The sequence below is a fragment of the Pararge aegeria genome, chromosome 14 (assembly GCF_905163445.1).
Source record: "Pararge aegeria chromosome 14, ilParAegt1.1, whole genome shotgun sequence".
In the NCBI taxonomy this organism is placed as follows: Eukaryota; Metazoa; Arthropoda; class Insecta; order Lepidoptera; family Nymphalidae; genus Pararge; species Pararge aegeria.
Genome location: NC_053193.1, coordinates 5,843,400 through 5,915,488, shown reverse-complemented (window position 1 = coordinate 5,915,488; position 72,089 = coordinate 5,843,400). Strand labels below are relative to the sequence as shown.

Below are 72,089 nucleotides of genomic sequence, written 5' to 3'. Positions count from 1 at the left end.
TCTAGTTCCTCTATGGATCACCACCTTTTCTGATTTGATCAGAATTCTCTGTAAATTCCGTTTATTTGTATATTTGTTACTACACTAACTAGGCGTCATTTGTGTCAGTCATGAAGCCGTATGTATTAGTTGATTTTTTTATTTTATGTATACACTTTTTTGTTATTATTAATAGATACATATGTATATTTTTTTAACTTTGCGCATCGCTATAAAGATTCATATGTAAGTCAATCCCTTATGATGATTGCCTGGAAGAGATCACTATAAGCGATAAGGCCCCCTATGTGACACAATTATAACTACTTGTACCTGTGTCTTTTTTTATTTATTTCCGTTTTGTTCTTGTGGGGAATAATAATTGATTGATTGACTAAGCCGAGTTAATGACTGAAACAAATGAAGCCCTTTAATTTTTAAAAGAATCGTGATAAACGCGGACATTATTGCAGGCAAGACAAGATTTATTTTATTTATTTTGATCATAACTCATAATTAAGGTTTTATTGATATAATTAATAACTTAGATACGTTAGAATTGCGTACCAAGGTGACTCTGCAAGTGTAACAAAATATTATAAGCCATCCAAAGTAAAGCAAACCTGAAAGTTAAATACGGGTATTGTTTGCGGCAAACGTGACAAACTCTCTATGAATGTAAAAGTAGCTTATTTGGTGTAAACATTTACGTTCAACTTTGTTGAAAGTTTCTTTACTCTACCTTGTAACTTTATGCAATTTTTTATATGTTTCTTAAGTTCGAAGTTTTAGATTTTGGGAAACAATAATGAGTCTTGTCTATGTCAAATATCTTCTTGTAGTTCTAGGTACATGAGGTTTAACCTCCTCCCCGTGCCTCAGTTTGATGGGCACAAACTGTTGCAGGTGTTGTAGGTGTTAGATATTCCTTGCATGCCATGTAAAAAAAGCCTAGTTACTATTTTTTTGTTTGGTTTTTTGTACCTCAGAGGTGGACCCATTTTAATTTGGTGAAGAGGGAACTATTCTTATATGATAGGCAAGCCTATAGCAATTTGAGTATTTTCTAAAGGAACCAACTTGCGCATCTTCTTTCGTAAAGCACCATGAGGTCAAGTGGAACTGATGGTGAAGACCATGGATGGCCACCGGACCTCTATTAATTAGTATTACACGGGTTGCGCTTCGATTATGGTATATGGCTGTAATTGCTTAACAGCCAGCCAGAAACATCATCCTCATCACAATAAAAAAGCTGATGGTAAAGTGCCGGAAGAATTCCTTAACCTTAACGCCTGGCCTTAGCAATATCTTGTAAAGGGTTATGAGCAGTTGACATTATTTGGCTTTTATAACTTAGATTATTGCAAAACTGCCCACTAAAAAGTAGGAAAAAAATTGGTTGACTAAAAAAACCCACTCCAAAAGTTTAAAATTTAGAAGCAAGAAATAAACATTTTCTACAGCATTTTTAAGTCGGTGCCAAGTAAAATGTAGTAAATTGCTAAGTACTTTATTTGTTGGGTCAAATAGAAAGGAAACCGTATACAAAGTATATCTATACGTAGTAAAGTCGGTTTTTTTACATACAAATTTTTTGGGACATAAATATGAAGTTACGGGCAACACCGAAGGCAAAAGACCTTGGTCGGCCTCCAACAAAATGGGCAGACCAGCTGAAAAAATGTAATTCAGATTGCTTCTAATCAAATCTCAAAAATAGCCTCCAACAGAAGTCGATGGAGACAGTTTACCAACGCGAAGTTGAGATCTCACCTGGACTACGATCTTCAGTGATGAAGGAACGACCATACAGAGAGAAATATGACATGACAGAAGCACGGGGGAGAAAAAATACAACTAAGAATTTCTAAACCGATAAACCTATTTCTAATATGTCTCCTTACAATAAGTCTTTTATTTTCTCAAACTTTATCCTTTTAGTGTTGACCATTTTAGTCAAAAGTGTTTAATCAAACCAGACTCATGAACAAAGTCGCAGGTGTACATTTTCCGTGCCATAGTTACAAAGAAAAACACACTTCAAAACACAATGTCAGATCACTTGGCGCCGATGAATTGCCAGGTTTGAATACTGAAGGGTCCTTGTGCATACAAAGGTCAAAGGCTATATTCGAGGAAGATTTTGGCCCTGAAAAGTACAAGTTTGCTTATTTTTTTAGCTTTATTTTGCCCGCAAGAAATTGGGACCAACTGTTAAGTCGGATTTTGTTGATTTTGAAGAATTGGATCAGTATTTGAGTGTAACTGATAATTTTAAAGTTCGAGGAAGATGTTGACCCTGAAAAGTACAAGTTTGCTTATTTTTAGCTTTATTTTGCCCGCAAGAAATTGGGATCAACCTGATAAATCGAATTCTGTTTATTTGATGAACTGAGAGTGTTACTGATAATTTTAAAATGTTGATTAATTGAACAAAAACTATGATTTGGGACAAAATTACCTAAATCTTGAAATACAAATACGTTTATGATCAATGAAATGTGTCTATAGATGGTTTTATGAGAAATAATTGGATATATTTCATCATCATCATCATTCGCAGCCTAATATCGTCCCACAGCTGGACACTTTCCTCATCTCGCATAGCAGACACGGAGTTTAGACTCGCCACGTTGGTCCATTGTGGTTAGTGGGGTTTTACGACTATTATTACAAGTGATTATAATAGCTTAAGGTGCTTTCCAGGGCCCGAGGGTAAACACCGCCAATTTCTTAACACCGCTCTGGAACTGACATTTATTTAGCAGAACATTCGTAATACCTAATTATTCCTGGCCCGACACGAGATTCCAACCCAGAGCCGTCAGTGAACATGTTAACCACCTAATCAACGAGGCTATCATTTTATATCTCACGGTATGTTCAGAGACTGAAAGAATTTGCCATACGACCTTTTAAATAATAATGTTTATAAACCACTTGTTTATAGATTATGGGAAAGTTTACTCTCAAACACTGTAAATCAAATTATGCGAAAATTTTACCACTCTGGGTAATGGCACACATAGATTCATTACCACAAGTGGTAAAATTTCCGCAAAGTGTACCCGGAGCTAAACGATGGTTGGAATGATTCCTTTAAAACGGGTAATTTTGGCACCCGCGTTTTACATTTAGCCAACACTATTTTTAGATATTGCTTATAGTAAAACTATCGCTACGTTAACCTTTACAATAAGTTCAATAGAATATATAAAATTTATTAATAAACCTTATTAATATTATCAATGCGCAGTTTGTTTCTTTGTTTATCCTCCATTATGCTCTAACTACGTAAGTTGAAAGGACGGAGGAAACTCGGGAAAAAAACGATTTCTGCGGGATTTGTATATACCGACTTACCGAAATAAACGCGTACGAAGAACGCGGGCATCCGCTAGTGTTATAATAAAACTTAGATCTAGAATCTTCTGAACAAGTCATGTCAATCAAGTCCTTCCCGCCCCAGATCCCCCCTCTCTCTGCCCTCTTATGTTAGGTGAAGATGACAGTTGCATTCGCGCCCTGGTCTAAGAAGAGCCAACAACATAATAAACCAGGTATTTTTATCTTGTTATCACCATCTCACAGTCGAGTTGATATTAAGCTATGAAGTTAGAGCAATTTATACCCACGCTTATTTATCATACATGTAATCCTTAATATTATAATAGGATTTTTCTATAAGCTTACGTTTTATATAAGCTTTGAACTTATTGAGAGACATCTTAACGATTTCATCTGGTCATTTGTTATAAAACTACCCTTAAATGCATTAGAATAATATAATAGGCCATTAGGACTGCGATCTTCCTAATATTGACGTCGATCTCAAAATAATGACAGGTCATCATTTGTCCGGATAGCTCAACAATTGTCAGTTAAATCCAGACAGGGTGACTGGCAATTGGCACGGAGTCAGCAATTTAAACATAGACCAGATGTGTTTGCCTTCGTACCACTGTGTTACGATTGAAACTGGTTTTCTCCTTATAAATACTACTTTCTACTAAGTCGTACAAAGGGAGTCTTATAGTAAATAGCGGACAGATATGGAGGAAGGCAGTGTTATCTTACGAAAGCCACTATTCTCAAGATGCAAATTGGCAGTAAAGTAGAGGAAGAACTATTGTGTCAACCTCAAATGCAAAGGTAATCTTTATTTAGCAGTGAAGTCAGTTTTAGCTCCATTTTCCTCATTATTTTATTACATATGAAGCATATAGCATCAGGCCCTGAATGACAATGATTATGAATCAGACCCATTAATTGAATAAGGTTGTCCACGTTAGTTACAGTAGTAATCTATTGTTAGCTGATAGTAGGTACTTTAGCGTGACGTTAATTTCTGAATTTTGGTCACATCTCAAAGAATGATGGGTCGATTGAACGATTGGTGGTGCAAGGACAGTTTGAAGGAAAAAGGGGAAGAGGGCGGTAACCTACACGTTGGAGAGATACGTTGAAATCGTTGACCCAGTCAACTGTGGTGGAATGTCAATCCGACATGCTACCAACCGCCAAAAGTGGAGACGACTCGCGCAGGAAGCCGTGCGATCCAATGATGCCTAACGCAATGGAATTCATCTCAGCAGCTACGACCACTCTGCCAAGAGTGCACGACCAAGAAGAAGAAGAATTTCGATATGCCTGAATATACCTACACGCCTTACTGTCTGCTTGGTCTTATACCTAGTTAAACTATCCTACTACGGAGTACGAGGTCCGTACTTGGAGGTTTGCTTCTCTGGGCGGATCAAACAAAAGTTTTTTTTTCAGCAGTACAAGGCTGGAGTTAGAAACATATGCGAACTTCGAATAGCACTTACAAACCGTCGGTTTTGGTTAATAACATGTGATAAAAATTGTTAAAACCTCTCAGTTAGATGGAAGGAGATTAGTACGCCGATCTGGTACCTATAGTGATGATGTGTCAAATACTTTTGTGTCACCAGTTTTTACTGTGCATGCATCTTTGGGAACTGCGGATAGAAGACTAAATCTGTGTATATAATAAATAAATAAATAAATAAATATACTACGACAATACACACATCGCCACCTAGCCCCAAAGTAAGCGTAGTTGTGTTATGGGTACTAAGATGACTGATGAATATTTTTATGCATAATATACATTAATACTTAGAATATATATATAAACACCCAGACACACACAATATACATATAGCTCATGTAAAGCGTTCGGTGTCGATGACTTGAGTTCCATGATGTTGGTTTACCCAAAAAGTGCTCAGCGCGCCTAAAAAAGTTTTTACTTCAAAAATACGCGACGGCGTTAAATAATGTGTTTATTGACAAATGTATTCAAATTGTTTTGTTTCCTACTTTTTCTTACCTGTTTTAATTCAAATGTTACCTATTGATCTTAATGGCAAGATAAACATATAAAAACGCATAGTATATATACATATAACGCTTTTATCTGAAACGTCAAAATAACTTTAAACATTTAAAATGAATGAGCCATGAATAAAATATCGTAATTTGAAATAGTAAATTATTAAATAACAGCTGTATATTAAATAAAACACCTGCGGTGCATTCAGTGTTTAATAAAATAGGTTTAAATATTGCTTCTACTACTTTGGCGCATTAAAACCAAGTGTTCCAAAACAATAAAATATGTCACGAACAATTTTACGATGATACTCGTAGATCTTTATAAGTAGATTGACGCTATAGAATTAAGATCATACAGAACCCTTATTCAACAATTATTGCATGCAGTACATTATGTCTAAAAATAGTGAAAACGCCCTACGCACATCTCACTTCATACCCGTGTAAAGTTGCTAGCTCACTCACTTTTCCGATTTTCCTCATTTTATGGTAAACGATTTGAACTTACAATACTATTTGATATAATTACTGCCAACTGTTAAATGGAATGAAGTGAATAAGTCGCCTGTTCGAGAAACACGAAAAAGTGGTGAATATTTACCTCAATATTAGTCGTGTGCGCGGTTTCTGTGTGTTCTTAATTCGGTGAGTGAAGCATACTTTTTTAAAACTTTTTTTTTTCGATAATTTTTAGTTCAGCTCAATAATTTTGCTTCTCATAATTCATATGGTGTATACGGTGCGTCTCTGTGATAGGTATATAGAGCAAAAGGTATCGATATATTGTATCGTGTTGATATTAAAAAATATATAATAATTGAAAAAAAAAAACTTCGATACATCGATTAGAAAATTTCTAAATCATTAGTTTATATTAAAAACCATACATCATCATACATCTTGTTTTCTTTCGATACATCGATATTTTTGGCATTGTTATCGGATGAGACTCACGTCAGGCGCGCTCCGAATTACCCCTATTATATATTGAATGTTTACTGAATTATCTCACACAAATTTGTCTCATTTTTCATATTGCATTGCTTGGCCCGTCAATTATTATTTCCTAAATAAATATAATAATAAATATAGTACGAAAATACACACAGCCCGAATAGCCCCAAAGTAAGTGTAGTTTGTGTTATGGGTACTAAGATGACTGATGAATATTAATATGAATAACATACATAAATACTTATACTATACATATGAAAATCCAGACACTGTTCATAACAAAAACATTTTCCAGTTGTGGAAATCGTACCCACGGCCTTGGACTCAGAAAGCAGGGTCTCTGCAATCATATTCGACTTTACTACTTTTTATTTAAATTCCAGCCCGTAGTTTGGAAATTGGCTGCGATTCTCCCCCGTGCCTCGGAGAACACGTGTGCTAAGTATTGCTACCACGCCGGATCTCATTCCTCGTGCCGGATTTGCCGTCAAATCGGACTATGGGAGGCAATACAGAGTGCAACTGTGTTTGAGCACACACTTGTGCAATAGAAAAATCGTAGCTCGGCGTAGTTAGAAAAATCTCTCTAGACATTGACATGGGTGAAACTGAAACTTCTACAAAAAAAAACAATATCTTAAAAACCGTTCAAGTTCAGTATTAAAAAGAACTAGCCATTGTTACTTAGCACAAAAAACTACACACACGTGACCAAATTTTGCATAGGGAACTTTGATAAAAAAACCCGGTTGAACTTCAAAAAGTTCTAAATTCTAAATTTCTAATTTATATTGCCCTATCACAGCCACGTACGAAGCGTTCATACATATATGTTTAAATAATTGTAAGGAGACGATGATAACTTCATTCGCCAACTTAAACCTAAAGCTACGATAAATAAACAGTATCCGCAAGTTTTGTTAAAAACCCAAGAAAATATTTTAACTCACTGCTCTAAGAATAAAAAATACATTTTTCCAAGTCACTCGTTAAATAAATCTAGTGATCAAAATGCAGTAGAGCGTAAAGAGCATCTATTTACATAATGCAACAACAGACTAGAAAATGTTTTTAATCCCGTCACTGGGACATTCGCAGACCTTTTCCAACATTTTTCTCTTTAGAAGAACAAGATATTACTAACTAAGTATGAAAAGCTTTTGCAGCTTTATCTGTTAGGTATTTTTTATTATTAAGATATTTGTTACGTCTTTTTAGTCTTTTGTTACTCAAAAGACATTTATATAATTTAGCTGAAGATTGCGAAACTTGAAGATTTCACATATCGACTTGGTTAGATCTGAACTACGAAGTAAGTTACTAAGGTTTAATCGTGATCATTTGAGAAGCAAAAATAAATAAAAAATAAAAAATTATTATTTTTTTATTTTTTATTTATTTTTGCTATAGAAAGTATTTATTGCTGTTTAAATGTTACAAATCACCGATAAAAGCTAAACTATGTTACGCTCCTAACGATACGTACTACTGCCCACGTGCCATACTACCGTAGGTACTTCGGCCTATTTTGTGATGATGATGATAATGATGATATTATGTAAGACTAGCTGCGCCCCGCGGTGCTACCCGCAGTGAATAAGAATGTACACGTATATTTTTATTTACTGTACGATACAAGTTCGTGTACTTGTTTATTGTGGAAAACAACGCGTGGCGCCGCTAGTAAAAATCTAATTTCGAGTAAGTATGGCAAGCTATAGCTATACTTATAGCTCACGACTCGAAATTCAGTTTTTCCCAAATCGTGCAGGAGCCATTGGCTTTTCCGGAACTACAAGAAACTTCTGAATTAATGAATTTTTTTACAATAAAAATGTACACAAGAAAAAAAAGGAGTTACAGAGACATAAACATATTAAAGCAAAAGGCTACAATTCGGTGGTCTTCTCGCTACATAATGATCTCTTCCTGGCAACCAAAGGCGTTAAAGGAAAAAAAAAACATAAATATGAGGTAGGTGGTGCAATAAATAAGATATAAACATTACACAAATAGATTTAGATTTATATATAATATACACACACGCAGTCACACACATGTTAAATGTAAAATACCCTGTCGTTTTTGTTTTCGATTTCACAAAACCTAGTCATCGCCTAAATAGAATGCCTAATGATTTAGGCGACGTTTATTGACAAAAACGTTTCTCCAATTTAGGTGATAACTAATGGTGAACGAACGGCCATACAATGCGTTATTAGACTGTCGTTCAGTAGGTATATAAGATTATTTAAGAAGTTTAGGTTTAAATTAAATTGCTAATTTACCGATTTCTTTGGCTAGATTGTGATAGTATTGGGTACTTTATTGGGTATTGGACAAAGATTCAGTGTTCAGCTACTATGTCACATTCAAACCGATTAGGGGCATGGGTTTAAACTGGCTGCGATAGTCCTAACAGGTTAGCCCGTTACCATCTAAGGCCGCATCATCTTTTCAGCAGGTGTTATTGCAGTCAGAAAAAAATCAGATTAACCCAACGTTAACGATTAAGTGACGCCAGAGCAACAATTTCCACGAGCAATTAAGGCGCCTGGATGCTACGCTTCAAGAAGCTGATATTACTGAGATTACAGAATAACTGGAGTGCTCATAATGCATGTCTTTGAATAATGCATCCTAATAATTTATTTGTTTGTTTTATACTGTATGTACTGTTTCTGTTAGTTTAATTTTTTCTTTTTTACAATTTATTTCAATTTATCATTAAAAATTAACTCTTGTTATAGTAACAACGCAACGGGCGACGCGGTTGTGAGCATTTTTGCTAATGCACAGGATAAGGCTGAGTTTTCGGCCATTTGCCATATCCCTACTAATATTATAAATGTCAATGTAAGTTTGTTTGTTACGCTTTCACGCAAAAACTACTTAACCTTTCATCATGAAACTTTGTACACATATTCTTGGAAGTGTTAGAAGTAATATAGGATACTTTTTATACCGACATTAAGCTCGGTTCCTTTGGGAGAGGGGATGAAAGTGTTTGAAGAAACATTGTGAAGTCATTTCAGACGTTTATGTACGTTTTTTAACATATACAATTAAATATCACTTGCATATGTTTATGCAAGTGGTATTTAATTATATAAGTTCCTCAACGTTGTGAACTTGTTAGGCAACAACATCGTAAGGAAACCTGCACGCCTAAGAGTTCTCCATAATGTGCCACTAAATGGTTATTAGTTTTACACGATTCGGCAAAATTGCTTAAAAGAAAAATATGCCAGTTACCTTGAACACAAAAAAAATTTGCTAAGTCATTGTCCTAATTATTTATTAAAATAAAAAAATACTATCATAACTCCTCGAATTGGTATATTTCATTTTACTTTCAAAACTAAACTTGAAAATGGAACAGTGCACTTAATAAATGAGAAGTGCATTTTAAGTCACTTTTTACGTTGCAACGTTCTGAAATCGAATCCGGTCTTGTCACGCTTTTAAGAAAAACCATTAAAGTGAAGAATAACAAGGATATTTATTTCATCGTCAACTTCTGTTTTTTGCTTTACGGCTTTTTGTTGTGCCAAAACAGCACAAAGCACTTCGCCAGCGACGTGGCAGCTATTTATTTTCTTCATTGTATAATAAAGAGACATCGCAATTACGTTAGTCTATCGTATACATGTACGCAAAACACACTAGGCTTGTAGCAGATTGACTGTTCTTTACTCCGGTGTTGTTTATGTTCATGGGCGGCGGTGTTCACTTAACATCATGTGACCCGCTTGCTCGTTTGTTCAATATTTATTCAATGAAAAAATACAATAATCCTTTTAATTTTAACTGTTGCCAACGCAGTTTTGTTTACGTTTCATTTTAGTCTTGCGGGAACCTTAACTCTTTTTTTTTAATTTTAATAATTGACATGATGGTAAGATTCTTATACATTATCTAAATTATGCTTTGGTCTGGAGATATTAACTCATCAAAATCTCCTGAGAATGCTCCGGTGTCGGAAAGTAACGTGCATAGCGGGTTGCCGATTATCTGTTTGGTGTAAATATACAAATTCATCTCTTTTTCTCGAAGTATAGCAAATTAAGCTTAATTTTCTTAAAAGTAGATATTTTATTATGTTGTTTGAACCTGATTTTGTAATACTGAGAATTTTAAGTAGATACCAATGATATTCCATCACTGACACCATACCGTATAATATTTAGATATTAGCGCTAACCGTTTGATGGGCCTTCTCAGGTCCACAATTTTCATCAAAGGAAAGCTGTGACCACCCTGAATATATTATACCTCTAGAGTTATTCACCACAATCAAAGCGCCTACTTTAGATTTGTAGTCGCCATTTAAGTAATTTGCATATCTTCTTCAAGGCCAGGTTAGATTATATTAACTATTTAACAACAGAAAATATTAGTCTTTTTTTTAAACTTACATTTTTTTTTAATAAAAATACTACGACAATACACACGTCGCCATCTAGCCCGAAAGTAAGCGTAGCTTGTGTTATGGATTTTTTTATGAATAAAATACATAAATACTTTAAGTATTTAGTAAATACCCAGACTCTCAAAAACTTGCATGTTTATCATCCAAATATTTTCCAGTTGTGGGAATCGAACCAACGGCCTTGGACTCAGAAAGCAGGGTCGCTGCCCACTGCGCCAATCGGCCGTCGCACATGGAAAAGATATTTGAGTAGTATTATGAAAATTAAGCTTAACCTCCGCGAACACCAGGAGAATCTGTATGGTGTAATTTATAATTACTTCTTCTTGTTAATAATTGTCTTAACAATTATTCATTGTAAAATCAAATACTCCTGAGAATGCTCCGGTTTCGGAGCGAAACGTGCGTAGAGGGTACATTGTCGAGGATCTGTTTGGTGTGGAGTACACGGATAGTAATTATAAATTACACCATACAGATTCTCCTGGTGTTCGCGGAGTATAGCAAATTAAGCTTAATTTCTTTTTTTTTTAAATAATAATAATTTATTCACAAGAATGTAGGTACATACAGTTTTTAAAATGTAAAGTAGTTATTATAATATTTATACAAACAAATGCGCGCCTCACAAATTATATTGGTGTGTATGTAATAAATGTATGTAATGGTGCCATTTAGAATCTACTGTCCCTGATTTAGATAAAAACCTGTATTACAGGCTAATTTTCATAATATATTATGGATTTCCGCAAAGTAACGCCTTCTTCTATCCAATATTTGAGTAGTGACTTCTGTGCCTTTCTAATGTTGCGTCCAAAGTCTATAAAAACGTTTAGGGAGTGATAAATAAAATAACATTAGTTTTTTTATACGGCGAGTTTTACACGGTTATAAAATTCGGATCCGATCTGTCATATTCTACTACGATTATGGCGAACAGAGAAACAGTCAAATTTAAATAAAAAAGAAATAGTAAAATTAATTACTAATGAAGGAATGTTTCATAAAGTTTATTTTCACTTTTATTTCTTTCTTTTAACCACATAATCTATTCAATTTTATTGTGCGGTGAAGGCACAGTAAAATTGTATTGACTCTTTATACATTCATTTATAATGTTACCCCGGTAGAAATCACTCTAAAACGCCTATGACTTCGGCCAATGGAAAATTAATTGGTCACATGAAGACCAAATCAAATAATCTCTAATGCCAACGCAATGATTTTTGAAGTATTTCTATCTAATTATCTACTAAATCGATCTAGTTACGCTGAACAAAATCAATACTTTTTCTCTTTTCATTGAAAGCATAATCCATATTCTTGTTGATGGAGGAAACGCTGTGACTACGGCACTTTTTCATTTCGCTAGCTTTCTAAATCTCTTTATTATAATCACCAGATTCAGACCCCTCCAAATGCCTGAAAGAAACTATCAAACTTGATTAGAGAATATTACGAGTTAAACTTGAAAAGATAAAAAGGCTACAAAATACCCTGAATGGAAACCCATCTAAAGGAATTATTAAAAATGAAGAGCACAAAGAAGAAAGCTGACAATGTAATCCCGCCAAATTGAGATGGGTGTGTATCGGTTAATGCTAAGTGTGACTGCGCTACGCCTTATTTACATAAAAGGATTGGGTAGGTAGGTTAGGTTAGGTAGTATGCACGTAGGAACGAGCTGTCTCGTTGAGAAATTACAGAATTTACAATAGGACAGGATACATTTTGTGTTAGATACACGCAGGTGAATTGTAAATGAAAACCACACCAACACCGAACTAAAGTTTTTATAACAGTTTTGAACCTACTCTTGCCTCCACCTGCAGGACTAGCACAGGCAGGAAAAAAAAATTATATCCCTCGTTTAAAGTCAAAGTCAAAGTCAAAGTAAAAAATATCTTTATTCAAGTAGGCCCATAGGTGGCACTTTTGATGCGTTTCTATCGCCTGACAAGGGATATAATTAACGTAGTCTACCTGTAAAGCACGGGAACATGGAATAGGAGTTTACTCTTTAAAGTTGACTCCAAATAATGTACACATATATTATTTGGATACTATTTCTACTTGCGCGGAAATGCTCTGATAGTTGTTAAAGCTGAGTGAGAAGATACATTTTTATCCTAGCATCGGAGCAGCACAATGTTTTTTACGCCCTAAAATTTCAAAGTCAGAAGAGAAAGCTGAAGTGAGATAAATCAAGATAAAACAAGATGCAACCTTAGAGTAATTAAATAAATCGAAGCTAAAATATCTGTTGTATTTCACCGTACATGGTCGACACCGTGTCAGCAACCGTCAGTTTAGCGTAACAAGTCCATCGTGACGTCACGATATCCGGTTCCGTGTGCACCACATGTTTGGATCTAAAGTCTGATTTCAAATTCCGTGGAATTCTGACGTTTCTCGATGATACCAGAAATAAAAAAGTTGACATATTTAAGTACAAAAAAAATATAGGTTGTAATATATGATAACTAATATCAGATCATATTAATTTTAAATGAAAAATCTTATGACGATTTACAATTAATGTGGGTGGGAAAAAAAGCAGGTCAAGGTACAGGACCAACGCAAAACGCATGTTTAACAAACTCTTAGTTTTATAACGCTGAAGTTGAAGTTGAAACGTTGAATATTATCTATCTTTACTTATAATAACACTGTATCGCTACGATTTCTGAACGTAAATTTCATATTTTTTGAAATTTAAGTCAGGAGAAGCTTGTTTATTATTTTACGTTTGACTACCTACCTGCCTGCTTATATTTAGGTATTAAATATATTTAAGTGATACTAATAGTTCCTGAAAGACGCAAAATGCCCAGCATTTGTACCAACACAGATAAAGAAACAGTCAAAAAGTACGTGCACAGATAACAGCAGACAGAGTAATACAAGCAATCGTATCTATTTTTGCGTTATATAACCGACGCAGTTTAAATGTGTGACTGCCAAGAGATGCTCCACGGATACTCGAATTACAACTGTCACACACATAGAAACATGAGCCTTAGTGCAAGATTTGGTCGCTCGCAATCGAGTCGTTTTTGCATATCAAACTTTGTATCTTCAAAGTAAAATGGACTTAATATCACTCATTTAGTGTCGCAAATCCTTTACTTCTGATTTTTGTTCAGCAGACGTTCTATCAAATTTTTGTAGACAAATTTGAGCTTTAATGCGATCCAAAAAAGATCAACAATGTTGCGTCCGAGCAAAATTTGTACTAAGGCTACAGTAGATTTACACACTCACACATACAGCCAGTGTGATCAGTGATCACATGAATGGGTATTATATCAGAAGATACTGACTTTGTAGCTTGCTTTATTAACAACAGATCAGTAAATATTAACGTGTCACCCAAGGCGCTCTTGTGTTTAGTGCTACGTATAACTTTTTGGTTTATTAATAACGGTTGCAAAATATCAAAGCGTGCGCGTAAACATGTCTGGTACTGTTGCGCGTAAAGTGTGGACCAGATTTGAGTCGAAAAAACCGGATGGCAGTATTGTTAAACTACGTATCGAAGATCGTCCAGTGGAATCCGAAAATGATGTTTACGTATTTTTAATGGATTATTTCGTTCCCGAAGAGGCGGTCCATAAAGCTTCAGGTATATAATAATAATGATTCTTTATTTTCAATACCATACAGTAGATTTGTTTTAAAGTATAATATTACATTTTTAAGATCCATTCCATTTTTTTTTATTGTCCACTATAAGTTAGCCCTGAACTGCGATCGCATATGTTGGTAAGTAATGATCTAAGATGGTAATGGGCTCACCTGTTAAAGATATGGCATTTAAACTCATACTCCTAATCGGTTTCTACGCGACATCGTTCCGGAATGCTTAATCGCTTAAACGTCTTTGTCTGTAGCGTAGTATCTTGCCATTACCATTGCCCCTACCGTGGATAGAACCCTACAGGACATCCTACTTAAAACTTCAGCGCTCATCGCTGCGCCTGTGAATTGGTCATAGACGTTAGGAGGTGCAGTTCACCACTCATCCATACAGGTGTTAGAGATACCCGATATCCTAAAACCAGACATAAGATTTTTATCCCGGAATAGCACCCAAGACGATTTGATGTGGGATTTCATAACAATCTATTATTTATACCTAACTTTAAGTACTGAACCGATCTTCATTATATTTTGCACAGAGATAGTTTGCAATCGGGAGACGCGGACCTTTTAGCCCGGGAAAAAAAAATCGTTTGGAATTATTAAAAGCATCTGTCAATAAATACTCAGCATCATGTGACATTTTTTCACTGCGGACATATGTCTTCTGTAGGGAGATCCACGGTCCTGGGCCACATACGGGTCCCAGTGCTTAGCTAGATGTCGCTTGTCCATCTCGTTATGGGTCAACCAACGCTGCGTTTACCGATGCGAGGTTTCCATTCCAGAACCTTGTCACCCCAACGTCAGTCGGTTTAAATATTATAGGAAAAACTTTATTGATGAATGATGCGCTTAAAATAACTCTTTACAAAATTAAACTTCGTCCGTAGTAAAGTTAGTATGATCAAACTTATTCAATACTAGCTTCTGCCCGCGACTTCGTCTGCGTGGACTTCAGAATTGGGTCTAAAGCTTCGCTCGTTAACAATTTTTAATACTACCACGGGAACTATTTGAGATCGATATAAAAAGTACATGTCCTTCTCAATGGCATAGGTTACATGCATACTAATTTTCAGTTTTCTGTCTGCCCGCGGCTTAGCTCGTAAACAATTTTCATTCTCCCTCGGAAACTACTTTAGGTATCGAGATAAAAGGTAGCCTATGTTCTTTCCTTGTCAAAGGCTACATGCATGCCAAATTTCATCCAAATCCGTTCAGCCGTTTTTCTGTGAATTACTAACAAACATCCACACTTTCACATTTATAATATTATAGTAGGATAGTAGGATATATAATATATTTTATATATTAGGAAGTAGGATTAGTAGGATAATATTTAAGAGCGGAAATTCACTCACTAGTTTAATCTCTCTTTTACTCAGGTAGACAGTATACCTATATCTATCCGTCTCCAGGATGCAAACTAAAAAAAAATCCCTGACTGATTTCGGCCACGGTAATTCTCAATAGAGATATAATAGTGTGCAAGTTTGTACGCAAATACTGGTGCACTCTCTATTCCCTCACTCTCATCGTCCAATGTGACGGCATCTCCGGCACATCAGCAGACCGGCAGCTTAACGTGCCCTGCGAGGCACGTGGGTGAATCACCCATGTGCCTCCATTCCGCCAATTATCAAATTCCGGGCAGATACTAATAATTTTTTGATAAAAAACCCAGTACTATTCATAGGCCAGGGCTGAAGCTCGATCCCAGGACTATCACTAACGAGTCAGTTAACGTTACTGGAATTTCATGACCTGCTATCCTATCCTTCTTACATTATATAGGTTCGTAAAACTTTATAAGGACATGTTGATGTATCGATGTTTGTCACTCTTTCACGCAAAAACTATTAAACGGATTTGAATAAAATTTGGAACAAAAATAGATTAGATATCCTGGATCAAAACATAAGCTACTTTTTACCACAACAAATGCTTGGTTTCTGCGCGATTTGTGAAAAACTGAATTTCATGACGTTGAGCAATAAGTTTGGCATACAACTTAGCGGTGTATCCTATCACGAACTAGCCTGTACACGTATGTAATTGCAAAAGATACGTCTACAGTCTGATATATGCAGGTAGAACCTTCTATAAAAGCCAACCAGTATAATAGTATAAATATAAATATAGATTTTATCCTTTTAAATTTGCATAACAGTGATTCAGACCTTACATTATACTGTATTCGTAATATCGGAAGAAGTTTTAAATAATGAGTTCATTGGACTTAAAATGAATATTTTAATGTCACACAATGAATGGGATCTGATTTATACACGATCTTATACGGCACTAGTTTTATTGAGATACTATGAATTTTATATATATGATGATGATGAGATTTTTTTTAGGGTTTCGTGTACCTAGAAGATAAAAATTAAAAACTGAAAGAAGGAGGTTCTAAATTCAACTATTAGAATGTTTTGTATATTTGTTTCGCAATTGCTTCACCAACAAAACAAATCCAAAAATAAACAATGTTAGATGATTCTTATTTTGTTTGATACGTATCTTACCACAGAGTCCGTGGTTAAATAAGTAATTAATCCCTTTATACTGGTGGTGGTAGTTATTGTCTTGTGGGAGACATAAGGCCAACCTATTTAACACCTCATTGTCACAGCAAAAGCTATTTACGTAGCAGATAAAGATTTCAATATTTGGGCTCAGCTTGGGGTCAATTTCTAATCATTAGTATCCATATCTTGTTACCACTGGTTACGTATGAGTTTACGTCATCAAATTTTCCAGCCATAACATACTGGACGATGGCTTTATAGGGCTTTTGAGACCTGTAGTGTAGGAATTTTGTATTTTTTATACTTGCTACTTGCTACATCACTTTTAGCCTGTGGTGCTACTACATGTAAACTACAGTCAGTATATCTGTCATTTTAAATGTTGGATCAAAACGTTAGAATTTGAGAACTCCATACAAATTTGACAGATTTAATTTATTACATAGTTAAGATTATTAACGACATTGGCAAAATATTTGTGCTCTATAGACGTATAAAGGCATTCTCCAAAAATAAGAAGTTTATTAACGTAATAAGTTAAGCTATGGGCTTTGGTTGTTGTTTTAGGTGTTTCAAAAAATCCAGAGGCACTTAAAGAGTATAGAGAGCTAATGACATCATTCTTCAAAGCATTGCCGATTCATGCCACAGTGTGTTGCGTTGATGATGACTCCAATACTGCTGGGAAAATTTTGGGACTATCAGTTATACAGCCGACGAGGAATACTGATAAATTTGAAGATTTTATAAAAGACGTAAGTATCTATTTAGTACCTTTAGTAGGAACATGTAAGTTTTTAGAGCAAAGTCCTGGGTTTGATTCCCGGCTTTGTTGAATTGCCCAGATCGTAGTGTAGTAAGCTTAGAATAAAAACCCAGGTAGTATTGCGTTAAATTGTTTCGAAGACCTGAGACTTAAAAGTAGGTACGAGTACGTAAACAGTGAATCAAAAGGTATTCGGATAAAAAGGTATATAACCCTAAATGTAAGTAACAATTAAACTCACAAAATATTGGTTACTGTAACAGTGCTTGCACATGGTGTCAAAACAAATTAAAAAAATTTAATAACATGTAAATGAATAAAGATCAAACAATTTAATAATAAGCGGTAACATAGCGTTTTGCAATAAACGAACCAACCTTCACTTTTTAAACACCTGTTAAAATATTCCTAGAAGCTCCCAGGATTAATATTAAGTATGGAATAGCCGGATGCGGACAAGCCAAGGTCAGCATTTTACAGCAGTGTGCAATGACTGAATTGAATTGAAAGCGATCCCAGGATATGTAGTTGCCAACGGAATTGGTTGGCACATTTACATCGCCTCTTATCAAGGAAATGAGCTAAGTGGGGAACGCCACAGAAATGGTTGCATCCGGTAAACAGTAGCCATACCTATCCTATCAAATGAAATATTCGTAGGTACTTATTAGGCTTTTCTATTAGAATTTTTTTTAGTATCTACCAGTCTGGAGTTTGGATATAGACGTCGTCCACACATGCCTCGAAAAAAATCTAGATTTCATTACTAGCATTTAATAAATAATAATCTTAAAGAGCCACTTAACCGCATTGGAACAACATGGTTGGTATAAGCTTTAAATCCTTGATGGATTATGGTACACAGCCTACGAGATTAAGATCGACTCCTCTTAAAGGAGAGAGAGGCATGAAAGGTTATCAATAGAGCTATTTATTTGATTATATTAATATAACTGTGTCCTAATTCAACATTTGGGTCATTTTTTTACCGCAATAACTTTAGCAATAATCGGATTTTTTGTGAAACATGAGATGGGGCTTAAGTTTTCGAACAGTGGCATACGCTGTTTATTAAATTATACCAACATCCAGTGGCGTGCACTTCATACATGCACAAAAGCAGTGCTTACCCTAAAAGTGTTATACATAACTCTTGTAGGAGGAGGATTATTGCCATTTATGCAATTTTCCCACTATATGCATACCCTGATAAGAAACCCAGTGCACGCCACTGCCAACATCGTCTCGCACTAGCCAGTCCTAGACAAATATTTAGTGTGTCTTTCATCTAGCTGGCCATAAAACTGCCGTCAAGTGAAGTATTTAGATCGAATTTGGGTATCATAGGTTCTCAGTATGGTAGATACTGTAGATGAAAAACTTTATTGCAATACAAACAAAGAAACGATGATATAATTTATGAAAAGGCAGCCTTTAAAAAAAGCGTTTTTCCCACCTAGGCTATGGGTACTAAAATCAAGGACAAACAGGCTTTTTATGCAAGCGTGCTTCACCTTAAGCTTCGGTAACCCCAAGGGATAACTAAGGGATAAGGGATGCCGGATGTTCAATCCAAGAAAATGTGAAACTCTAACTCTAGTTTGGCCCTTAGGCGATAGATGCTCAGATAAATAACTGTTATTTCAGATGGAGTTCAAGTCAGAAGAGATGATACGGATTCTATACGCTGCAAAAGTATTAGAAAGTTATACTGGAGATTCCAAAAAATACGACATTTTTTACTACGGCCGAGGTATTATTGTTCACCCAGAATACAGAAGGTTGGGCATAGCAGTTGAGCTTGTTAAAGTGCGGTATGTCTCTCTTGTATCCTTGGTCAATTGGTGTTTCCACAGTCATGTGCTCTCATCTCCATCTTGCCTCTTAAACTGTCCATCTAAGAGTAGACGATATTTACTTTACGATTCTGCACGTTTATGGCTTTTGTGAACCAAGGCCCAACCAACCCAATCAACTCAATACCGACCGTAATTAAAGCATTGGAATATTATGTGCCGTGCGCTAACGGGAGACCAGAGTAGGTACTATCACCATTCTCTACCCGTGGATGTTGTACGACTCGACTAGGGAATATAACCGAGGAAGGGGAGAAGTTTCCTCTGTGTTACTGCTGCCCAGTGTTGTGATCACAGTCGTCGACTGTTATGTGCTATAGTCTATAGATGATATAAAACTGTAACATTTCAATGCTTAAATTTGACGTCAGTTGGTGTTGAATGAATGAGTTAGTGCGACATATTATATTCCAAACATCACGATTGGTGTTGTAGCCGATTATTGGTTCAGTACCAGCAGACATTCCTTCGCTTTAATAATAACAAAGATCTCTCAAACTCTTGGGTTCAAAGATTCAATTTTATTATAGTTTTTTATACTTTCAGGGAGTTAATCTGCATCGATAGCGGTATCCCTATGACATGCGCATGGATGTCAGCAAAGGGCAGCCAAAAGGCAGCGGAAGCTAACTCTTGGAAGACCATGGTAGAAATTCCAAGAGAGGAATTAGAAGAGAAGACAGGACTTGAGTTTGATAAGAGTCTACCAAGTTTTAAATTTATGTACAAGACAGTAGATTAACATTAAACAAATAAAGTAATTAAACGAATTAAGTATTTTTTTTATTTCATTACAATCTCGCCTGTTGGTAACTGATGATGTGGTATAAGATGGTAGCAGGCTAACAGTGGCGTGCATGCAGGGATGCACTAAGCGGGCACATCATATAAAATTAAAAATCTTCAGTGTACGAGTTATAACTACGAGTCAAGTCTACCATTAAGTTTTTATAACTCGTACTGAAAATTTTCTTTATTTTATATCATCTTTATACGCTGCGTAACCTCTATGCACGCTACTGCAGGCTACCCTGTAGAGGTGCACGACATCTTTTCTCTGCGACATCGTACTGGAACGCTAAATCTATTGGCGGTACGTCTGTGTCGGTAAGGTCAAAGCCTCCCACCACACAAGACCAGAGAAAATTCAGCAATTATAAATTCTGCAATCGGCCTAGGGGATTCAACTCGGGACCTCCCATTTATAATACCACAGAGCTCACCATTGAGCCAGGAAGGTCGACAAAGTAAGTAAAGTAGATTTGACTGTTTTGGAATCATCCTAAAACAAACAGAATATAACTTGCAACTTGCAGATATTAATTAGGTCATTGTGGCTAATATTAATGGTTTAACAAATAATATTTAATTACCAACAGATAAAGTCGCTATTAGGGACAAGCAACTATAAAATCCTATCATAAAATTTGTGATATTTTTGTCCTCATTAGATAAAACGTGATAGTGATACGATTAAGACTAAGAAAATTATTTTTAATACATTCGATACATGATTGATTCTTTGCGCATGTAGTATTCACAGTGTACTGGACACAAATATTTTGAATTTAACCTCAAATATCATCTACCTATAAAAAGTCGCGACTAAAACACTACTTTAATTAAAAAACCGTTTTCCATATAAAATAACCTTTTATAATTTTAGCAACACGTAATTATAACAATGGGTGTAACCTTGTGATTAATTCTTAAGGTTAAAATTTTACCAAGGTGCTCTATTTGGACTCTTATTTCTAATAATTTCCAGTGTGGAATCAATACAACGATATGTCTGAAAATTGTGTTTCATGTAAAACTTGGACGAGATTCGAAGCAAAACAAAAAGACGGCAGTGGTTTTAAATTAAGAATGCAAGACCTTCCCGTAGATCGGAAAGATGATGCAATCGATTTTTTAATAAATAACTATATGAATGAAGAGGCATTTCAGGTTGCAGCAGGTATGCTAAGGCTTATTATTTGTAATGGGACAGTAGTATATTGGAAAAAAAAAATATCTGTTAACATTAGTATTTACCATTTTACCAGGAATCCATAAAAGTGAAGATGCAATACAAGAATATCGATCATTGTTAAAGAATATGTTTGAAGACCCAAAAACGTCTGTTGTTTTGTGTTGTGTAGATGAGCCGAATGTAGTTGGAAACATTCTTGGATTATCGATTATGGGACTGGAAGAAAGTACCGAAAAGCTAAAAGATTTTATAGAGGGAGTAAGTTACATTAAAATTTAAATTTAAACTTTATCAATGACTACCTCTGACCACAACTTATCCCACGTGTACTTCACATGTGCAGTTTATGTGCATGTAACTTATTAAAGGAGGATAAACTAGATAGTTCAATTCCGCAATTATCATAGTAGTAGTTTCTTCGGAACGTAATTGAACTTTAATATGAGTTAAAGACCGATATTTAAATCCATGCAGCCATTTTTGCATGAAGTTAATAACTAAATTACGCGATGGACTATCGAATTTTTCTATTCAAAAGTTGCAATGTAACCTGCCACTGTCTCCAGCCCATAATTATTCAATACTGATTTGATGTTAGGAAAAAGGTGAAACAAACAAACCGATTAACAGAAGCTCGCATTTATAATATCCCAATAGAGGTCCCATTTTACTATATCCATAAAAGCATCTTCTTGTACACTCTTAATACAACACTGAATATTGTCTTTTTATAATATTTTTAAACAATTAATTTTTAAGTTGGACCTTAAAACTGAAGAAATGAAAAGATTATTTCACATTTTAATAGTCCTGGAAGATTACACAAACGCCAAAGAATTTAAAACTTACTATGGAGGCAGAGGTATTGCAGTTCATCGCGATTATAGAGGGCTGGGTTTGGCGAATGAGTTTGTAAGAGTGAGGTACGCTCAAGTGATTTATATTTCCCTAGGGAACAATTTGTGCCAATTTGATTTATTACTCTAACGTGGAGGATTAAAATATTACTCTGTAACTCACAGCTTTAGTTATCATTTCTCAGGGTGTAACTTACAAATTTCGTAAAGACTTTCGAGTTAGTAATATAGTCTGTAGATTCTTGATATTTAAATGTGCAAACTATAAGATACAGTGATATAATATAGTGTTGATTATTTTCAAAACTGGAAGTAACCTAGCAGAAGATAGATAAGGTACTTTTGAAGCGTTCATACATATACTATGTTACTATTAACATTATTGTGAGGTAATGATGATAATAACATTCATTAACTTTAAACTAAAGCTAGGAAGGTTCTAAACGCGTCCTGGTTAAGGAAGAGCCCTCAACAAACTTAGCCTGGGTTGGAAGTTAGATAGTCAGTTTAAACAAAAGATTTAAAATTGTGATAGCATGATTTATTAATCATTATCACCTTCCCATTAAACTTACACTGCCCTCTAGCACAGCCTTCTTTTCTCAAGAGGGATTTAGGGTGTGAATGCCTCATGCTTTTCTATACTCGATCATTATGCCATGTTTGTGATAATTTCCCGGACCGACGGCTTATCCTGCAAAGAATAAGTATTGACAACTACATTGTGTAAGTTCCTATTGAGAGTTTTCCTAGCAGAAAGTTTAGTATCAATCAAATCAAACCAATGAGCATAGTCGTGTTTCGTGATCTAAAACGCAAACATCTAGATATCGGTTTACCGGAGTTCTAAGCTTATTTTAACACCAATATTATGTCTACTACCGTGTGTATAAAATTTTCTTTTCTTAGGAAAATTATATGTATCGAGCATAAAATACCTATGACATGCGCATGGATGACAGCAATAGGTACGCAGAAAGCGGCCGAAAAGAATAATTGGAAGACCTTACTTGAAATATCACTGGAGAAAATGGAAATAATCACTGGATTTTCGTTTATAAAGAAAGTATCAAGTTTTAAATTGATGTTTACGACCATAGACTAGTATTGAGACTTATTTTTAATATTTATTAAATAAATATTAACGTTGTTTTTGGTTATTTTTCCATTTTAATATTAGTATTGACACAAAAGTACATATAAATTTCATTAATTTAAATTTAATTTTTAGGTCAAAATATTTAAAGGCTACATAATCATCATCAGCCTTATTCGTGTATAGCATCTAACAGTCCACTGCTAAACTAAAGGCCTCTCCGAACGGGAGGAATTGCCCATAATCACAAAGCTTCGTTGATTACCATTAAATTTGTTCGATACTTTTACCCATGGATTCGTTGGCCAAAACGACTATCGGCAATATGGTGAACAAATGGTAGACCTTCTTTTACTGTTCGCTGTACGTGCAAAGTAGACCTTATGTTAAATAGTTTTCCTTCTCTACTTTCACTGTGTAGGTAATGTCAACATTTACTGCAGGAGCAGTAATATCTATCCGATACCAGTAAAGCAGGGAGCTTTTTTCCAGTAAGTGTTATTAGAAGTAATCTTGCCTTCAGTAGAAAATTTTTCTTAGCTGGATAATAAGATTGAAAATGATCGCAGGTTATTTTTGAAAAGAATTAAGGGTGCTTTGCATAGCGCAAGACATTACTTAATACAAACTTTAAAACATTTCAAATATGAATAATAAAAAGAACAACAGACTGTATTCATAAAGACAAGTAAAAACAAGTGAGCGGAATTAAAATTCAGTTATTTAAGTAAAAATATTTTATTCACGAATTTTCCAGAGGTAAAAATACCCTATATATATTATATATTTTAATTTATTGTGGTATACATGAGTTTATGCTTGGAAATTGCATCATCTCCAAATGTAAGACCGGTCTCCTCTTCGAGTTCTTCTATAGATATATCTGAAAATGTCTTCCAATTGTTCTTCTCAGCTGCCCTTTGGGTACCCACAGCTGACATTCCAGCACACGTCATGGGAACATTGTTGTCAATACAAATCAACTTTCTGAAAACAAATTATAATTAGGTAAGTAATCAGCAGATTATGGTAAGAGCTAGGATCGGATTACCACTGTATGATCAAATCAGAAAATAATAGATCCGTAGAAGAACATCGTGATCTCGAATCAAACGAATAAATAGATTCCGTATGTTACTGTCCATAAATCAAACAGTACTTTCTGTATTAAATTTCTAAACATCGAGTGCTCTGAACTAAGTAAAGCGTGTTTAGGTTCAAATAGTGTATAATATAAATCAATATTGATTCATATATTTTAATATTATTATACCTAAAAAGAAAAGGAATTATATCAGACGCACTTCACTTTTATAAGCTCATTTGCTATTCCCATTTTTCTGTATTCTGGATGAACAAAGATACCTCTTCCAAAGTAGTAAGTCTCATAACAGCTTGCTTTTTCTTTAAGATAACCTTCTAATACTTTGGCAGCGTGCAATAACTGTTGCATTTCTTCTGACTTGAACTCCATCTGTAAAATAAATATATGTCTTGCTTACTATTGTATTTTTTGCGCGTGCCAATGCAACTTGATCTCACCGAATGAAAAGCCGAAGCCTTACTACTGGGCTATCAGAGTTAGTTCAGCTAAAATTGTTAATCTAACTGCAGAATTTACTAACTCCATAGAAGTTGGACTTTAAAAAAATTTTAGCTCCCGTCGCTATTTTAGTAGTCGCTATGTCGCAGTATATTTATTTATTTTGCTTATTTCGTTGATTTTATAAAAGTAATAACTCTACAAACCAAACAAATAACATTTTCCACTTACGTCATTTACAATATCTTCTAGTTTATCAGTATTCTTCATTAGCTGGGCTATCGATAAACCCACAATTTGGTCAACAGTATTTGATTCATTATCGACGCAGCATACAATTGTATGAAGCGGTGCTACTTTAAAAAAATGTGTCATTAGCTCACTGTATTCCTGAAATGCTTCCGGACTTTTAGATATTCCTGGAAAAACAAAAAGTAAAGCTAAAATAATATTTTTTTAGACGTAAAACCAAAGTTTTACTGTTATTTTCTATGCCTACTTGTGGGCCTAACAATTTTGCAAAGTCTAATCTTTGCTAAGGTAAATCTCTCAAGATGGTTCTTTCTTTATTTTGTTCATCGTCTTTAGCATAGCCTTCTGTTCAGATAAACAATATTTTTTATATATAAATTTAAATGGGTATCTGAAATAATTTGGGGTTGACACCCCATAGTATGTTTTTTTGATTTAGCTCCTCGATTTTTTTTTTAACCCACGAAGTTGCGGGAAACAGCTAGTCTATGTCATAAAATTCGCCACTCGCCACTGAATTACATTTTAAAACTATAAATTACCTGCAGCTTTATGAATAGCCTCTTCCGGAACGAAATGTTTCATCACCAAATCAAAAACAGCATCTTGTGGTTTTAATTTCCAACTTTGAATTCGTAGTTTAATACTCGTACCATCTCGCTTTTTGGATTCAAATCTTGTCCATACTTTGCACGTATCACTCATTGCATCAGACATTATATATTTACCCATAAATTTTAAACTTATAGATTATTAAAGAAACTGAACCGTCGGCCTGCCTTGGGGAACTCCAATATAGTACTGTTGTTATAAAATTGATACAATGGGTACTAGCCTAACCATTATTTTATATATTATGTTGACTAGTATAGAATATTAAGTATTTTATACGGCTTCCAAATGGGATGGATAGAGGTTTGTATGACACGTATTTTACTGAATGTATTCACGCACATTCAGCAACAATTATCGTAAATTAAATGATTTATATACTTATGATAATTGTTTCTAGATTTGTATTCAGAAATCATAATGCATCCCTACTAATATTATAAATGTGAATGTAAGTTTGTTTGTTACGCTTTCACGCAAAAACTACTGAACCGATCCTCATGAAACTTACTTACTTACTTACTTTTTATCCCGACATTAATTGGCTCCTTTGGCTCCTTTAGGAGAGGGGATGAAAGTGTTTGACGATTTTACACTATAACTCCGACAAATTATAACCGATTTAATTTTTTTTTTGTTTAATTTTCCCCAAACTTCTATCTCCAACCAGATCTGAATGTGGTTGGAGATAGACGACAGAACTCCTCATTTAAGGCTTAGCGATACTGAATACTTAAATTTTTTTATAACTATAACTAAGAATTAGATTTGAGCACCAAGGGTTGCGCAGGTTGGAAGTAGAGAATTAGTAAAATAGTTGTAACCACCTTAAAAGTAAAAAAATAACAATAATGTTGTGTATAAGGTACATAGGTCACGGGTTTAATTTCTGATATTATATATTCCTGAGGCAAATTATAATTTTAGAATTTTCTGGAATGAACCACTAAATCGATTGGCGGCGATATCCCAAAGAAAATAATCCTAATTAGACTGATTAGACTGCATCATCTCTCCACCAGGTGCGATTGCAGATCTATAATGACGATTTTTGCTGATTAATAAAAATTACTTTAATTTAGTTGTAGACGTCATTTTGTTTTATCTCTTATCTTATGATAAGTGAATCGGTGATAGGGGTATAGGGCCCAGTGGTAAGGATTTCTTCATCACTTTTGGGGTACCTAGTTAATTATTAAGTTATGAGCTTTTTAAGCAATCAAAATATTACTTGCTTTAACGGTGAAGGAAAAAAATCATGAGGAAACCTGCATGCCCGAAAATTCTCCGTAATTTTTTCAAAGTCCACCAATGCGACTGGGCGACCGTGATAGACTACGGCCTAAACCCCTCAATGTGGAAGGAGACCCGTGCCCTGTAGTGGACCGTGGGTAAGTACATCCGATTCAAATAAAGAGAAAAGAGGCAGAAAATATTAAAGGGGGATACATGAAAAATTACAATACAAAAATAAAACTCTCTTCCAACTAATAGCGATACAACTGTTTTGTTGATACACACTTGATTGTTTGGATAATAATTGTAATAAATGCAAAAAAAAGAATGGTTGAATTCTGATTGTATAAAGTACCTATTTATTTATTTATTAGATCTCTGGTTTGGCCTGGATATTTATTGAAAAGGTTCGTCGATTTTCAAATTGATTCGTTCAACGTATCGCGACTACGTATCACTTTTTGAAACTATGTTTTAAAATAATTAGTGAAATTAAAATTGTTCAGATCAAAGTTGTTATAGTATTTATTTTGCCAACAAGATTATTATGTTTGCTTACTATGTTTGCTACAACCTAGGTAGTACTTCCACGACAACCTCTGTCACGAAAAGCTTTACATTATCTCAGATGGGTACTAATCATATATAATCTAGGAACCCATTTATCGTATCACAGATCCGAGAAAAGAGTGACTATTTAAAAAACCGTTTCTCGGGTTAAGGAATTTCGGGGAGGGGTTGAACCGCCAATGCTCCCCCCCTCCCCTCTGTCTACGGCCTTGCGAGTATAGTACTTCACCATTTCTATTAAATAAACAAGCATGAATACCCAACGTATTCAGTCTAGCGCTAAACTAATTAAGACAAGTATCAATGCGTTCTCAAAAATACCTCATTCGTTAAATCGTGTAGGTATTTGACATTTAATAAGTGCTTGAAACTTCTCATCCGGTATATTTCGAAAACGAACCACTGGTGGATGTAGTTCTTATAGAACCGTAAGGAAATAATTACAAAATACCTATGGCTAGCATTGGATTCATGTATATAACTATGGTTATGATTAGAGACCGGATTTTAATATGCATTTGCATATTTGCATAAGCATTTGCATATTTAAGTTATCCTTAACAGTAATAGCTTATTGTACCTAAGATCTAGTTTTGAGCATATTATCGTTACAACTGCAATATTTTTGCGAGTACAGAGCACTGACTCTGCGTTCCGAAATTCGCTACAAGTGAAGTAATATCGCGATTATCGCAGTGGGCAGCGACATTGCATTCTGAGTTCACGGCCGTAAGTTCTATTCCCACAACTGGAAAATTTTAGTGTAATGAACATGAATGTTTTTAAGTGTCTGGGTGTTTATCTGTGTATTATAAGTATTTATGTATATTCATTATAATATTCAGCAGTCGTTTTAGTATCCACAACACAAGCTATGCTTACTTTGGGGGTAGATGGCGAATTGTGTATCGTCGTAGTATATTTATTACTTATTTGTAGAAGTTAACAAAACATTTAAATAATTTACATAGCCATCAGTCTAATCGAATGCTGATTTTGAAAAAAGAAAATTAAAACTTGCTTTTTTTCTGTGTTTGGGTTATTAAAATGTATCATTTAATTTCGCATATTTTGGCAATTTTAGTACATATTTCAAGCATTTTTCATGCATACTTGCATGCACATAACAAGCTTTTAATATTTCATATGATCCGTAGTCTCTAATTATGATAATAATGATGGTCTCATGATGCTTGTGTCCAGCGACATCCTGCGTCCCTTCTAGGTCTCTAATTGTGTCAGTCGACCTAAAGCGCGGTATACCAACACTAAGCAATCCGATACCTGCGGGATCACCACTCCATTGGATTCCAGCGTCCATCTGTGACCTGATTTGTGGCCCACCCATTGCCACTTCTGCGTCGCAAATGGTTGAGTTATGTCAAAAAACCTTCCACGGATCTTGCGTCTAATTTGATCACGCAAAGACCTGTGAGCAAAGCTCTCTCAAACGCCCGCTGCGAAATTCAAGTTTTCGACAGTGTTTTACATTAAACAGTGGAACAAAGGAAAAAGGCAAATAAAAAACCTAAATTTTACCCACCCATTCCTTTCAACCGCTTTTGCCCACCCCTACCGTTGGTAGTACTCATATGAGTACGGGTGAATCGTAAAAACATAATAGCCCGTATAAAATCGTTTGAATGCCTATTCAATTAATTGGCATACGCGTCAATTGATTTTGAGCCTACTGTAACGTAGGATTTGCTTTGTAACGTTCAATGCTGTTAAAATAATTTACATTTGTGCATTGCAATAAAGATTTTTTATATAAAAATCCTTTAAAAAAAATGTACAACGCGTAATGACTTACTTGCTGTTACACTCGATATCCTAAATTCATAAATCTTTTACTCATCCAAACTTCTATAGACCAATATTAAAAAGAGAAAAGATTGTTTTGTATAAAAATTAAGCTTAATTTGCCATACTCCGCGAAAAACAATTATTCATTGTACAGTCAACATCTCCTGAGGATGATCCGGTTTCGGAGCGAAACGTGCGTAGAGGGCACATTGCCGAAGATCTGTTTGGTGTGGAGTATAAGGACTGAAGAAATTATAAATTACACCATACAGATTCTCCTGCTTTTCGCGGAGTATAGCAAATTAAGCTTAATTTTCATAATATATCATGGATTTCTGCAAAGTAACGCCTGGTTTTATCCAAAAGATTGTTTGTTTTTTCGAACCACATAGGCTCCGAGACTACTGGTCATCAATAGAAAGCTAAATTATCGCAAAGTAACATAGTATTGTTAAAAATCATTAGGGATAATGTAACTGAAAGTAACAAAATTTTTACTAAATTTTTTTTATTTTTTTATTATATAATTTAATTTTTAATAAAATTTAATGCTATTAAATATGGCACTGAGAAAACTATTGAAGACACATTCAAGTTACGCGTATTTACTACATGATTAAGTACTGATTACTATTACCTACAAAAAACCCCCGGAAGAACTGACGGTTCCTGCGGGTTTTGGAGAAAACCCATAACGTACCTATATATTATGAATGTGAAAATTTGTTTGTTTGTTAGTTATGAAAGCATATTGAGTAAGTATGTTTCTTTTAATATTTCGACACGCAAAAAGTGTCTCTATGCACGAATAGGCAATCAAAAGCAGTTATTCAATTTCGTTGACATTGCTTGAGGTGATTGGCTTAATTCAGGTCTGCGACGGACAGAGGCCCCGTGTGGAATTGGACTCAGATTGTCAATCTACCTACTCGTTAGAAGGCGGAAGTCAATTTAATGGACGTTGCTCTTCTTTTAGCCTATCATTAAATCTCCCACTAGTGCAACCATGCTAGCAGAATATTACAGAGTAAATGACTGTCTTAATCTGAGAGATTCAGCTGCAGCCTGTCCCATTTGAGAATTTATTTTGCACTATTTTTTTAAAGTAAAACTTCTTCAAGCGCTAGGGAGTAACTCAGATTTCTTTATGAATGAGTCATGTCTGTTATGGGCATTTGTAATTTAAGCATTTGCTTTAACGGTGAAGTAAAACATCACGAGCCAATCTGCAGGCCTAAGAGTTCTCCATAATTCTCTCAAGTGCATGAGAAGTCTACCAACCCGCACTGGGCCAGAGTGGTGGACTGTGTCCTGAACCCTTCTCATTCTGAGAGGTGGTTTACTGTAGTGGGCCGGTAATGGGTTGCGTATTTAACCTAGATTTGGTCACTTTGAAACGGACTGAATAATTATGTTCCAGAATCTGAATCAATGTCATGGAGTATCGGGCTACTGTAGGTACCCAATTGAATTTCATTGGCACTGCTCAAGGGGATTGCCTTAATGCCAATCTGCGTTATATGGACACTCGCATATGGAAATGGGCGGATGATTGTCAATCTAGCCGCTCGTCAGGGAGCGGATATCGGCTAAATGGACGAGATTATTGTGCGAACTTTGGAGAACATGCAACGCAACATCCAGCGAAGGAAAATAAATAGAAGTCACCCTTTCTAACAAATTGTCGTTTAATACGGTTCAGAAATCAGTGTATATGCGCACGCACCATGAATTGAATCGCAAAATACATGATTGGTTCTATTGCATGTAATGCAGCATGGCACCATCAGTAACTGGCTGGCAGTTAATTTGTCAGCATTGTGTCTATCGAACTAAACGCACGCAGGTCACACTTCCTAAGCCACTCCCACTGAGGCTATGTTTTCTTTAGGGGCCATTTTTGAGAAGCAGTTATAATTCTATGTTTCTTTCATGCGCTGGTTACGTCACACTTATCTCAGATTTTAGTTTCATAGAAAAAAAATATATATGTATATAGATATATACATATATATATATATATATATATATATATATAACATATATATATATTATATATATATATTACGACAAAGCAAACATCGCCATCTAGTCCCAAAGTAAGCTTGTGTTATGGGTACTAAGATGACTGATGAATATTTTTATGAATAATATACATAAATACTTAGAATATACATATAAACACCCAGACTGAAAAACATTCATGATCATCACACAAACATTTTCCAGTTGTGGGAATCGAACCCACGGCCTCGGGCCCAGCAGGGTCGCTGCAAACTGCGCCAATCGGCCGTCAATAAGACTATATATGGTATATATTCTGTGGTATTTTTTCACGATGATTCAAAAACTAGTAATGCTCATGAAGATGGTGATGATACAGCATAATATTTGAAGTCTGACGTCACCCAAACATGCCATAAGCCAAGGTTGTAAATTAATTGATTCTAAATGAACGTAAAAAAACTGCCATATAGCTTTCAATATATTCCTTTTATAATTGAAATAACGACCAGTACTCCTGGTTCACCGGGCGCAGTCAGAAACCTAAAACAATAGCAACTTCGACTTAGGTAATTTTTATTTCACAGTAAACTGGTTTTATTTCAGCAATATTTTTACGTGAAAAAGTCTAACAAATCATGAATTCAACGTGCACAATTATAATAAAGCTTAGTTCTCACATTTTTTGTGAAACCCTCTTACTTAATTAAAACGAATATGAAATATTATAGCATTCTTAGTTGTTGTCTACCACTTATTCCACTGTGGTGGAAAATAAGACTATTTCATTACCATTATTTTTTGACAGCCGGTTGGCGAAATGGGCAGCGACCCGCTTTCTGCGTCCAAGGCCGTGGGGTTAGATTCCCACAACTGGATTTTTTTTTGTGTTGTGAACATGATTGTTTTTCAGTGTCTGGATGTTTATCTGTATAAGTATTTATGTGTATTATATTCATATAAATATTCATCAGCTATCTTAGTGCCCATAACACAAGCAACGCTTACTTTTGGGCTAGATGGCGATGTGTGTATCGTTGTGGTATATTTATTACTTTTTTATTTATCTATTTAATATACAGGTATTTAAAGGATGTGTCCGATTTGATGTTGAATTTTAAAATACTGATGATGCTACAAAGTATTCTTCTTCCATTTTGCATATGGAAGTGTCAAATATTATGATATCACAAAATATTCCAATGTTTTTCTTCTTTTAAATTTACTGTATTATTTAACATACTTTGACGTCCCCTAAATAAGGTGAACTGGTTAATTTGTATGCTCAGTGTGTATGAAGTTGAAGGAACGCCATCTTTGTTCCCTAGGTGGCGCTATTTCGACGCCATACAAATCATAGTTAACTTTTACGCGGTCTAATAGATAAAAAATCTCGCACTCAGCACACAGATCCTTTTCCTAACTGAGTGGGGGGAGTGATTTTTCATACTTTTTCACCGAACGTTGTGAACCCAGCTTTAATATGTGTAAAGAATACATTTGGGGTGCTGAAATTTAAAATTCTATTCAAAACAATGTTTGTAAACACAAAACGTGCCGTAGGGGACCCTTTATTAAGACCCTGATGTTACGGGTTGAAGGTCAGAATCTAAAATGAGATTCATATTTCTAAAAATTAGAACAACGTAATATACGAGGACTTTGATTTTTTTTTTGTCATTGTGACAGAATGTGTTTCAAAAAACCTGCTGTAAGACGGTATTTTTTGAAATTAAAACAAGTGCTTCGGAGAAAATAATTTTGGCGCACTACTACCGACAAATACAAATTGGACGTGTTTGTATTCGTTATAATAACAATCAATATCTACTTGTAATAATAACTCGTTATTCGTTAACTATGATTTAGTTTATAACGTTAATTTATATTTTATTTTATATAACGTAACTATCTTTATGTTACCGAATTAGCTTTGCAAATAACGATTCAGTATATATTTTCTTATAAGCCAGTAGGCACATCCGTAACTCATTAAGAATAACATAAACTTTACTACTCTGACGTGGAACGCCCATATATAGAACGGTTCTTACGGAAAGACGCTTGGCTTTGTTTTTTTGGCTGCGCAAGAATACGCCAAGCACGTAGCATTGCGTGCACGAGCAATGTGCGTGAGCTAATAGGAGGCCCATAGCCTTAGTATAAGATTTGCTCGCTCGCAATCGAGGAGTCGATTTAGAGTATGAAACTCTGTATTGTCAATCTAAAATGGATCTTACCAAAGACGCTTTAGAGTCGCAAATTCGGTACTTCTGATTGCTGTTTTTCAAACGCTCTTTCAAAAGTCCGAGCTAAGGAGTTGTAGGCAAATTTGTGCTTTAAAACAAACTAAAGAAGATTGTGAGCGAGATCATTAATTTTGATCGCACATCGCAATCGAGTTTGACTCGTATACTTACAGCCACAATCAAGCTTCGCACGTTTACAACAACGATCGAAGCATTTTCGTTACACTAGTCGGATAAGTCCTCCACGTAGAACTTGTCATAAAGAACTTCGTTTGACTGATATTTGGAAAAGCAGTTATTGCTGGATTCTAGCCTGTTGCCTGTTAAAAAAAACCACACAGAAAAGTCTGAGAAAACTCGCACAGTATTCCCAGTGTGCCTTCTGTTGTATGTAGGAACTCCTTAGAATTGGAGGAAAGGCTGTTTCAGCAGACATCTTTTAGGCACAGTTACAACAGTGTGCGGAAGCCTTTTTTATCAATAAAAGTTATTCCTGGACTATTATATCACCTGGTAGTAAGTTATGAATATACCCAAGGTTTGTAACAGCGACACTGGGAAGGAAGCAAAGATTGCCAGAATTTAAGCTCCAGGGCTTGACGACATCGAGGAAATGTATACTTTTTTTGGCATACAGTTACTTGAAATGACGTAGAGGAGCAAAGACTACTTTTAGCCCTGGAAAAACCACAAACTCCCACCGCTTGTTTATTGTTTACAGGAATATTCGTAGATTTATATGAGAAATCTTACTTCATTGAAGTGAATTTCAGAAGTGGACAAGCTCTATCACAAAAAGCGACCAAACAAAAAGTATATATATTATTTGCATGGATGCATGAATTATTTTTTGAAGTAGGTACTCGTTTTTAAACTAGCTCATTGAAACACGCTGTACCGATGTAAGTGCTCCGTTAAAACTTGAGTGGTTTGTCCTTGACCTACCTGTTGCTCTGTCCGGGGCCCTCGAACTAATTTAGTCTGCAACTCAAGTATTCCGGAACACAACTTCTCCTCTGCACTACGGTCGCTATGTAGATAATCATATATCTCTTTTCTATGTCATATCTGAATCGACACGTAATATGATAAAGAGGCAATATTTTTTGTTTCTTTATTTGTACCCACTAAATAGCCTGCGAAACTACTGGACCGATTTAACTAATGTTTAATTTCAGTACGATTTCAGTCTGAAATAATGGTATCTCTGAAACAAGCCAAAAGAAGGAATGCTTAAATAAAGATAAAGATAATTCTTCGGTGTGAACGTGTTAAATTTAAAAGTACCAGTAACCTGATTTGTATTGTTAAATTAGCGTGTTACACGGTAAAAATACACTGTTACAACCACTGTGTAAAAATAATCATAGTGTCACTGAAACGAGAAGATCTATCTGAATTAGAGAATGCAAACCGGTTTAGCCGATAATCGAAAAACGGTTTTTTCAATCAAATTTTACTTTCTAAAGATCAGTTTTCAAATACCGATCCCGGTTTATCTCGGTTTTTATAAATTAGTTTACAACTAGAGCATTCAGAAGCTATCAATATTAAGTATAATATTATTTAAGATAATTGAAAACTTTCTATAATATAAAAGGAATATACTTCATAAGTTAGTAAATACATTTTTATTCAATGTTGAAGTGAAAAGATGGTAGATTGGATTTTTGGCATAGAAATTTAGTAATCACTAAAATATAATATTATTATTAGAGTCACCTTAATTTGTTACGAGCTAAGTTGGTAAATGCGGCATTGCTATTAAGTTTATAAAGGCATTTTACTGTAGATTTATACATTTGCTCTTCGAATTGCTATAATTTTTTATTTATCTATTTTAGGATCTTTCCATTAACATGAAAACCCCGTTGGGGTGCAGCTTTATCATTAAAATTATTATTTATTGAAATAATCAACAATGGTTATTGAATTTTTCAACTTATATAGAAAAATCTCTTCTATAGAAAATTTGCTGTTAATGGAAGTTGTAACCGATGAATAACAACTTTTTTTTTTTCCGCTGTAGGTAGCCCTTAAATTCAATCTCATGTGGTGTGTCTGTGGTGGTCCAACGCAATTATATTAAACCCATACCCTATTTGGTTTGTACACTGCATCGTACCGGAACGCTAAATCGCTTAGCGGCACGTCTTGCTTGTTAGGATGTTAATTTGCCATGCCCAAGCCCCTGCTAGGAATCGGACTCAGGACCTCGCATTTAAATTCTGACCACCTGATCAGAAATCTTATTTATCTGTTGCTTAGTGAAAATCGATGGCTGAAACCTGAGGGTGAAACGTAACTATTTGCCTAGGAGTGTCTTTAAACTAGACTATACACACTAAGGTATTGCCTTTTTGGCGTTAGTGATGTTAGAACTGTAGTAGGATAGCGATGAGGCCACGAAAAGATGCAAATAAACATATCATACAAATATCACTTTATTAATTTACTTTATAAACTATGACAATATGAACTTATTGTTTTTAAAACCTCGCAATTCACTTCATAACCCTTTAGAGAACGATCCAACCCGCCAAGAAGAAAACCCAATTCCCCGCCAAAACTCATAGCCGTCCAGGTAGGATCCAAGCAATTTGATTGGTTCCCGCCGTTATGCGTCTACCGGCGTTAACCAATCAGAGAATGACAACCGATCGTCTCGTTCAAAAATAAGATTAAATTAAAAAAATAACAAAGAAGTGAAAATTATAATGCTAGTTAAATTTAAATCCTAACAGTGAAAACTGGCAATAAACGATTAAATCACTAGATTACTCTTAAACACTTAGACCAGGGCGCCTTTGGAATCCTCCTATATTTAGTTACCAGGTAACGAATGTAGTTATCTCCATCACCTAACATTAGTGATTACCAAGAATATCCGATATTTATAGCGATTGCGTAAAAAAAACAAAAAAAAATTGACTTATTTCATAATAAGTAAATACACTGACTTTAAGAGTAAAATTATTGACACATTTAATTGTACTATTTGACATTTCAAAATAAAGTAAAAATAAATACTTCTTATGTTACCTAAAAAATTAATTTTATTTCAATTTTATTTGAATTTGATTGTATTTTTTAACATTATGGTCAAATATTTATTTTGTAATGCAGTTGTGTTTAAAATGAAATTTAATTTCAAATTATTTTGCAAACGTTATGGAAACCTGTATTAAGCTGAACATTCACTTAGCTCACGTAAGACGTAACGTAGAAACTTGGTAATGAAAAAAATTATTAACTGATGGTTTTCCTAAATTAATAAGTAAATAAATGAACATGTTTTACGTATGAACGCTTCATAAGTGCCTGCGATAATGTCTACATGGAAAAACATTTTTAATTTTGAGTTTTTATATTTGTATTTGATTTGGTGTTTTCTGTTGAAACTTCGCTTTTGCTGTCGTCTCGAATTGAATGAAACATCGGCCTAGTGCAATCGACACGAAAATAAACCTAACAGTAGTTTTAATAAGTATTTGTGTTTAATGCACAATTAACACGTACAATACTAAGGAAATCCTAAGTACTTAGTTGTTCTTGCGTCCATTTCTCTTGTTGCTGGTCTTAACGAACGCTGGCGATCATTAAGCAACTTGCACTTGACACAGATTCTATGCACAATAGTTTTTTTTTTTGCTGCTAAAAAAACTTCTGCGTGTGTAGGTGTAAGGTCACTATAGTGCATGATGAATATAAGTTGGAAAATTAGGTAATTTTGACGACTTCCGTGGCGCAACGGTAAGCGCTATGAATTATTGGGAGGTCCCGTGTTCGATTCCCGGAAAGGGCAATATGGAAATTTATTATTTCTGAATTTTCTTTTGTCTTTTAGTTACCACCCTACCGAAGCGATTTAGTGTTTCGGTGCGATGTCGCGTGGAAACCAATTAGGGGTACCATACTCCACCTCCTAAGAGGTTTAGCCCGCTACCATTTTAGACAACATCATCACTTACCACCAGGTAAGAATGCAGTCAATACCATCAATTTTGATCATGAACATTTTATACATGAAGTGTACAAAGGAAAGCTTATGTCTATAAGAGATGTCTACCAGCTAATTGTGGTATAGGTCAAACAACATACATATGAATGATAACTACTATACTAAAAATATGCAATATATCTACATATTAACAAAATTCTACATATTAATACAGAATAAAATTTGAAGATATTATATTTTATACAAAATACATAATAAATAATATAATAAATATACCTTGTAGAGGAATAAAAAAAAATTGACAGTAACCAAAATCTGCTTTTTGATTAAAGTACACATCTATGGCTATATATCTTAAGGTTATAGGAAAGGAAAAATGTTGCCATTTGGTGACGGCAGATCAGAATACCGTTTTCACCATCCCTCTTCTTCCCGTGGGTGTCGTACGATGCGACTAAGGGAATATGTAGCGGTCTCCACATTACCGAACTAGATGGCGCCACAAAAATCCTGCATCGCGCTAGCGAAGTGTTCACAATAATTGACTATATATACAAATTCCAACCCTTCGGACCTCGGTCTCCGAGCACGATCACCCGCTTGGAGGAAGATCTTCCTATTGTTACGGTCGACCTTATCACCATAGCTCCCGTTCAAATATAACGGAGAGTGGGCAGCAGCGTCTTCTGTGCTACTACTACTGTCCACTACGATCAACCCGTCTGCACTGCTACCATGGGTAGGAGACAATTATATATATATATATAAGGTTAAAAATGTATCTTGTACCACAGCTATATCGACTCTCAAAGCACTGGCCGCACAAGTGGAAATAGTATCCAAATAACATATGTGTAATATAAACGGGGGTAAAGTTCTCCTATTCCATGTTCCCGTGCTTTAGCAGGTAGACACGGTAATTATATTGCTTGTCAGGGGATTACATCGGGCGATACATCTGCTGCCTTGGTCATGGGCAAACCTTGCCTTTGGGAGAGTCGTTTAGTGTTAGCAATGGACCTTATAGGCTAATTTCTTAATAGGCTTGGCTTTATAGGCTAATGACAAAAGGCTTATGAGTAAGTGTAATTCATTACTATTATGAAAATTTGGATAAATTGCCTAAAATAATATTTTGATTATTGTTGATGATTTTGGAAAAAATGAAGGCGACTGAGAATTTTTAAACAAACAATGTAATACGGATTTAATGAAATGAAATGATATCGTGTTATACATTTTATATTGATTAAAATTGATTTTATACCAAACAATTCGTTACCAAAATAATTTCACATTGAAACTGTGCAATATTATGAGACTCAAAATAACTGTATTTTATCGTACGTAGGTATACTATTAACTGTCTGCGAAACTATTTAAGCGGTTTTGATTCCAAGAATGCCGATAATATTTCAGAATTGATATTTCAGTTCAAAGAGCTCGAATTTCCAATTAAAATAGCTTTTGGAATGATTATAAACAAAGCATAAGGTCAAACTTTTAAAATTCCTAGAATTGACTTTAACTTAGAAGGTTTGCTAGTTTATTATATTTTGAAGGGCATGATGACCGTAGTTATAATTATTTCATGCAATTTCATAAAAGTGCTAAATTTAGAATAGACATCTGTATTTTAATTAAGAGACTGTTAAGAAAACCCACCGTCGTTTAACTAGAAATAGAGAGAGCTATGCTTTGAGCTTATCAGATTAAATCAGCCGTTAGCTACTCACGTAGCTCAAAGGGTCGCGATGAGTAACTTCTGACTACTAAGGGTAACTGATAGACGCTGGAGTCCCAAGATCCTGAATTGGTGTTCGCACCGTTACACGAAGCTTTGGTAAGCACTCGGAGGAAAGCCGACATCAAACTAATCGTAGGCACTTGACGTAGGTAGTAGGTACAAGATCGTAATTTTTAGGAGTTACAAACACATATGAATTATGCCGAACAGTCGAGTCCTATGATATAACGATGAGTGATACTAGAAGAAAAACACGTGCGGTTACTTCAATATTTAAATTTGGCATTGTATAAAAGCACCGCAGTCTGATCGTCATAAGCTCGATAAGCACGTCTTCTCTCTCAAACATCTCTTAAATGTATAAGCAAGCACCCAAAATCCCGGTTATTTTAATGCTGCTAACACACTTTGGTTAGAATATCAACATCATCTTATTAACCTATCGCCATGGACGGGTGTCTTCCCACAATGAGAAGAGGTTAGACCGTAGTCCACCACGCTGGCCAAGTGCGGATTGGTAGATTTCAAACGCCTTTAAGTTTCATAGTTCATAATGTAAATCTTCTAGACATGTAGGTTTCCACACAATATATTCCGACACCGTTCAAGCGAGTGATATTTAATTGCTTAAAACGTACATAACTTCCAGTCAGAGATGCGTGCCGGGTTTGAACTGACCTCCCCCCAGTTCTAATTTGTAGGTATCACCGTTTATTAGAAAATGTTCAATTCAAAATAGTTTACCCAGCAAATACCTTCATGAATACATGCATTCGGTTCATATTTGGGTTACGCAAGTATGACCAAATTTCGGTCTCGTCTCAAGTGGTTACCAATACGACATCGCCGGAACTTGCACACCCTTTCTATTCTGTACTCTGTTTTGTTTTTTCCTTGAACTCCTGTTTAATTAAAAAAAAAATATTGTATTTACTGGCCCACTGAGGAAGCTCGCTCTTGGAGGAGGTTAATCTTAAAAGTGTCATAAATCTTCGTTTATCAATAAATCTTTTACGTTTCAGACCATTAAACTCTGGATGCCTCACGAATATCTAGGCTGCAGAGCGGCTGCAGCCTAGATATTCGTGAGGCACACACAATCGGCACCTTTGAGAAACGAGTGAAGGATCACTATTCGTCTATTTCGGTCGAGCATTGATAGGATTTATCTTGAGGATCTTTGTACATGTATGTAATAGGTTGGGAAAAAGTCTTTCCGCATTATAGTATGTATGAACTTGTAATAAAATCTCTTTCGCTATACTATTTGTATCTGGCTGGTTTTGGTATCATTAAAAGTTTAAATTTTTAAGAAGATAATTCCAAATTCAAATTAGGAAAATGTGATTTGAGTGATGTGAGTGATTTTTATTTGTTTTTCTGTGAAGATGAGTGTATATACAAGATTTCGATACATTTTAAAAGTTTACTACAAAAAAGGTAAAAATTCAACCCAAGCCGCGAAAAAAATTTTGCGATGCTTATGGATCTAGGGCAGCGTCTGTGAGAGTAGCACAAAGTTCATACATACTATAATGCGAAAAGGCTTTTTCCCCAACCTATTATTTATGTATTTTTAGTAGTGTATGTATATGTAATTTATTTATTGTACCATCTACCGTGCATCTACAGATTTTTCTTGTTACGCTACGAAAAGGCCGCCTAATTGTACCTACCCTGTATATTCATTCATACCTAGTCCAAGAAAACTAAAGGCTACTCTCACAATTTACGTGTTCTTGTGACGAATAAGTTTAATAATAAAAATCGGTGTACATTCTCTATTTTTATTTCCCCACTTAAAATTACACCCACCACATTAAAAACGCCCCACTGCTGGGAACAGGCCTCCGGTCTCGAGTTTTTGAGCATAAACGTACGACAGAGTTTTATAGTGTGTCGGTTTATAAGTCTGTCCGATCCTTTATAATTTTATTTTATTTTATTTAGCCTTTGTAAGCAATTTTGGTACTGGGCACTTGTTAAATTTTTACTACAAAAGATTCCCTTTCAAGTTCACGATTTAAAAAATAGATACCATTATACTTCAGTACACCGATATCCTTTAAAAAGAAAAGGCGAAATAAGAAAGCCGCTAAGTTTATATAGTTTCAAAGCTTAATACACTAGAGTAATATTATATTTTACTAAATCCATTTTCATTTATCAAAAAGAGCTAAATTATTACTTGAAACTAGAGCCATGTCTCTAACTTGAAATACATCAAGTATGTACTTAATAAGAGTTCTTTCTGATTAATATATTTCCTTATTGTCAATCCGTAAACACATCTTGAGAAATATTATATTTTACTAAATCCATTTTCATTTATCAAAAAGAGCTAAATTATTACTTGAAACTAGAGCCATGTCTCTAACTTGAAATACATCAAGTATGTACTTAATAAGAGTTCTTTCTGATTAATATATTTCCTTATTGTCAATCCGTAAACACATCTTGAGAAATATTATATTTTACTAAATCCATTTTCATTTATCAAAAAGAGCTAAATTATTACTTGAAACTAGAGCCATGTCTCTAACTTGAAATACATCAAGTATGTACTTAATAAGAGTTCTTTCTGATTAATATATTTCCTTATTGTCAATCCGTAAACACATCTTGAGAAATATTATATTTTACTAAATCCATTTTCATCCATCAAAAAGAGCTGAATTATTACTTGAAACTAGAGTCACGTCTCAGTAGTATAGAATGCCGTAATTCTAGACTACTCGTCTTGAAACGCATCAAGTATGTACTTACCTACTTAATACGAGTAATTCCTTATTAATTAATCTCCTTATTTGCAAACCTCTAGGTGTCTAAACAAGCTAAAACGCGTAGGTTGTTTATACGCCGAGTTTTAGATCCCTTTCTTTTCTTTTCCGAGATAATATTTTTATCCTGTGTCCATCTCCAGGATTCAAGCTATATGTGTGCTTAAAGATCGTTTTGACCGTTGAGCCGAACATAAGTAACAAACAAACAAAAACACGGAGCCGACATTCCCTTAAACTTCAGTTTGCATGCCTAAGTTACCACGAGAACTGGACTGATACCGGACAGAACCATAGCAACGTGTGGCCCGGTTGAAGTTATTTCGATATCACATTCAGACAACCGCTGTAGTCCTTTCAGTGAAGGTTTCGGGGTCCGGGAATTTCTAATTTTTCTGGTCTCGTCTGGTGTGCGGCTTCGGACTTGGCTAGATACCACCCAACTAGCCGCCCACAATACCTAACATTTAATTTCTTAATTTTCATTTCTGCCGAATAATCGGAAGCCTTACCCTAATATGGTGTACCAATGTAAGCCGAAGATAAAAGATCTATATAACAAAAACAAAAAGGGTTTTAAAGGACGTCAACGGGTGGAAAAGGGAGACGTAAAATCAAAGTTTATATAGAGAAGTTAGTAGGCACCTACTTCAAAGACCAACCTATATTTCGTCCTTTAGGATCGTAATCTTAGGCCAGAGACCCTTGGGGAGGCTTACCCTTTATTTGAACTTTACAAATCATACGGTGAAAATTAAAATGTTACATGATTTGGTAGGACGTTTAAGTTTTCATCAACAAGGCTTTTTATATGCTATTCCTTAACATATCCGGTCTTAAATATGACAAAGCAAAATTTACATTGATAAATTATTTATTTAAACATCATGATTAATTGTTACTGCAAAAATTTCACTAAACCGTTAACGCTTCGCTTATGAGGCGTGCAAAACAAATTAAAATAATTAATGACATTAAAAAGCCTTTATTTACCGAACATTTACAAACGGTACCTAGATAAATAAAATGCATAAACTGATTTTTTTATTATATTTTAAATATCTTTCAATAAACTTCCTAACCAAGCTGAAGTTACCTACATATAAGTTTCAATTAAATATTTCAAGTAAAACATTTAGTTAGATAAATGAAAAAAAACTATATACGTTGCCACCTGTAGGTATTCACGCTAGTGTAACTAATAACACTTACCAAATAATCTTCGTTTGTTATCAGTCCAATAGATAAGTCTTAATGGGCTGGTGACATAAGCCATGTCCATGATATTAACAAGTGGAAAAATGGAATTTCATAGAATTGACATAATATGAAATAGTATAAGAGTCATGTTGTAAACGGTAGAAGACCAGTTGGTAGCACTTCGACTTGACTTTCTGACAGAGTTCGAATCCCTGCACGCACCTCTAATTTTTCTAAGTTATGTGCGCGTCAAGCAATTAAACATCACTTGCTTCAAAGGTAAAGGAAAACATCGTGAGGAAACCTGATTGTCTGAGAGTTCTCCATAATGCTCTTAAAGTGGTTTCGAGTCCACTTCGGACCTCGGCGTAAGCCCTTCTCATTGTAGGAGTAGACCCGCATTGATATAACGTATGTCACGACAGGCTTGCGACATCTTTGCAATAATCAATCTTGTATTTAAAAAATATAGCATATTAAAAACGATTAAACCGATTTCGTGGATCCTACCATTGTTAGAATTTTCCATAAACACTGACCTCACTCACTAAGTCTTTTTCATTAAGCATATAGTAGAATTTACAGTAATCATCTGTTTGTACACTGTCACATCTTTTATGATAAGAATAATGATTTTTCACATTTAAAATACTCAGCATATAGATCTGGGTTTTCAATCAATTCATTCATCTTAACGGCTAGTTTTCTAGGACCCAGTTCCAGTGCGTTAAGATAAATGACATCTGGCATGAACCTGCAATTTTATTATGCATACATAAACTATGTGTTGTCCGTGGCGTTGTCCACGTTTTTTTTAATCCCGTGGAAACCGGGAACGTCACCCTTTAGATATTCCTCGATAAAAAGTATGCTATGTCTATCACAACTATGTAATCTACTCGTTTATGAGTTACTATTTTCATCAAGATCGGTGCAGTGATTGAGTTCGACATAGGTAACAAAGAAACACACATAGTCATATGAGAATTATTTTTCAGCAGTAGGTATTTATGAAATTCACAGTAAAACATAGTAACTAATACTATGTTTTACTGTGGAGTTTTATTATTAAAATTCAAAAAATTCATAATTCAAAATTCATTTATTTCAAGTAGGCCTAACATAAGCACTTTTGAAAGGTCAAGTCTGTCTGTGTGTAGTGACTACCACCGGTTCGGAAGGCAGATTCTACCGAGAAGAAGCCGACAAGAAACTCAGCAGTTGCGCTTTTCCAACATCAAAAATTTTACATTTTAACATTAGTTTTTCTATCTTGTGGGTGATGAAAGCGGAGCCAGATGCTTCCAAGCAACCTTGTCATTAAAAAATTCATCAATTGTATAAAAACCTCGCTGTAATAAATGTGTTTTTACACATTCTTTAAACTTATGCATTGGTAGGTCCAAAATTTCCTTAGGAATCATATTATAAAAGCTTATACTCAATCCTACAAATGACTTGTGTACCTTTCGCAGACGATATGCAGATGTCACTAATTTATGACCATTTCTTGTAAGTCGACTGTAAATTATTAGTATTTACATAAAACAAAAATCATATTATATTTATATTATGAATTTGACGCAAATTAATAATTTTTAAATAAGCCTTCTTAATGGATATTCCTAATTAAAGTAAAATCAACCATTGCAGTCATCTACAGCTACTTGATAGTTGCTTCTCGCAAACCTTTCTTTTACCTTGAATTGTTAGCTCCACCGTATACAATTGGTAAGCATAATTCTGTAACGCATGTAATATTTCTTCCGTCCCGTAGTCTTGTGCGAACGAATTCTCGAAAGACAGATAAAAATAATAATTTTGCTCGGTCATTTATTGTACACTTTTTCAGTCTTACATATCAAAACATCACATTGACCATATATATCAACTTTATGACCGTGTTGTGTAAGCCAATTCTGCAGATCCTCGAAAAAAATCTCACGACCACTCCTCGAATAGCAATTCGATACCAACCATCCTGCAGCCTTTGTTTTATTCCTTATTTTGTCTTTTATACCATCGCTCACAGGGTCCATATCTTCCAATTTGATCCAGTTCATATCCTCTTCGGGCCCTATTAGATTATTTTTAGAATCTCGTATCGCTATGTAACCCCATTTTGCTTTAGATTGTAATCGATAAGTCCAAGTCCAATTAAAGAAGCCATCAAAATTATTCGTACATACGGGATAGTTATCAACCGATTCAATTGAAGCGAAAACATATTTCTGATGCGATGATCTCGTTTCAGGTAAAGAATAACTACCAGCGTGCAACTCATTCGCAGAAAATAAAATGACATCAAATTTTATATAGTCATTAAAATATGTCCTATTGGCTTTTACAAAACAATTTGTGAATGTACAGTTTCGTTCAATGAAACCTTGTCGACCTTTTCCCATATAAACAAATGGTACCGTATCTGGAGACGTCCATTTTAAAATATATTTTAAGCGTATCTCATTGTAATTTCCATTCGCTTTGGTATCACTTTCTTTCTACGTAATTATTTGTAACACATTCGATTTTTAAATGGGCACATTTTTGTTATATTTTAAATTTAACTTAATGGAGTTATATAAAAGCAATAGCACTGATAGTACAAAGAATAATGTTTTAGTGACAATATTATAGCTCATATTTTGTTCTTCACTGTACTGTTTCTAGGGCACGGTTCGGTTTCAAAGTTACGCATGATGACGTATTGTGTTCTAAACCATGGTAAACATGTGGACAAATATTGCGCAAAGCAAAACGTTGTGCTATCCAACTTGTTTTCGAACATCTCTTAAAGATTGTTGTAAGTAGAATAATAGAAATACATAAGGTAAACGAAAGAAACAAAAAATATTACGTGCCTTACCGATAATTAGTTAAATATATATACCTAAGTATTAAAAATTAAAAGAATCCCGAATTTCAGTACAGTGTTATAATGACGTTCATCTAAGATTTTCGTGGTTAATCAACATTTCTTAAGCATAGATCAACGGGGACACGACGGGACCACGATCCATGCAACTGGGTAAATATCGACAAATTCAAAATATTATCGTGGTATGTACCCGTTGATCTATTCTTAAGAAATGGAGAGGTTCATCTGTTCGGGAAATACAATGACACAGACAGACAGCCACACAGACCCAAACACTCGCTCACGCACACACACACACGCGGTTACGAGCAGTGACACATCGTACGTGACAAAATACTATTATATTAAAAGATAAATTAAATTAAAACACGCATTAAGATAAAAATACGCAAAATACAAAAAGGCGCTTTTAATTGAACCATCCCGAAGATCTACCTATTTCTTTGTCAGCTCATCTGGTCTGGTCGAGATATTTGGCTCGGTTTAACCGAAAATCAGAGAATTTCCCAGAATAATAATTAAGAGTTAAATCCGAGGTCCAATTATTTTATCAAACAATGTCGAATTACCTGTACCTAGAAAAACATATTAGGAATATTTAATTAAAGTGTATTTCAAAATATGATTTAAATTAAATGATAACCGGTGTAATTATGAATTTAATAAGATGAAACTTAACTTAGGCATTATGCGATACCTTGTATTTACCAGGCATATCCGAAACATGAGATGCCACGTCGGGTATCCTCCACTTGTGCGACAGCCTGGCCTGCGAGTCCTTTTTGATTCTTCTGAGCAATGGAGTAATCTAGCCGGCTGAATCTAGAATCACCGGTAAACAATTTCTCATTTTGCATATAGTTCGTCGATGTCCAGTTACCCGACAAGGTGGCTCGGCGGTCTCCTTGCGCCTCTCTGATGTCCAGCGAAGGGCGCAGTGGATGCAGCTAGGGGTTGGAAGGCCCGTCCAGGTATTGGACTGGCAGGCATGGGGTGGCGATGGAAGATCGAGAGCGAGTGTCCTCCAAATTTGTGGCTCTTGGTGCTTTCGAAGGACTGGTGGTTGATGAAAACGGGGTTGTCTAACCCTCACGTTTGTTTGCTTAGACATTCGCTGGCGAAGAAGTGGTTGTGTGCGAAAGCGGTACCGTGGCTTAACTGAAGGCTCCCGATTGTTGAGGTTATGTTTCCTTCATGAAAGATTAAGGTAAATTAAAAGATTACAAGAAAAAGTGGAACTGACATTTACTTTACAACGTTCAGTAATCGAAGCCGGAAATGTCAATCGATTAAAACAGAGCTATAAATAAACTAGGAATAAAACTAGAACACTAAGTAAAGGCTATTTTATTTTCTTTGTGATACAATATCGCAAGAAATTCTCAATACATAAAATTGTATGGTAATATAATATACCATAAAATTTCCCATTGAAAAACATACGATGCACGATGTATAAACGCTTATATTTTATATGAAAAGTTGTAAAAATGCTGTTGTAAGAGTTAAGACTAGTTGTTGCCTGCGTCGCTGTCGCATAAGTTTACAGGTTTAACAGGCTTCGGCCGTGGCTAGTTACCATCTCAGCGACAAAGATGTGCTGACTAAAGATTAAGCGTATTTAGTTATCTGGTTAGAATAAAGGTGTTAAACGAATAATTATTTTTTTATCCTTTGAGTTTTAACAAACAATTAATGAATTAATTAAATACAAAAAAATACATATATTAAATTCATTTTTTATAGCCACAGTTGTACCATTAAAAATCCTCATTAAAAATCTTAGTTTTAAAGTTTTCCGGTTTCCGTGCCCTGGATTCTGAGACACATCGCCTAGATGAAATCTTAATATTGTTTTATCCCCAGGGATGTAGGTATATGCCATAACACAGTTAAATACGAAAGCATTTTATTACTGTCCTGCTAGATAACAATACGATCGCAATCTAGTAATATTTTTATCTGAATAAATTTATATGTCCATCCATTCTCCATTCTCTGATGATGGAAACAGAAAGAAACATTTTTGAATCGTTACTAAATGATTATGAGTGACAACCAGTCGTTCGTTGGTGTCAAGCCTCGAAAACATTACTTATAAATATATTGTATCAATGTAACCATAACCACTGTTACGATGTATTTTTACTCTCTGCACTGTTGCGATGTATTTTTACTGTCTTGAGCTTTTATCTAGGACTTTTATTGATCCAAATCTACTAAACCATATTCTCTTCTTGCTCCATTTTATTTATTTCATCAACATCCACAGCCTAATAACGTCACACTGCTGGGCATAGGTGTCTTCTTTCATAGGGAGACGGTTTTAGAGCATAGACCCACGACGCTGCCTAATGCGGATTGGTGGGCTTTAGCGACTGTTACCACAATTAAGTGATAGCTGACGCCCGATTGCTTTACATGCTCTACGAGGCACGGGGGCTGTCACCGCCAACTTCCTAATCGGGCTGTTACCGAAAATACTTAGATACACAATACCTGATATAATTTGGCCCGACACGGGACCTCGTGATCCGTAGTTGAAAATGCTAACCGACGAGGCAGTTAGATTCCCTCCAATTATAAAAAAAACCTAAATCTTAAATATGTTCTCACAACAAAACACTTAACAACGTCCCGGTGGATCCCACCACCGCCTAAAGTTCTGATATATGCTAGTAGTTTTCACTAACTCTTCATTATTCAATATAGTACAAAAGCTACAGTAGTCATCGGTTTCTAAACTCTCAAATCTTCTGTAGTAAGAATAGTGTTTCTTCCATCTAAAATACTCCGCGTACAAATCAGGGTTCAGTATGAGCTCGTTCATTTTTTCAGCCAACTTTTCAGAACCTAATTCTCTTGCATTCAAATAAATTCCATCCGGCATGAATCTGTAACATACATATCATAAAGTTATAACTTTATAAGTGACTTGAAAGAAGGTGATATTCCTAAACAGGACGCATGTCGTCACCATCATCACCATATGAACTCATTATCCACCCAACCCACGATAAGAAGGGTCTAGGCCGTAGTCCACCACGCTGGTGCGGATTGGTGGACTCCACATGCTTTTTGGCAAATTATGGGGAACTCTCAGGAATACAGGTTTTCTTACGATGTTTTCCTTCGATAAAGCAAGTGCTTTTAATTTGTTTAAAATCACATAACTTAGATAAATTAGAGGTGCGTGCTGAGATTCGAACTCGGCACCCTGAAAGTGAAACCGAAGTCCCAACCACTAGGCTATCACCGCTTCAACAACGCATGTGCTTCTTTATTTTTGACCGATCAAAGCTATATTATATAAGGGGTGATATTTTTGTTCTACTATATCTTAATACTCGATTGCAAGTGAGCAAATATTGTATTGTGCTTGGTCGCACGCAAAAATTAAAATTAAAGTACAGGATTAGCGATTCTTAGACGTATGATGTTAGGTCCATTTTACTTTACCGACACCGAGTTGAATACGAATCCTCGATTGCGAGCGTGCACAACTTGTACTATCCTTATTTCCTTGGCGTAGTTTTTGTATAATATTAGTCATACCCTGTACTTAAAGTTAAACGTTATCAACCTTTAGTTACTATGTAATTCTGATAACAACTTATATCAATTGATTATTGTTAGTAAACGTACCTACTCACAAACTTTCACTCAGAAATTTTATGACGACCTTCTTGGCGCAACGGTGAACACTCTAAGTTTGAGGTCCGGGATTCGATTCAGGGCAAGGGTAATTTAGAAATTTATTATTTCCGAATTTTCTCTGGTCTGGTCTGGCGGGAGGCTTCGGCGGTGACCAGTACTGATAAAGACGTGCTGGTAAGCGATTTATCGTTCCGGTACAATGTCGCATAGAAACCGATTAGGGGTACAGTTTTAATGTAACTGCCACACTCCCCTACAAGTTAGCCCATCTTAGACTACTATCCTATTGATTGAGTCAATTTAATAAAAAAAAGAATAGGTAGAACATTCTAGATGTTATACTTTAAATCTTACTCAGATTGTAGCAAACGACTGTTATCAAATTTAACAAAAATATTAAATAAAAGTAACATTATGAATTCAGTAATTGCAATAATCTTCGATATTGAATAGATGCAGGCGTAACTTTGCGAAATTCCATGATATATTATGAAATTTAAGCCTAATTTGCTATACTCCGCGAAAAAAAGGAGAAACTGTATGGTGTAATTTATAATTACTTCAATCCTTATACACACCCAACAGATTTTCGACAATATACCCTCTACGCACGTTCCGCTCCGAAACCAGAACATCCTCAGGAGATGTTGACTTTACAATGAATAATTTTGACTTAACAATTATTTTTACAATGAATAATTGTCAACATGAAAACGTGCGGTCGAAACGTGCGTAGAGGTTACATTGTCGAAGACCCGTTTGGTGTGGAGTACCTATAAGGATTGAAGAAATTATAAATTGCACCATACAGATTCTCCTACTTTACGCGGAGTATAGCAAATTAGGGTTTAATTTTCATAATATAATCTTCGATGAGCAACTCGATAACTTACGATATTATATGCATCATTTTTCTACTTAAACCGTATGTGTCAATAAACATATAATTCAGTGAATAATATTTTTCTATATTACCTTGTATAGTTGGCACCACCAAATACAATCGGGACCGCGTCATGTTGCAATGGATACAATAACTTTTCAGTAACATAATCTTCAGCAAACGAATTCTCAAAAGATAAATAAAAGTAATAATTATTGCTGAGCATTACATTACAATCATCTTGTTTATCCCGTGAGCATTTCAGAGGACCGCAATGCCCGTAAATATCCACTTCTAAATTATATTTTTTAAGCATCGCTTGTAACTCCTTCACGTATTTTTCTCTACCACTCCTTGAGTAGCAATTCGAGACGAACCATGCCGCGGCTTTGGATTTCTTCTTCAATTTATTTTTTAATTCATCACTAACTGGATCCATTTCTTCTCTTCTCAACCACTGCATGTTCTTTTTAGGTCCTATTATAACATTATTTGCATCCCTCACCACGATGTATCCCCATTTGGCTTCAGACTCTAGTCTGTATGTCCAAGTCCAGTTAAAAACGTTGTCTAGTTTATCGGAACAAACTGGATAGTTGTCCGCGGACTCTATACTCGCAAATACGAATTTTTGATGGGGCGATCTCCTCCCTGGTAAAGCGTACTTAGACATACGCACCACTTCCGGCCCAGCAAATGCGATTAGGTCAAATTTAGTGTAATCACCGAGAAAAGTCCTGTTGCCTGTCACATAACAATTCGTAAAAGTGCAATTTCTGTCTATGAAACCTTTTTGGCCTACTCCCATGTACACGAATGGAACACCTGTAGGAGATGTCCATTGCAATATATATTTAAGTTCCGATTCAGAGATCACATTCGATTTGTCGATTTCAGTTTTTTTGTCTAAACGTTGCAGAATTTTATCCATAGTGTTTTGCATGCCGTCTATTCTTTTAATAAATAGAACGTCGTTTTTTGTTTTTAAATCATCCAATGACAAGTATAGCACGATCAACAACGAAACCGTTGTGATGTAAAATAAAGTTTTTATTGAAATGGTAAATCTCATATTCACTTTTTAATTTTTTATTCACTAACACTAAAAATAATTCAGTCAGAGTCGCAAATACACACATAAGTGAAACTGTATTCTAATTTAGATTAAGCATAGGCTGGCCTAAAAGACAATTATCTAATCGGATATAATAAGTAGTGATACACGAATTGGGTATCGCACAGAAAAAAAACGCACAGTACGTAGGGACGTTTGTGACGAACATCAACGCAATACTGAAGTCGCTTATCTAATCCGAGTATGTACGGCTCTCAGCGAATATTATACTAAATAATACATTTAAATTCACCCGGCTGCTACTCTTTTTCAAATAACACGCTAATAAAGTTATTGTTGAGTTCCGGTACGACGTCTTATAGAAACCGATTAGGGGTATGATTGCCATACCATAGGGTTCCTAAAGATTAGCCCGCTACCATCTTACTTAAGATTGTAGTCAAAGGCTAACTTGTAGTAAAATTAAAGAAAACAAAAAACTAAAAAAATTACACCTAAGATATATTTTTTAAAATTGATCCTAGCATAGTCTTTTTGTAAAATAAAATTATATGTTGGTTTGTCGGTGATAATAATATTGAGCCTTTACCGACGATTAGTGTTTGATGTGACCACGAAATATGTTTTTAATTTGTTTACAAATAAATGCTATTAAGTTCAAATTAACAATTTATAATGTGACGTTATTTGAATGTAATTTAACATGTATTTATGAGCTGCGCATAAGAGAGATGGTTTTAAGACATAGGCCCACCACACTGCTTCAATAAGGGTTGTTGGGCTTTAAGTATTATTAGTTAGAGATTATATTAGTGATGGTAACCGGAACCGGCTTAGGGTCTTGTCTGACTGATAGAACCGAACCGAAACTGCTGAAAATAGAGATTTTTATGACTACTCCATCGCCATCTACTTAGTTAAAACACTGGGAAACAGTATTGCCACTAGTTGGCGCTCTTTCGATTCTCTTAAATTTTACGCGATCGAATAAGTAAACGTAGGTGGAAAATCTCACACATCAATCTCGCTGACTATGTCTCATAAGAAGTCAGAGTCTCACAATGAGCGATAAGAAGCTATGTTAGGAGTATCTTTACGTGATCAAATATGAGGAGATGCGTAGAAGAACCCGAGTTACGGACATAGCTCAACGAGTCATAAAGCTGAAGTGGCAATGGGCGGGGCATTTAGCCCGGAAAACCGAAGGACGTTGGGGTCCCAAGGTGCTGGAATGGCGACCTCGCACTGATAAACGCGGCGTTGGTAGACCCCCGACGAGGTGGACGGATGACATCAGGCGAGTCGCAGGGAACTTCTGGCTACTATTGATTAGTTTCGATAATTAAAAGCAATAACAATACTCGCTCGATTGCTACATTTAGACATCCATAGCGGCGCAGTATAGGGCCGTCGAACAGGGCGGCAATTACCTTTAGGATGCCGTTGCCCCGGGTACGTAAACGCTGTAGGAGAGAAGCAGTTTTGTTACGCATTTTGGCAAAAAAGTCATTTGGTTATGAGTCTGCGAACATTTTGAACGCGCTACAGCGCTACGGCAGCCTTTAAAGCATCCAAAAGGCGTCGTTATAATGAACACGCAGGGCATTGTAGACCTGGCGCGTATAAGTCGTGCACAGTCCGCCGGTATAGAGAAACTGATAGAACGCTCAAAATGAAGTTATCATTCACAGGATGCACTACTATCGCCTCTGCGACCTTAGCCTTAAGTTAATTTAAATTGCATTCTATCACGAGTGAGTAGTGGACCAAACCAAAAAACATCAAAAACAACAGACACGCATACTAGTTTTTCACGCGCTGCGCCAATAAATGACTAGGCAGCGGTCTAACCATCTGTTACAACAATGAGCCTCACTTTAAATAGCCAAGGTATTTTTTTCACACATACGATTCCACACTTTATTATTAAATAATTCTCTAAGATGCGCATTAAAGTCCCCTTTGTTTTCCTCTATTCGTTTAATGATAATATGATAATGATGATGAAGAAGAAAATCTCATTCGAGGCACCCAAGAGATTAACATAGGATACTTTTTTCCCAATCAAATAAACGGTCCCCGCAAGATTAAAAAAAAATCAAAAAACAACGCGTAACAATTCGTAGGCGACTGTAATTATCAATCATTAATTTTTAGGTGCAGTGAGATCACTTGATGTTAAAACAGAATAAACTTTTAATAAAATCAATTAAAACCTGAAATAAACTATGTATTTAGATAACCCAGACAAAATTTATATTTTTTACTATATATATTTATTATCATAACAATAAACCTGTAACAATAAACGAGGTAACGCTTCCAATAACTTATAGTATCAGTTGCCACAAACTGTAAATTAAATAAATAATAATGTATAAATTTAAAATTTAAAAACTCCAATTTTTTTATTTTGTGTACATAATTCTACTAGTCAAGCCCTTTCATTTGATACCCACATTAAATGAGTCGTAAAAAAACAGATCATCCGTTATTTAGAACAATATAGGTAGTGTTGCCCAAATTCAGTCTTGGTCTTGCAGTCTTGGTCTTGTTCTTGCGTTTTTGCAAGACCAAGACCAAGAACAAGACCGCGTATTTTTAGCAAGACCAAGACCAAGACTGACCGTGCAAGACTTGAGCAAGAACAAGACATAGCCTGCAAGACTCTTGCGTCTTGCAGCTAGGACTTAGCGCTATTTCACGGAGTAGTTAGGTGTAACAGTTCGGTGTATAGGTAGGTAGGTACGCTTAGGAATTCTATGAGACGCAAAAAACTATATCAAAGAATATGAAAAACTGGACCTATGCGCATTACGACTAATACCATAAACATAGCGAATAAAAAAATATCTATTAAAATCAAACTGAGTGCATGCATAGTTATGTTTTAACCATCGGCACTTTGATAATGCGGCATCAAAGGTTTTGTACTTACTTCTCAAAGAAATTTGCCGCTTTTCGGAAGTACATGGTTATGATACACGCGCCGGCGGCTTCTTTTGAAATCTAAAACAATCGTTGCCGCCGCGCCGAAATCATAACATTTGACACTATTCATGCAAAATAATTTCGAATTTTAAGAGTACCTACAGGTGTTCCAAAGAATAAATAAGTTTCAGATTGGTGATTTTAGATTGGTGGAGGACGCATGAGACAGAGTATCCGATTTTATCGAAAATGGCCCGTGATTTTCTCTCAATACCTGCAACTTCAGTACCTGCTGAGAGGTTATTTTCTAAAGCATCATTAGTAATTACAAAACATAGAAATAGGTTAAGTGATGAGTCAGCCAGATGGTTACTTTGTATTAATTCTTGGTCAAAAGAATTGATATAAAGTATCATAACCTAATGATAAAGCTGTTGATTTGTGTTGTATTTTATTTTTTATTCAAATAAATGATAAATCGTAAAACTCTTTTATTAAATTTCTTATAAGTTGAGGGTTCAATCTCTTTCTAGACAGATAAGTATTGTTCTTTAAAATACAGTCAAGTTATTGTAATTAATTTGTTTTTTTACATGTTTTAGCAAATGTAAGCTTATAAATCATAAATGTTTATTAAGAAACAGTTACTTCCATGGAAAACGACATATAGGTCAGTTGATTTTTCGAATTTCTTATCAAATCTTCAGTTATTTATTAATCTGCTTGATCTTTACTATGGCTATGTTAATTCAAGCTCACAATGTTCCAATTCTAATACGTTTTTCTAAGATTTAAAGTAAACTTTAATAAATAGTAATAGACTAATAGGTAATTGCAAGACTTGCAAGACTCTTGCTGCAAGACCAAGACCAAGACCAAGACTGGGAGCGCAAGACCAAGACCAAGACCAAGACCAGGTGTATTGGCGCAAGACCAAGACCAAGACTGGCTAAGTCTCGACTTGTTCTTGCATTTGGGCAACACTAAATATAGGTAGCCATCTTGAATTTTTATTAAGTATATCTAAGAACACTCCCGACTAATTATCTTACAAACAAATAACAAAATGAAAATTGGTTCATCCGTTCAGGAAATACGATGCCACAGATAGACACACATATACATACATAAACAAACAAACACACACACGCACATTCACGCACCCACACAGACCCGTCCAAAATCTGAAATAAACTATTTACAACACGCAGACAATTTTTTTTTTAACTGTAGATATTTATTAACATAACAATAAACCTGTAACAATAAACGAGGTAACGTTTTCAATAATATCTTTACTTAGTAAAGTGTCTTTTATACTTAGTTAACTTGATGTTACAAAAGTATTTTTTTTTTATCGAATCGTAGTTTAGTGTATTTGTAGGCAAACTAAATTATGCATGGCTCGGGATTGTTTGTCACAATAGATCTGTAACTTTATCAAAAATATAAAGTTAAGTCACTTGTTGTTACAAAAAAAAATTGTAAAAAAATACTTTGTTACAAAACTAAAAAGCAAGAAATAAATATTTTGTACAAAATTTTTAAGTCGGTACCAAGGTAGGTAAAGTATAGATCACATACTTCGTACTCCCTTTTTGCATAGTAACAAGGAACGTAACAGTAATTTTCTACATTAAATTTGGCAGCGACTTAAAAACGTAAGAGTAATTTGTTTACGCTTTCTGTGGCTAGATTTGCAATTATCTAAATTTCAGTAATCAACTGCATATCACCTTTTACAATAAATTTCCTTTCCCGAACCTTGGGCGTTAATGGTTGAGGATTTTCCCGGCACTTCACCATCAGCAGATTTATTGTGACGAGTATAAATTGCTTACGAATTACATACCACGATATAATCGTAACCCGTGCAACTCTTATTATTGTCTACCTAGTTCCGGTGGCCATCCGTGGTCTTCACCAGCATTTTCACTCGATTTGGTGCTTTTCGAAACCAAATGCTCAAGTAACTTTAATAATATGCATAAAATACGATATAGATTACGACAGGATTAAAAAAAATAGACTGTTTATTACATTTTTATTAAAACAAAATCAAATTTAAAAAAAAAAGTATTGATTTGAAATTTCGACAACTCAATGTACACAATGTACACAGCGTGGCGATGCGTCGCCACGCAAACAATCAGGTTTACCCTCCGCCTATAGATTTTTCACATCAAGAACGTTTGTTTTACTTATAATTAAGTTCCGGGATTTGGGAATTTTTTATTGAAAATTTCCTCCTTTTTCAGAAACTTTTTTTTAAATTTCTTAAGTAATTATTAATAGTTTATGAAATATTGGCAAAAAACTAAATGCCATTTTTTTTTCATCTTTAATTGTTTATAACTTTTGCATTTTTTTATGTTGTAATACACGCTTTTGGCACATTTTTCTAGGCGTCATTCTAATGAGCTAATGCATAATTTTAAGAGCAGTATCTCTACTTTGTACCCTTTTAAAACTTGTCGACTAGACTATACCACCTAGTGAGAACGAACCATACTATTTCTGTATGGTATTACACTTTTGTGATATCGACTATTTCGCTCACCTTTCGCAATTGGATGTAGTTTGACGATGTTCCGTAAGATGGAGCTAAGCTGCAACAAAACAAAATAAGGCTTAAGATGTTCATCCTACAATAAGTTATTTCACCTGCTATTTACCAAAATACCAGTCCAGAAATATGTGTTCTTAGGTTTAATGAGACAGCAAAAATAAATCAGTTAGAAATGCCGAAGTTCAAAACCGATATACATAAACTGTATGCGTGTTTCAGCGCTGGTTTTATAACCTTCATTTGATTAATTTTTGTTTTAGGAATTTGTTTCAATCTTAAAATTAAGAACCAGCTAGCGAGCCGTTAAAAAAGGAGGAAAAAATTGCGTTCTGGATAAAGACTGATAGATATGAGCAAAACTACAATTTTTATATAGCAAAGTACAATATATTAGCTGGAGAACCGCTTGGTTTTAAAGAAAAAAATAGATAGGTTTTGATGAAAAGATTTTCGTATCAGCACTATATATCCATACACAGTTTTTTACAATAGCTTATGACTGCAAGTCACCTGAAAAACACGATGGCTTTGGTATAAGAGGTCACGCCACGTTACGTCACGCCACGGCCACGTCTTATAAAATGCTATCTTAGTAACCAGTGGCGTGCATAGAGGGTAAGCACCGGTATGCAGATGATATTATAAAATGAAGAAAATCTCCATTACGATTTATAAATACTTAGGAGTGGCTTTTTGTAACTCTTACAATGCCTATCCTTAAGTTTTTATAACTTGTCTTCATTTTATATCACCTCCATACCCTGTGCATACCCTCTTAGTACGCCACTGTTAGTAACATGAGTCAAGTACTAGACTGAAATCGATAAAATGAGCGAGAAAAGTTAACTCGAAACAAATACATATCCCAACCTAAAGTGATCACACATAGAGCACTAGGTAGTATAATAGGCCCGCTTCTCTTCCTTATTTACATCGCTGATATGAGAAGATCAGCAAATAACCCTATGGTTTTCTTTGCTGATGACTGTACAGTAATAAGCATTGGGTCAGAAAATCTTCAATGGTCATGAAAAGGCAATAAATGATAGCAAAATTAACAATAATCTAATGGCTGTCATCAAACAGTCTGACATGTATGACATTCTAGAATAAAACAAGCCATAATCATTATATTTGACAAGAGCATTATATTTATTTCTCGCTAGTGATCATTTTTTTTTCTCACTCTGTGTAAGTGTTAATGTTTTTTCCTCTTTCACGCTGCAACTTTTGAACCCAGTTGACAGAAATTTGTACTGGAGGTAGATTAAAACCTAGCTACTCGTTTTACACACCTAGAAACCAGTTTGAGGCCGTGGTATGGTCTTAATTTTAAAGTGCTGCTCGAGTTAATTTTTGATGCGATGACCGATTAGCAGCGTTTAAGTTTGCCTCATGTGTGCGACTAATCACAAAACGGTATCTCAAACGCGCGCTTGTGAAACTTGGAAGCCAGTACGGACGTAGGTGGCATGCGACGGTTTTGCCTTGCTTGTAAAGTGCTGCTCGAATTCATTTTCGACGTGATCACCAATTATAAGCAGCGTTCAAGTTTGCGTCCTGTGTGCGACCAATTACAAGACTGTTGCTAGAACGCGTGGTTGTTATTGGTCGCACGTTGCACGGGAACTTGAAAGCCATTGAGGATGCAGGTGGCATGCCGCGGTTTGGCTTTAGTTTTAAAGTGGTGCTCGAATTTACATTATAAATGTTTATCAATTTTAATCTAGCTTAAAGTACCCATTTATAGGCTATCTGCATAGCGATCGATTGGACGCCGATCACAGCGTACCAACACTTTACAAATGCCAACGACAAACATGTAATCGCCATCGGTCTTAAAAAAATATTTTCAAATCTGACTATAGTTCCTGAGATAACCGTTTTCAAACAAACAAAAAAATACACAAACTCCTATGCTTTATTGTTACTTACTATAGACCTATAACCACAGAATTGGTGAAAACGCAATAGGTATATGTACGCTATTCATCATTGCATATCTGACCGGATTCTGGTCGGGCACGAAGTCTCGCCGGAAACTGCAGTCAAAACCCTGTTAACGAGATAAAAAATCTGTTTAAAAATATAGGCTACCTAGAAAGAGTTAGCCTAGAGTTAGGTATAATGTACATGACAAAATTGTTATAGCCACTTAGGGTCCCATTTGGTTAGGTTTGGTAAGGTTTGCCTCCAACAAGTTGTACAGACATCAAACAGGTCGCTGGGAGCCGCTGCAGATATACGCTGCAACGATTGCAGTGCCGGCCTTTGACGACCGATTGGCGTAGTGGGCAGCGACCCTGCTTGGAATCTTGGTCTTGGAGCTTTAATCGCCCAATATTTCAAACCTTCAACCACGAAAACATCAATTCATACCAATCGCTGGGGACCTACTAGCTCTTCTTCTTCTCGTTCTTATCCCACGGCACAACATATCTTCTTCTTTCTTCAGCCATCATTCACTCGTTTCACACGCATATCTACTTTCAATCTTTCCATTCATTTGCCCTTCCACATACAAATTTATTATACTTCCGGTAACATCACTGTCTTCCCTCCGCATTACAAGACCATACCGTGCTAGCTATCTGCAACATCTCTTTTCTCCAGGTGGGGTTGCAGACAAGGATCACAAGGTGTAAGCGAAATTCGAGCAGAACTAAACTGAAGATACAATATTTCCAATAAACAACGATTTATTAAAATCGGTTAAGATTTGACCATTATGGTGTTAAATGGACAGAAACACAAACCGTTCCGAAGTTATATATATACATACATTTCAGAACAATGCGATGATAGCTCAGTGGGTAAGGCTTCAGCTTCCCTGTCGCGGGACCGAGTTCGATCCCCCACATGAACCCCCACACGTTTAAAGTTTTAATTACTCACTTCAACAGTGAAGGAAAACATCTGCATGCCTGAGAGTTATCCATTTCTCAAGTGCGTGTAAAGTCTACCAATCCGCACTTGGCTAGCGACTACGGCCTAAACCCTTTACATTCTGTAAGGACACCCTTGCCCTGTAATGTTGGGTAGATAATGTAAATGATGATTTTGTTAATAAATAAACTTACATCATTAAATTTTTAATAAAAGCTGTATTTGACAGTTTGACAGTTCAAAAATAGTAGTGCTCCGATCGTCACCAAACTTTACAGGATTACTCGCCAGGTCAATCCGGAGATTCCCTGAAAGTTTCATTGAAATCGGTCCAGCCGTTTCGGAGCCTATACGGCTCATACACAAACATACACTTTATATTATATATATATATAGATAACAATGTTATAAAGATTACTATGGTGGCCACCGACTACGCCTATTTGTTAAGAAAAAAGTTCTCTTATTAAATGAGAGTTTAAAACTCTCACGGGCTACTTGTGGGTTCGATTCCCACAACTGGAGAATGTTTGTGCGATGAACGTTTCTTTTCATTGGCTGGGTGTTTATATGTATATTATAAGTATTTATGTATCCTATTTATAAAAATATTCATCAGTCATCTTAGTACCCATAACACAACCTACGCTTACTTTTAGGCTAGTTGGCGATTTGTGTATTGTCAAAGTATATTTATTTATTTATTTTATTTATATTCGTTGAAACCAACATGTGCTTATAAGTTATAGTGTTAGATCTATTCATGTCTAGTTTTCAAGTCATATTTAAACCTGTATTTTTATACAGTGTACTTTATACAAAGTACAAGGCTTGTTGGAAAGAAATTACTATGCCGATGGATTATTCCAGCATTCATGATACTGGAATTTTATTTTCTTCAACTTTTTTCTGTCCCCAATGGGAATCAAAAGAATATATATACTATTGTGCTAGATAATTTCATACCTTATAGTCTTCATAAAAATGCGTGTTTCCAGTCATGAATTAAAGCTCTCAAACATGATCACTTGCATTAGCAAGCCCATTAGGGCTTTATAAGAAGTCTCACACTAAGCGGAAGATGGAGAGAGGTATGCTCGCGCCTCGCAGTATCTCTACGTAATCTGAAATGAGGAGATCCGTAGAAGAACCAGAAAAAGTTCAACAAATCGTGACGCTGAAGTGGCAAGTGGCGCGGCAGGGAAACCGATGGTCAGACCTAAGGTGCTGGAACAGTGACCCAAACGAGTAAGCGCAGCGTTGGTCAACAACCAACGAGGTGGACTGACGCCAACCGAGTCGCTAAGAAGCTGCTGAAAACAAACAATGACCGTGCAATTGATGTCAATTGGTCGATATGATGATGATGAAAAAGAGATAATTACACTAGCACGTAAATTTCAAATGTACAGTCTGTAACCTTTCAATATTTTTGCCTAATTTAGGAAATAGGTGTGGAATATATTTTAGTAACGAAGCCTTTGGCAGAACAGTGCCAATTCTGTTGAAGACAAATCTCTTCAAAGAATACTTAGTATCAAAATTAACTAAAATGACAAGTCTAAAAAGTACTTCTCTACAGAAAACACTGTAAAGAGATTTAAGGTAACATTTAGGCCTGTCAATTTGGAGTAGGTACAAAGTAAATATCATCACTCGGACCATAAAATTTCCGAAACATTATTTATTTCACATAAAAAAAACATCTGCTTAATCTGTTGCAATCAGGTATTTAAATGTAATAAGTTCTAATATAACAAACAGCGTTCATTAATGAATTGCACTGTAATTCTTAACTTATAGTTACCTAAGTCTGATATAGGCCTCGAATTACTTGACAACTTACAAATGTCCAATTTTTTAAAGATTGTACCTACCTACATTATCAATAGTACGAGTGCTAATAATACTGTAATAATAATTGTTAGCGCAGACTGATATTGAGGTCAAACCTCGGTGGGTTTTTCTATTCAATGTTGTTTTATGTACCTATCTAAAATTTTAATACTTACTGTTATTTATTATTGAAATTGTACCTACAAATCAAGAGTGAATAGGCATCTTCTAGGCAAGCGTGCTCCACCTTAGGCTGCATCATCGCTTACCATCAGGTGTGATTGCAGTCAAGCGCTCGTCTATAAACATTAAAAAAAAAATGTTAATAAAAAAAAAACAATAAATTAACAATGGCATTTTATCTCGAGTATAAAGCTACTTGGAAAGGGGTCTGCACTATCACATGTTTCAACGGTGAAGGAAAACATCGTAAGGAAACCGTCTACATAATGTTCTCAAAGGTGTGTGGAGTCCACCAATCCGCTCTAGGCCTGGCTAGGCTTATAGTGGACTACGGCTTTAACCCCTCCTCATTGTGGGAGGAGACCCGTGCTGTGTAGTGGGCTTGTAATGGGTTGATATGATGATGATGATCATCATAATAAACTACAGGGTCTCCTGTCAATATGAGAAGGGTTGAGGCCGTAGTCCAACTAGCCACGTGCCGATTGGTAGACTTCACATCAGTGGCGTGCACTTTATGCAAGCACAAAAGCAGTGCCTACCCTAAAAATTATATACAACTCTCATACTTCACGTTTCAAAAGTGCTTATATTAGGCCTACTTGAAATAAATAAACTTTGAATAGAAGGAGGATTTTTGGGGCTTAATGCAATTTTCCTGCTGTATGCATACCATGGTAAGAAACCCCGTGCACGCCACTGCTTCCCATGCCCTTGCTCTTTTCTTACAATGTTTTCTTTCACCGCAAGTGATATTTGATTGGTTAAATTAAAAACGCTCATAATTCCGCAAACGAAGATGTAGGTACACGCCGGGGATCAAACTCGGTACCACCGAAATGGAAGCCGTAGCCTTACCCACTAAGCTATCACTGCTTCAAGTATATTACCGATTATAAAATGGTTGTCCCAGTAGCTACCTGCTTTCCAAATGACCTTATGTGACCCCGTACACTCAATTACTTATACCACCCCTCGTCACACACCATGACAAGCCCTACCTACTACCCTACAATAAATTGTGACGTAGGGACCTAATTAATAGAGGGCCCCTTGACATTTAAAGCGATTTAATACATTTACTTTAATAAGTTAAAAATAACTTTGGAATTAAGCGTACAATTTCACGATATTCTTAGATACTAATACAGGCGCGAAATTCTGGCAAACACAAATAAACATAAACTTATTCACGTATGATAACAAAAATATATCTAGTAACTAAGTAATTACAATTTACTAAGTTAATTCTAAATTTTATATCGTAAAACAACCAACCTAACAAAACAATTAAACTTTATATTATGTAGTATTAGTATGTAAATTCACGTACGATAACAAAAATATATTTAATATGTATTTACAATTTACTAAGTTAATAATAAAATATATCGTGAAACAACCACCCTAAAAAAAAAAATCTTTATATTTTATAGTATTAGTATGTAAAGTACATGTAGTGTATGTATATCAATTGTTTATTTTTTAAATTGAATATGAATGAAGTTATGTTGTGAAGTTGCGGACAGCAATGAGACATGCAGGATGGGACAGCATACCTACACTATTGGATAGAAGCAGGCGTTACTTTGCGGAAATCCATGATATATTATCAAAATTAAGCATCATCAGGGGATGTTGACTTTACAATAGCACTTAACAATTATTCATTGTAAAGTCAACATCTCCTGATGATGCTCCGGTTTCGGAGCGAAACGTGCGTAGAGGGTATATTGCCGAAGATCTGTTTGGTGTGGGGTATAAGGATTGAAGAAATTATAAATTACATTACACAGATTCTCCTGCTTTTCGCGGAGTATAGCAAATGAAGCTTAATTTTGATAACATACCTACACTGTAAAGCTCTGTTCACAATAAGAAAAAACCGCGCAGAACGTGGCACGGAAGTCGCTCGCAACGATTGTGTCAAGGTCAACACAGCCACAGCACATTTATTTCAGCCACGATCGCGATAGTTCGAGCGGTAAATCGGTAAAAGGTCTAACATAGGTCATGTTTCCTGTTTTTATTGAGAAAAAAATATAAGAAAAAAGGAAAAAGGATGACAAGTTCTGTATTTTTAGGACGAGTAACATTCACGAAAGATTGGGGACTTGTAAAGTGATGAAACAGGGGTTAAAAAAGGTATGAGAGGGCTACACTGACAAGAGCTTTACTCTTAAACCAAAGAAGGAGAAGAACGGCAACGCTTTTAGCAAAAAGTAATCTACGGAAATATACAAAGCATGAAGGTTCGCACCATATGAAAACTTACGCGTTACGAATGTTCCGTAGCTGTTACGTCACAGTATATAGACACACCCAACAGGAGTTACTTAACAAAAATAATTATTTCTTATACTAAGTCGCGTCAATTTCAGCGGTAAAGCTAAAAATCAAAGCTCAATTTGATTAGACCTTTATATCGAAAATCAACCAATACTTTTGGAATTCTACCACAACAACTCCTTTATCAAAATCGACCCAATCGCAGCGAAGGTTCAGTAAAACGATTATTGACGCCCGTTAACCCGCATTGCAGCAGCGTGGTGGGTTTGCGCTCTAAATCCATCTCAACGAAGAAGCCTTTGTCAGGGGCAGTGAATGGCGATTGGTGTGGAAGTGGGACGTTATTAGGCACACAAAAAAACTGATAATTTATTAACTTACTAGCTGTTGCCCGCGACTTCGTCTCCGTTTAATTTTCTTTTATGATATGGCATTAAATTTGATTGTAGTTCTAAAAAAAATTAAAGTATTCAGTATCGCTAAGCCTTAAATGAGGGGTTGGCTGTTGTCCACTGAGGAGTTCTGTCCTCTATCTCCAACCACAGTTTGGGCAAAATTAAACACATATTATATCTTCTATTGTACAAAAAAAAATCGGTTATAATTTGTCGGAGTTATGGTGTAAAATCGTCAAACACTTTCGTCTCCTAAAGGAACCGAGCTTAATGTCGGGATAAAAAGTATCCTATATATCTTCTAACACTTCCAAGAATATGTGTACAAAGTTTCATGAGGATCGGTTAAGAAGTTTTTGCGTGAAACTAACTTACATTGACATTTATAATATTAGTAGGGATAGGGATGTATAAAATATATAATATTATTCGCGTACAACTCAGTCGATTGTTGAAACATGTTGAAAGAAGTTGCATCGCTATCTTCACTATCTACTACATCACTATATCTACAAAAAACGGTTTATATTCACGATATTAAGTACAATATCGTGAATATAAACCGTTTTTTTGTATATTTGGAACAAACAGTGCGATTAAAATGTAAAATTATGATAACAAAAACAACACCCGGCTAAGTTTATTTTTCTAAGACCGGCGCGTTTGGAACCGTCGCAGCATTAGTTTTAAATTTACCAATGTAGTTATCGCCAACATCCCACTACCATATTATACACATTTTTTATGTAAAATACGCATCAAAATTGCAATCTATATAAATAAAGACATATTTGAGTTTGATTTGATTTGAGAGTGACATGATTGCATGGCTGTATCTGATTTCTTTCAGTAAAAATATGGCAAAACCGTATGACAAGACAGTATATAATGTACCTCTAAAGCCTGTAAAGTACTATTCGATTTTCAGTTTCACGTTTTATAAATGGGCTTTAGCAAATTTTGCCAAACCGTAATTATTTTTAATTAAGGTTACCATTACAAAATTGAGTAGAATTATTTATGTGGTCGTGATGGTGCAAATATCATGAACAACTCTGTAAAATCAATTATAGATATAACTGTTTTTTCTACGAGTTTGGTATTACCCGACGTTGGCGCTGTACACATTCATACAATGGGCTATAAAAAAGACAAAGGTACGTCAAACCTATTAACACTCAAGGTTTAAGTTTTCATTTTTCTTCAATTTAATCAAAATACGACCGATTTTCCATCACCAAATAACTTCTTACAATGACGGCAGAACAGAAGACAGTTGTCACCTCATCTTCATTTCTTAAATTCTAACTGTTAATGTTTTACACAGCCCATTATACCCATTTGTCTATCTTTTTCTTTCAGTCTGTGACCTAATGATGCTAATAAAGCAATAAGCATAAATAAGACGAGGTGCCATCAGCATCTTATACAGAGTAATTTATATCTGGAGAGTCAAAACAGACGTCAAATCAATTTCATTCACGTGACCGACTCATTAAACTTGAATTAAAGCTGAATTCGTGAGAGCATTCACTCGTTCTTTCGTTCACTCACGATTTGGTAAAGGCACGTGTATATTAAGAGCATATGATTTGGGCCAACACTTAAGCTTTCTCCCCTTCCCGCGGATGGCGTACGAGACGACTAAGGGAATGTAACGGGCAACGGGCAGCAGCGTGCTCTGTGCTAATACCATTTCTACTGTAGTCATCAGCCCATCTGCCCAGCATGGTTAGGGACATGGATTATGGGCAAACACTCCTGTTCGGAGTGGCCTTTAGTCCAACAGTAGACTGTTATAGGCTAGGCTATTGATGTAAGAACTTAACTCTCCTATAGTTTTCAATAATATCAACATCGACCTGGTGGGTCCCACCACTTTCGAAAATCCTTTATCACACTAGGCACTTTAACATACTCCTCGTCGTTCAGCATTGCACAAAATCCACAATAGTAATCAGAGTCGACACTATCCAAACTGTCATGAAAAGAATAATGATTCTTCCATCGGAAGAAATCGGCGTATTGGTCAGGATTCGAGATTATGTCATTCATTTTACGAGCTAAGTTTTCCACGCCTAGTTCTCTTGCGTTCAAGTAAATCCCATCCGGCATGAACCTGTTGAAAGAGAATAAAATAATTATTCCAACTACTAGCTGGTGCCTTCGTTTATGACGTTTTGCTTTACTGGGATAAAAAGTAGTCTACATCCTTTCAGCTGAGTCTATGCCAAAAATCCCGTTTATTGGTTGCTAAGTGAGGGCATGAAGTAAGGACAAACCAACAAACACACTTTCGCATTTATAATATTAGAAAAGTGATGGTAGCCCAGTGGGTAGGAGCTAGACTTCACTTTCGGGGGGCCGAGCTCGAATCCCAGCACGCAACTCTAACTTTTCTAAGTTATGTGCGTTTTAGGTAATTAAAATATCACTTGCTTCGACGTTGAAGGAAATATAATATTATAATTTTCTCAAAGGTGTGTGGAGTCCACCAATCCGCACAGACCTTAACCCCTTCTCACTGTGGGAGGAAACCCGTGCCCTGTAGTGGGCCGGTAATGGGTTGCTATGGTGATGATGTTAAATATAAGTAAGGATTAGCGTAAACCTGTTACTTTTATTTCGTTGTTAATTGTCTCATAACGCTAAATGACATTTTTCAAGTCTCCAGCCTGGATGGTCTAGTGGTGTTCAACTAACGAGGTCTTGGGTTAGATTCCCATGTCAGGCTAGGAAATGCTAAGGATTTCTCACTTAAAAAATCTCAGTACCAGCCTTTAGCCAGCAATTAAGAGTTAGCTATACTGAATACTTTTATTTTTTTACATCTACAACTAAATTAAATGCCTCATCAATAAACAAAGTCAAACGCAAACGAAGTCGCGGGCAACAGCTAGTCACATAATATTTTTAAGAATTTTTATCTTACACTGTAAGTATGATTATTCATTTACTTTCTGTACAGTTAACATTATTATATATAGTTTATATATAGTATAGTATAGTAGTTTATATATTATTATATATAGAATTAGTTATTTTACCATATAGTTTATTTTATTTATTTTATATATGTACTGTTTTTGTAATTATTAATATGTATGTATATTCTTAGAGTTTTGCGCACCGTTATAAGGATTCATATGTGAGCCAATTCGTTATAATGGTTGCCTGGAAGAAATCACTATAAGTGATAATGCCGCCTTTGTTACACACATTTAAATGACTTGTACCTTTGTTCTCTTTTATTTTTTTCTTGTGTGCTATAAAGTATTTTTTATTGATTGATTGATTATATTAACTTCAAATTCTGTGGTTTACATATTTCCAATTGTTACAAGACACCGAAAAAGACCGATATGGTTCAAAACGTTGGATTTCAAGGCTATAATAAATAAATATACTATGACAATACACACATCGTCATCTAGCCCCAGAGTAAACGTAGCTTGTGTTATGGGTATGGTAAATATAATACACATAAATTCTTATATATACAGATAAACACAAAGGCACTGAAAAACATTCATGTTCATCACACAAACATTTTCCAGTTGTGGGAATCGAACCCACGACCTTGGACTCAGAAAGCAGGGTCGCTGCCCACTGCGCCACTCGGCCGTCTAAATATGTATAGGTATAGCGTAAAAATAGAAAAATCAAAATATAGAAATACCTGCCAGATCTGTTTTAGGTAGGTATAAACGGTGGTAATTACGTGTGTATCATTCGTATATATTATTTATCATAGTTTACAAGTACCATACAACTCAACTTACTTTACAGAGGTACCTATCTTTGGAATTATATTATAATTATATAATGTTATAAGTATTCATGTATATTATTCATAAAAATATTCATCAGTCATCTCAGTACCCATAACACGGTGGTTTCGAGGACGTTTTAGATTTTATTTAGTTTTAAATATTTTATTTTAGGTTATATTTATATTAACGATTACTATTTTGACTTTTTATGCAGTTTTTTCCATTTCTCCTTAGAAACGACTGACCAAACTTAGAAGTGATTTTTACAGGCAAGTTGAGGACTACATATATATAAAGTTCACCAACAAGACTTTTTATTTCGAAGAGCCCATATGGTTGAAAAATAGTTAAAGCAAGATTGCTGTTAAGGGCTAACTTTGTTAAGTTTATATTTGGTCTTAGGGGTATGTAAATGTATGCGGACAAAGTCGCGGGAAACTTCTGATATTAAAACTCCTATTTATACGTACCTAGGTACTATTCAATCATGTTCACTTCTGAATAACACACTTGGCACAAAATAGGTATAGATATCTATAAAAACACTCAAGTATCTACCTATATACTAATACTTTAACCTACCTATCTACTTAGGAATTTTGCTTTGAATTATGTTTTTACTAGCTATTGCCCGCTACTTCGTCTGCGTTTGATTTTGTTTTTTGATATGGCATTTAATTTAGTTGTAGATCTAAAAATATTTAAAGTATTCAGTATCGCTAAGCCTTAAATGAGGGGCTTGCTGCTGTCCGCTGAGGAGTTCTGTCCTCTATCTCCAACCACAGTTTGGGCAAAATTAACCATATATTATAACCTCTATAGTACAAAAATATGTATTTAAATCGGTTATAATTTGTCGGAGTTATGGTGTAAAATCGTCAAACACTCATCCCCTCAACCAAAGGAACCGAGCTTAATGTCGGTAAAAAGTATCCTATATTACTTATAACACTGCCAAGAATATGTGTACAAAGTTTCATGAGGATCAGTTAAGTAGTTTTTGCGTGAAAGCGTAACAAACAAACTTACATTGACATTTATAATATTAGTAGGGATAGGGATAGTAGCTGTGCCTTGCTTTTTACCAACTTAAGACCTAAGAATTTAAATCACGTCACAATAATGCAATAAAAAATGAACGTTTTAACTCATAATCAAAAGTAAACCTTGCTTACAACCTGGCTTCTTTTTCGACCAGAGAGGTTGGAATCCTCGTAGCTTAAGTTTTAAATGTACGAAGGTATTTCACTAGTTACTGCTTTGTTATTAAATTTAATTTCATTTAAGTAAATACATTTTTTACTTTTACTTTACCTGTGATAGGGCTACTTGAATAAATATTGACTACAAGAATAATATCTTTAGAAAAATCCATTACCTTGTATAGTTTGCGGCACCGTAAACAATTGGAACAGCATCGTGTCGCAGAGCACGCAATAACTTTTCAGTAACATAATCCTCTGCAAAAGAGTTCTCGAACGCGAGATAAAAATAATAATCCTTCTCCACAGCCATGTCACAAGCATTTTCACTGTTCCGCGAACACTTCAAGGGACCGCAGTTACCGTAAACGTCCACACCTAGGTTGTATTGATGCAGCTCATCCTGTAATTTCTTAACGAACTTCTCCCGACCGCTCCTTGAATTGCAGTTCGATACGAACCATGCAGCCGCTTTCTTTTTACTCTTCAATTTATTTTTAAATTCATTGCTCACATCCTCCATTTCTGCGAGTTTTATCCAATGCATTTCATTTTTCGGTCCTATAATCCTATCTTCCGAATCCCGAACTGTCAAGTAACCCCATTTCGCGTATGGTTCAAGCCTGTACGTCCAAGTCCAATTAAAAAAGTCGTTCAGTTTATTAGAACATACCGGATAATAGTCTGACGACTCCATACTTCCGAAAACGTACTTTTGGCGATGCGACCTTCGGCTCGGTAAACTAGATTTACCCAAGCGAATAACTTCCGGTCCATGGAATGCAATGACATCGAAATTTTTATAATCTCTAAGAAGCGTCCTATTGTTTGTAACGTAGCAATTTGTGAAGGTGCAGTTTTTTTCAATAAAATGCTGCTGGCCTTTACCCATGTAGACAAACGGCATAGTACTCGGAGAAGTCCACTGCAGGATATATTTCATTTCAGCCTGTTTTTTCCTAGAGAAGTTATCTTCTTCTAATTTCGAAAGCATTTTCTCCATCACGAATTCTAAACTCTGCATTTTCTGGTCCATCAATTCTTCATTTGTTGATTTTAAATCGTTCAAGGACACGTACAATAAGATCAGCATGAAAATTGTGAAAATGTAGAAGAAAGTTTTCATTGAAAAATTACTTCTCATTTTGTTGGTTTTCATGGCACCAAACGATTTCGCCCACAGAGCGAACGTGTTTACGCTCTTACCGGCAGCATTGAAACTGGTCGCTAAACAGGATCGACTATTTGCGTTATCGGACAACTGTTTATATTTATTTCATCACACAGAATTATAAGTATCATTAACAGTCCGAGAAAAGTTGAACACAAAACACAAACACGAGTATCAATATACTTGTAACTTTTACTAATTATTATGCCGGAAATCTCGAGAAACGATTTCTGTCAAAAATATTTCTGTTATTAAAATATTTTAATATTTTCAACAGCTATACGGTAAATATTATTCGACACAAAGGTATTAATTTTCTTCGTAACATTTTGTTGCGTACGTCCGCATATCAATCCGAACACAGTAATATACCCTCCACAAAGTAGATTTCAAAGCGACTGCGAACGCACCCGTATTGTGACGTCATAGATGACGTCACAGGGGGCGACCGCTTGGCGGCTGGCTCGTGGGGCGAAAACTATGGCATTTCGCCAAAAAAAAAAGGTTGTCTGCGAGAAGACAACCTCCAGACCATTAAATTGAATAAATTATACCATGATTTATTTAAAACGAGAAGTCCAAACTCCGAGGAAAGCTAATTTTGCCAGGCTAGAAGCATGGCTCCTTTCGACAACGTACGGTCGCGTCGAGTTGCTAGTAATGTTTTCATGTCTGGGTCCTATTAACCTTACCTACTACTTAATTTCTTCCATGTTTGTGTATCTGAGTTGAACTTGGCTCTTTCCCACAAAACGTAACATCGATTCGCGAGTAATGTTTTTATGCTTGGCTTCTACTAACCGAAGCTAATACTGAATTTTTTCCTTATGACCACGTCACACTACTAGGCCGAGGCACATAAACAATTGCTCTAACCAGGTTGCTTCTTAAATATTTTCAAATGACAATGTGAGATGGTGATAACAAAAAAACAGGCTGTAGGCTT

General features: G+C 35.4%; 2 protein-coding genes and 1 pseudogene across 2 annotated transcripts; 1 reads left to right on the top strand and 2 right to left on the bottom strand.

Annotated features, from left to right (window-relative positions):
• The first annotated feature begins 13,990 nt into the window (after window positions 1–13,990).
• On the top strand, window positions 13,991–20,301 carry LOC120629253. Its single transcript, XM_039898130.1, has 4 exons — window positions 13,991–14,354; window positions 17,473–17,660; window positions 19,319–19,485; window positions 20,074–20,301. Exons 1-4 carry the CDS (start codon window positions 14,186–14,188, stop codon window positions 20,267–20,269), a joined length of 720 nt encoding a protein of 239 aa, XP_039754064.1. The 5' UTR covers window positions 13,991–14,185; the 3' UTR covers window positions 20,270–20,301.
• Window positions 20,302–24,214: 3,913 nt separating this feature from the next.
• LOC120629454 lies at window positions 24,215–25,967 on the bottom strand. Its single transcript, XM_039898395.1, has 4 exons — window positions 25,793–25,967; window positions 25,230–25,417; window positions 24,760–24,929; window positions 24,215–24,442 (listed from the first exon to the last, which is right to left on the bottom strand). The coding sequence occupies exons 1-4, from the start codon at window positions 25,965–25,967 to the stop codon at window positions 24,244–24,246; spliced, it is 732 nt and encodes a 243-aa protein (XP_039754329.1). The 3' UTR covers window positions 24,215–24,243.
• Window positions 25,968–43,930: 17,963 nt separating this feature from the next.
• LOC120629453 lies at window positions 43,931–71,469 on the bottom strand (annotated as a pseudogene).
• Window positions 71,470–72,089: the final 620 nt, after the last annotated feature.

Coding starts and splice junctions, on each gene's coding strand:
- LOC120629253 (XM_039898130.1), top strand. CDS start 14,186: ATGTCTGGTACTGTTGCGCGTAAAGTGTGGACCAGATTTGAGTCGAAA. Junction 14,355..17,472: donor GGCGGTCCATAAAGCTTCAG/GTATATAATAAT, acceptor TTGTTGTTTTAG/GTGTTTCAAAAAATCCAGAG. Junction 17,661..19,318: donor TTGAAGATTTTATAAAAGAC/GTAAGTATCTAT, acceptor CTGTTATTTCAG/ATGGAGTTCAAGTCAGAAGA.
- LOC120629454 (XM_039898395.1), bottom strand. CDS start 25,967: ATGTCTGATGCAATGAGTGATACGTGCAAAGTATGGACAAGATTTGAA. Junction 24,930..25,229: donor TAGAAGATATTGTAAATGAC/GTAAGTGGAAAA, acceptor TTTATTTTACAG/ATGGAGTTCAAGTCAGAAGA. Junction 24,443..24,759: donor AATGAGCTTATAAAAGTGAA/GTGCGTCTGATA, acceptor ATTTGTTTTCAG/AAAGTTGATTTGTATTGACA.